The 72089-nt window shown below is 41.0% G+C and overlaps 1 protein-coding gene across 1 annotated transcript; it reads right to left on the reverse strand.

Annotated features, from left to right (window-relative positions):
• Positions 1 to 16932: 16932 nt before the first annotated feature.
• Positions 16933 to 43046, reverse strand: IMPACT (impact RWD domain protein; the record flags this gene model as incomplete). Its single annotated transcript, XM_080714779.1, has 11 exons — positions 16933 to 17001; positions 17945 to 18079; positions 19373 to 19463; positions 25443 to 25516; positions 28276 to 28373; positions 30855 to 30977; positions 35006 to 35091; positions 37511 to 37573; positions 40540 to 40592; positions 41967 to 42095; positions 43011 to 43046. 11 exons carry the CDS (start codon positions 43044 to 43046, stop codon positions 16933 to 16935), a joined length of 957 nt encoding a protein of 318 aa, XP_080570905.1.
• Between the last annotated feature and the right edge of the window lie 29043 nt (positions 43047 to 72089).

Consider the following 72089-nt stretch of genomic DNA (forward strand, 5'->3'; position numbering starts at 1 on the left):
TGAGACAAGAGGATCTGGGTTCACAGCCAGCTTCAGCTACTTAGTGAGGCCCTTTGCAACTCAGTGAGACACTGTTTCAAAATAAAGAATGAAAAATAGGGCTGGGGCTGTAGCTCAGAGGTAGAATGCCCCTGGGTTCCATCCTCAGTACTGGGGGGGAAAAAAAACTTGGTACCAGGGGTTGAACCTCTGGGTGTTCTGCCACTGAGCTACATCTCCAGCCCTTTTTTATTTTTTGTTTTTTGTAACATGGCCTCACTAGATTGCTGAGACTCTTGCTAAATTGCTGAGGCTGTCCTCAAACCTCTCATCTTCCTGTCTCAGTTTCCCAAGTACTAGGATTACAGGTGTATGCCACTATGCCCGGCATATTTTTTAATTTATAATTTGAATTTAAGAACATCATAGATATTTTTAACCTAGCCAGGCGTGGTGGCGCAAGCTTGTAATCCCAGCATTTTGGAGGCTGAGACAGGAGGATCACAGTTTGTGGCCAGCCTCGGCTACTGAGCGAGGTGCTTTGCAACTCAGTGAGACCCTGTTTCAAAATAAAGAATAAAAATTAGGGCAGGGGGTGTAGCTCAGAGGTAGAATGCCCCTGGGTTCCATCCCCAGTACCACACACACACACACACACACACACACACACACACACAAAAAAAAAAAAAAACATACATCAGGTTTGAAAAGAAGGGAGAAGCCTGCTGCACAGTTAGAAGAGATTTGACTCTTAGGAGTAAAACTCAAGTCAAATAAATTCAAATACAGTTCCTAGAATGAAATTCTGAGCTTTGCACCTATCGACTATTTTCACACAGAGTAAGAGAGAGTGACATTGGCCCACACGATTCATCATTATTCTTTTTCCCTGAGTGGTATCCACCTGGCAGTCCGCTCCCTGAAAGGCCCACAACCTAAGGCACAGGGTCAGATCCCCAGGGCTGTCGGGTGCCATCGCATCCTGAATAATTTTTTAGAGTGCAGATCATTGTGCCCAGACATAGAACAAATACTTTATATCCGAGCCGACCCGTGCGGTTTCCCTTCCCAATCTTATTGACATTGTCTGCTGTCAGTTTGTTTGCTGGCTTACCTGTCGGACACGACAGAGCTAGCACTGTATTTATCTGCCTTCTTCCCTTCTCCTTCTCACAGATGCTCGCCAGAGCCTCTACTTTTAGAAGCTGAAATTAATAAATACATAAAATAAGCTGGGCATGGTGGCACATGCTTATAATCATAGTACTTGGGAGGTTGGGACAGGATAGCAGGTTCTGGGCCAGTCTCAGCAACTTAATGAGACACTGCAACTTTGTGAGGCTCTAGTTTTTTGTTTGTTAGTTTTTTGTTTGTTTGTTTTTTGTTTTGTTTTGTTTTGTATTTTGTTTTTGTTTTTTGCGGATCTGGGGGTGGAACCCAGGGGCATTTGGCCTCCGGACTACACCCCCTGACCTATTTTTTATTCTTTATTTTGAAACAGGGTCTCACTGAGTTGCAAAAGGCTTCACTAAGTAGCTGAGGCTGGCCGCAAATCACGGTCCTCCGGTCTCAGCCTCCCAAATGCTGGGATTACAAATTTGCACCACCACGCCCGGCTGTGAGACTCTGTTTTAAAGTAAAAACTAAAATAGGCTGAGGGTGTAGCTTAAAGGTAGAATGCCCATGGGTTCAATTCCTAAAAACTGAACAAAAAAAAAAAGGAAAGAAAAACATAAAATAATTACTTCATAGGTGTGTGTGTGTGTGTGTGTGTGTGTGTGTGTGTGTGTGTATGTATTTTGCTTTTGATTAAATTGAGAAGCTTTCTGCCTCTGAACTATTATTTTTTTATTTTTTTATTTTTTGTGGCACTGGGGATGGAACCCAGGGTCAATCTACCTCCGAGCGACATTCCCAGCCCTATTTTTTTTTATTCTTTATTTTGAAACAGGGTCTCACTGAGTTGCAAAGGGCCTCATTAAGTAGCTGAGGCTGGCTTAGACCCCGCACAATCCTCCTGTCTCAGCCTCTCATATGCTGGGATTATAAGTGTGCACCACCACGCCTGGCTTCTGAACGATTATTTTTTTAGACACTATTATTTTTTTATTTTGAAACAGAGCCAATTAACTTGTGCAGGGTCTGGCTAAATTGTTGAAGCTGGCTTCAAACTTGTCACGCTCCTGTCACAGCCTCCCAAGAACTGGAATTACAGGTGTGCACCACCATGGTCAGCTGAGTTCTTGAAAGTTGACTAAACACAAACACTGGCTATGTTTGAAAGAGACTTTGGTTGGGTGTGGTGGCGCACACTTGTAATCTCAGCGCTTGGGAGGCTGAGACAGGAGGATCGCGCAGGTTCGAGACCAGCCTCAGCTACTGAGTGAGGCTCTCAGCAACTTAATGAGACCCTGTTTCCAAATAAAGTATAAAATAGGTCTGGGAGTATAGCCCGGAGGTAGAAAAGCCCCCCGGTTCCAACCCCAGTACCACACAAAAAAAGGAGGGACTTTGTAACCATGGAAGAGTGCAAAAACACCTCAGTACTCTTATTACTGAATTAATAATGAAAGATGCAAAGAAGAAGGCAGGTTGAGGGGAGTGGCAGAGGTGCTCCCACTCACTCAGATTAAAAAAGAGCACTAGCAATTATCTGCATATTATGAGTGTAAGAACAATAAAATCAGCCCAACTTGAAGTCACACTTGCCTATGTAATACGTATTGTATGAGATACATTTTTATTTTATTTATTTATTTATTTTACGGGTCAGGGGATGGAACCCAGGGAATTCTACCTTCCAGCTACACCCCCAGGCCTATTTTTTATTCTTTAGTTTGAAACAGGATCTCACTGAGTTGAAGAGGGCCTCACTAAGTAGCTGAGGCTGTCTGCGAACCATGATCCTCCAGTCTTACCCTCCCGAATGCGGGGATTACAAGCGTGCGCCACCATGCCCGGCATGAGATACATTTTTAAAACTATAGCCGGGCATCGTGGCGCACCCTTGTAATCCCCACGCTTGGGAGGCGGAGACAGGAGGATGGCGCAGGTTCAAAGCCAGCCGCGCTGGCTTAAGAGACCCTGTTTCCAAAAATAAAAATATAAAATAGGTCTGGGAGTGTAGCCCGGAAGGAGAAGGGCTTCCAGGAACCCCAGTACCACCAAATAAATAAATAAATAAATAAATAAATAAATAAATAAATAAATAAAACCCAGGAGTGTTAGTGCACACCTATAATCCCAATACTTGGGAAGCTAAGACAGGATCACAGGCTTGAGGCCAGCCTCGGCAACTTAGATGCTGTTTCAAAAAATAAAAAATAAAATAGGGGTGGGTGTGTAGCTCAGAGGCAGAATACCCTGGGATTCAATCCCAGTACCATACATACAAAATGTACAGGTACCATCTTATATACAAGACTTCCAGATTTACAATATAGTTTATAAACGCTGACAAAAATGTGGGGAAAAGGAACCCTATTATACTACCGGTGAGACTGCAAACTAGTGCCGTCACTATGGAGGTTTCTGAGAATATTGGGAACAGAACTACTATTATGATGATACTCGGATATCCCTGTTCACAACAGCACAATTTACAATAGCAAAATTACAGAACCAGCCAGGCATGGTGGCGCACGCTTGTAATCCCAGCATTCGGGAGGCTGAGACAGGATTGTAGTTCCTGGCCGGCCTCAGCTACTTAGTGACGCCCTTTGCAACTCAGTGAGACCCTGTTTCAACATAAAGAATAACTGCTGGGCGTGGTGGCGCTCGATTGTAATCCCAGCATTTGGGTGGCCCGGAGGATCGCGGTTCACAGACAGCCTCAGCTACTTAGCAACTCAGTGACACCCTGTTTCAGGAGTCAGATAGAAGAGCAGAGACCCCAGGGAGTGACTGAGGGGGCTAGGGAAGGGAGGAGGAGGGCTACCCATAAAAGATGTAAACTGTAACCGTTGAAATAATACTGCAAATGTTTACAAAATTACCAATTCCAATCTCAAAGGCAGGCACAGGGAGGGGAAGGAAGGGGAGGGACCTTGCAGGGAGGATACCCAGCTGCGCTTGTAGTTTTCTATTAGCCTGTAACCCCGATGTGATGTAAAATTACTGTGCACCAAATAAAATAAAAGAACGAAAAAATAGAGTTTGAAAAAATTGTTGAAGCCTATGGTGACCAACGTATTGAAAGCTGTCTGTTGTTACACACACTGGTGTTTGTCACTCAGCGGCAACTACCACATGTCAAAACTCCGTGGTCTCTTTAGTAAATCAGTTGGCATTTAGTCTTCACACGCTTCTTGTGTGTGTTTCTGGGGATGGAACCCAGGGGTCTCTACCTCTGAGCTGCATCTCTAGTCTTTGTTGTTTTTTTTTTACTTTGAAACAGGGTCTCACTAAGTTACCATTTGCTGCTTCAAACCTACAATCCTCTTGTCTCAGCCTCCAAATACTAGGATTACAGGTGTGTGCCACCACATCTGGTTGTTTTCACACCGTGTGCGTGTGTGTGTTTACTGGGGGCTGAGCCCAGGAGCATTCTACCTCTGGGGTACACACACACAGCCCCTTTTTGCTTATGTCAGAACAGGGTCATGCTAAATTACCGCACACTGGCCTCAAACCTGTGATTCTCCTGTCTCAGCCTCCCAACTACTAGGATTACAGGTGTGCATCACCACACGTGACTTTTTTCATACTCTTTTTTGACAGAGTAGATTCTGACTGTTAGTATCTGGGTAACATAGTAGCACTTTTATTGAAATAAACAATAAATGAGTTACACATCATGTTATAATCCAACAGTTGACTCATAATATCCTGGCTCATTTTGTACACTGATTTCTAATTCGACTCAACAATTATAAATGTACATATTTGTCTTTTGTTTTCAAAATAGTGACATAAAACCAGATTAGCTCCCAACATGATTTTTGAAAATAAATTGCTCACTTGGGATGCAAAGGTAATCGTTTTTCATTCTTACATATAAAATTGTGAGACTTAACACTTCAGCTGAACTTTTGAATCATTTTAACAAGGAAATATTTCAGACCTTGTTTCAAATATCAATATAATTTCTCTATACTTTTCTATATGTGTTGGTGATTGATTTAAATTTAATTGAAAATGTATTTTATAAAATGTGCTCTACAAATAATTATTTTGAAACATATAATAGACGTTTCATATCCATGGGTTTTTTTGTTTTGTTTTGTTTTGTTTTGGTGGTACTGGGGTTCCTGGAAACCCTTCTACCTCGGGCTACACTCCCAGACCTATTTTATATTTTTTTATTTGGAAACAGGGTCTCTTAAGCCAGCGCGGCTGGCTTCGAACCAGTGCGATCCTCCTGTCTCCGCCTCCCAAGCACGGGGATTACAAGTGTGCGTCACCACACCCAGCTCCATGGGTTATTTTGCTTTCTTTTTTGGGTGGCTTTTTTTTTTTTATGGTACAGAGGATTCAACCCAAGGGTATTCTACCTCTGAACTACACGCTCAAGCCCTGTTTTTATTTTTTATTTTGAAACAGGGTCTCGCTAAGCTGCAGATGGCTTCACCAAGTAACTAAGGCTGGCTTTGAACCTGAGATCCACCTGTCTCAGCCTCCCAAGTACTAGAATTATAAGCGTGTGCCACCACACCTGGCCACATCTATGTTTTATAAGATCACTGTCCAAGATGATAATAATGAAATATAGTTTTTATTTTTGGCTTTTCATAGAGATGTAATTCAAAATCATAAAATTGTCTCTTTTGAAATGTACTATTCAGTGATTTTTAAAACAGTGTTTCACAAAGTAACACATCTAAATTTCAGAGCATTTTTGTCACTCTAGAAAGAAAGCCCATACCCATTAGCAGTCATGCCTGTTCTCATACTCCTAATCCTGCCCCCCAGTTCCTGGTAACCACCATCTACTTTCTGTTTTTAGAGATTTGCCTCTTCTGGACATTAAACAGGATCGTACCATATGTGGCCTTTGTGACTGGCCTCTTGTGGAGCTTATTTTATGTTTATTCTTGCTGTGGCACGAGTCAGTACTTTATTGATGCTGTGTGTGCACGCACAGGGGCTACTGAGGATGGAACCAGGGGCATTTTACCTCTGAGCTACACCCAGGCCTTGTGCCGTTTTTAATTTTGGAAGAGGATCTAAGTTGCTGCGACGGGCCTAGAACCTGCGATCCTCCTGTCTCAGCCTCTAAAACCCTGGGATTACAAACATGCGCTCCCACTCCCGGCTCATCCATTCCCTCTTATTGCTGAACAACATTGTGTTGCATGGATGCGCCACTCATCCACTGATGGACATCTGAGTTATTTCTACTTTGGAGCTATTATAAACAATTTTGCTATACCATTCACAAACAACTTTCTGTGTAGACATATTTTCAATTCTCTAGAGTATATACTCCAAAATGGAATTGCTGAATAAATGATAACTTTCTTTTCAACTTTTGGAGAAACTAATAAAACTTTCCCAAAGAAGCTGTACCATTTCACATGCCCATCGGTAATATACAAAGGTTCCGATTTCTCTGCATCCTTACTGTCTCATGCTTATTATGACCATATTATTATTCTGATCCTAGTGGGCATGAAGTATTATCTCACTGTGGTTTTAATTTGCATTTCCCTAATGACCAATGGTATAGAACATCTTTTCCTGTGCTTATTGGCCGTGAATTAGGAGTATCAAAGAAACGCCCAGAAAATAAACCAAGGGTGTTCAACAGGTATATCAATGAAAAGGTATCATGGATCCGTCCCAGTGGCTCACCCTGCTGTCCAATCGGGCTCATTTTCATATTCACTTACGTATTTTCATCTCCGTTGCCATTATCATAGTCTAAACTGCCACCAATGCTCTCTACTGCCATAGAGTTTTGTTTTTTTTTTTTTTTTTTTGGGGGGGGGGTTGGAGGTACTAGGAATTGAACCCAGTACACCCCAGCCCATTTTATTTTGAATCAGGGCCTCGCTTAGTTTCTGAGGCTGGCCTGGAACCTGCGATCCTCCCTCTCAGCCTCCCAAGGACTGGGATCTCGGGTGTGCACCACTGCCCAGCCCATATTGTCTGGCTGCCTTTCAACCCGCTCTCTGTGTAGTATGAGGCCAGAGTCCTGCTTCTCGACACAGCTCTGACTGCCGCTCTTCCTGAGGTCCTCTCGCTGCGCGGCGCGGCTCTCCTCGCGCTTACGGGTCCTGCGGGACCGGCCTGAGGCTGTCCCTTCCGTTTCTTCCCACACGGCCGTCTGCTGCCTTTTCCATCTCGTCTCTCGTGGTTATCCCTCGCACCCTGCACCCCAGCCTCAGCGACCTTTCATTTCCTCTAAGCAGCCGCCTTTTGATAAATTTACGGTAAAAGGGTCTGTGAGGCAGGTCCTCCATCGCTGCGATCCCCCAGACCCTGCCTTTCGTGTGGGAGTTTCCTCTCCTGCCTTCAACAGCTCCCACCAGCTACTCCCCCCAGGACTTTCTCCCTGCGTGCCACACCGCCCAGCCAGTTAGAACGACGCTGTGACCACCCGAGACCGGCCGGGGCCCCTGGCCTGTTTTAAAACTTGTGGTAAACCGGGCGTGGTGGTGCACGCTTGTCATCCCAGCTTTCGGGAGGCTGAGACCGGAGGATCGTGGTTCGCGGACAGCCTCAGCTACTTAGGCCCTCTGCAACTCAGTGAGACCCTGTTTCAAAATAAAGAATAAAAAATAGGGCTGGGGGTGTAGCTCGGAGGTCGAATGCCCCTGGGTTCCATCTCCAGACCTGCCAAAAAAAAAAACAAAAAACAACTTGTGGTAAGCGGGGTGTGGTGGCACACGCTTGTATTCCCAGCACTTGGGAGGCTGAGACAGATTTGTCCATGTTGTAGATGTCAGAATTGCTTTTTTTTTTTCTTTTGTACCAGGAATTAAACTGAAAGGGCATCTATGTCTGACTTAGACTCCCATGCAGCCCTATTTTGTTGTTGTTGTTGTTGTTGTTGTTGTTGTTGTTGTTGTTGTTTTAATGATCTCAGTTGGTAAGGGTCTTGCTGAGACTGGCCTCAGCTGTGATCCTCCTCCTCTGCCTCCCAAGTAGTGGGACTATAGGTTTGCACCCCTGCAACCAACAATTCCCTTTCTTATTACGGCTGAATAGTAACCACTGTGAGCCACAGCCCCAACGTTTTACTTTCCCACAGGGAATCACTAAATTGGTAGATCTGGCCTCAAACTTCAATCTTTTCCCCAGCTTCCCAAGTAGCTAGGATTACAGGCATGTACCACAACACCTGCTTTATTATTCATCTAAAAGTCAGAGAAATTGCTTTCACCTTTTGGTTAGTATGAATAATGATGCTATGAACGATCGATGTCTCTTTAAGATTATTTCCAAATTGGGGGCATCGTACCCACAGGTGGAGCTGCTGGGTTGTACTGTAAGTGTTTTTAATCTTTGGAGGAATTACCATAGTTCCATAGTGGCTACACATTTTACATTCTCAACAGTGCAGTTATTCTATACCGTTGCCAACACTAGTTATTGACAGTAGCCGTCCTAATGGTGTGAGGTTACGTTGTGGTTTTGATTTGCATTTTCATAATGGTCAGGGATGGTATCTGTTCATGTGCCTATGGGCCATTTGTACAACTTCGAGAAGTTTCCAGTGGTCCACTTTTTAACTGGGTTGCTTGTTTTTTGTTCTTATTGACTTGTAGAAGCTCTTCACATATTCCGGCTATTAATCGCTATACATAATTTGTGTGTGTGTGTCTGTGTGTGGTGCTGGAGATGGAACCCAGAGGCTTTCTACCTGCAGGCTACACTCCCAGACCTGTTTTCTATTTTATATGGAAACAGGGTCTAAGTTGCTGAGAGCCTCACTCAGTAGCTGAGGCCGGCTTTGAACCTGTGCGATCCTCCTGTCTCCGCCTCCCAAGCGCGGGGATTACAAGCGTGCGCCACGACGTCCGTCAACTTACAGATATTTTATCTCCCCCATAGGCTGCCTTCTCACTCTGCTGTGTCTTTCAATGCCTGGGCTTTGAGCTTCAATATAGCCCAATTGATATATTTTTACTTCATTCATTGCCTGTGCTTTTGACGTCATAGTTAATGGGTCCTGTCTCTTACTGTGGCATTTTTATTATGATGTTCACACAGACATAAAACTAAAGATGGGAATGATGAGAGTAAAGGAAGTTTCCAGAGGTGTCAACACTGATGCCTCATTTATCCATACTGCAGCCTCGTTTGTCTTGAACTGTGTACTTTCTGCCTTCTTCTCCATGATGTGACCTGAACATCTCTGAGTTTTGCATTTGTGTGGGGTTTGTTGTTGGTGTTGGTGGTTTTGGTGCCGGGGATTACACCTAGGGCCTCACACATACAAAGTAGGTACTCTACCACTGAGCTAAACTTCTATTCCCAGTTCAAACCTGTGGGCATTTTTCTTCTCTACACTCTAATCTTGGTTCTGTCAAATCATTCAAGCCTGCCAGCATTAATTCTTAGAGAAAGTTTTCTCCTGTCTTCAATCTAAATTACATTTTGGCTTTAGGCTGTTCTGTTGTGCAACTCCATAGATGCATGTCTCACTGAAAGGAAAAAGGACTCCCCTGAGGCTGTTTATCTGCACTCCCAACACAACTGCACAGCCAACGCTCCCCCTGCCTTCCAGTGCTGGTCTTCTGACTCACTTTCCTGTCTGGGTTTCAAACAGCCCTGTGCTTCGACTTGAGGTTAACCTACATCCTGCTTTTCTGATCACCTCCTTCTTCTTTCCAGGGAAGTTTCTATGAGTTCCACCCTCAGGCGGTACAGCTCAGTGGTTGAGCATGTGGTAAATACTCAAGGTCCTAGGTTTGATCCCCAGCAAATAAAAACTAGCTCAGCTCAAGCCATTATCATCTGCTTCTTTTCTCCTAATACCCCTTTGCTCTATTTATTGACTACAAACCAATCTGGTTTCACTTCGTGTCCAATACTAAACATACTAATCATCATCGAGAGCCCTACTGTATGTAGAACTTCCCCCAATGACATTTCACACCAGTATCTCATTCCATCCAATCTTCCAAAAATTCTAGGAAGAATGGTTAGCCTCTATTTTACTGGCAAAGAAAATTGTCCAAGATGGCTTCCATGCTCGGGGCATGGAAGCAGAATTCAAATCCAAATTCCTTAAAATATTCCAAATCTAGCATACGGTTGTAATCCCAGTACTTGGGAAGCTGAGACAGGAGGATCATAGATTCGCAGCCAGTCTCGGCAACTTGTGAGGCTCTCTGCAAGTTAGTGAGACCCTGTTTCAAAATAATCAACAAAATAGGTCTGGGGGCATAGCTCAGAGGTAAAATGTCCCTGGGTTCAATCCCCAGTAACTAACACACACACACACACACACACACACACACACACACACACACTCAAAATCTATTTCTCCTTTATAAAAACACATTATTTGTGATTTATCTCTTGCCTCATAAGACAAATCAAAATCTGGGTTAAAACTGTGTGCAGGGGCTCACACTTAGAATCTCAATACTTGGGAGGCTGAGACAGGAGGATCACAGGTTTGAGACCAGCCTCAGCAATTTACCAAGATCCTGTTTAAAAATAAAAAAGGCTGGGTTACATGTAGCTCAGAGGTAGAATGCTCCTGGATTTAATCTCCAGTGCCAAACAAACAAGCAAACAAATAAACAAACAGATCTGGGTTAAAAGGAAAATCGCCTATTTCTTAAACTCAAATCCAAACTCCTATGTTACCATTTGTACTTTGCTTGTCTTGCCCTTTCTTCATAACCTATACAAAGGGCTGGAAAACTATAACCCAAAGACCAGTTTGGCTGATAGGCTAAGAAGGGTATTTACATTTGAACATGGCTGGGGAGGGGAAACACAAATAATATTGCATGAAACTTGAAAATTATACGTAATTCAAACTTCAGGATCCACAAATAGTTTTACTGAATTATAGTTGCTATTCATTTATGCAGTGCTATGGCTTCTTTCGCATTACTACAGAATTAAGTCATTGTGAGACTCACAAAGCCCAAATACCTAAAATCCAGGTATTTACATCAAGTTTGCCAAACCCTGGTCTCTACTCCTTGATGAGATCAGAGTCCCCTTGTTTCTCTGTAACCAGCAAGTCTTCCGGTATCAGCCAGGGCTGGCTGAGATATACGTGTTCAGCCTTCCCTCCTCACTAGCTACTAGCTTCCCGGTCCTTACTGTGCTGTCAGCCATGTCCACTGGGCATAACAGAAGGAAAGCAAATGCAAAAATGACATTGGCAAGTGTCATCGAATCATAGTCATTCAGCTCCTTTATAAGCCTCTTGCATCTCAGTAGCAAGAAGCAAGGTAAACTTGAACAAGCTTGCGACACCAGTGAAAATCAGACATAGGATCAAGCCAAATGGATTCCAGAGCCCTGGTTCTTAACTTCTAGACCATATTGTCTCTTAGGGAGCAAGAAGTTAGTAGCCCAATGCCAGCTTAGAATTCTAGGTACTGTCAAAACCCTCAGAAATAGCCTATCTCAAATACAAGATAAGACTTTATTGAATACTCTTCACATAGTAAACACTGCAGAAAGCACCTTATTTAATCCTAATAACCTAAAAGGAAAAATTATAACCTGTATTTTTATAAATTAGAACACTAAGGGAAAACAACTAAGTTCCTAGATAATTCAGATTTATTATGCCAGTGGATGGTAATGGGAGTTTTGAAAATTTATAGGCTAGGGTTTTTGTTGGTTTTTGTTTTGTTTTGCAGTACTGGGGATTGAACCCAGGAGCATTCTACCTCTAAGCTATAGCCCCAGCATGATTTTTTTATTCTTTATTTTTGAAGCAAGGTCTCACTACATTGTGGAGGGCCCAAGTTTAGCTGAGGCTGGCTATGAACCCAGATCCTCCTGTCTCAGCCTCCCAAGTACTGGGATTATAAGCATGCGCCACCATGCCAAGCTAGACTAGGTCTTTGATATGCAAATCTGTATTCTTATTTCTCTGTATCTGATCCAATTTGATAAGAAGCTCCATTTTTCCATTCCCTAGGAGTCCATTTCAAGATGACTCAGTTCAGGTATAAATGTAGTAACCAAGTTAGCCAGTATTATTAATCATCAGGGAAAAACAAACTAAAACTACAAAGTAATGCCACCACACAGCAAAATTAAAAAAAAAAAAAAAGGTTCTATCAGATACAAATATACAGTAACTAGAACTCTCACTGACTCCTGGCAGGAGGGTAAACTGGTTTAACAACTTTGGAAAACTGCTTGGCAGGATGAGTGACATGATGGGGCTGGCTTGTATCAGCTCACAGAAGTAACTGTTCAATTTTCAGGAATTGTATGGGCCAGTTGGCCTCACACTGATACCCTGGAATTAGCTCAAATGGAAATATATACACCTAGAAACTGGTAAACAGTACAAATCAGCACTCACCCCAGAGGCAGTTGTTAAGAAGGTACCAGGTCACTGGGCAGTATACACCAAAGCCCCACAAACCCATCCCTGTGCATCCGGTCTATGGAATGTCTACATGTCCCACAAATCCTATGTATAAAGGTGTTCACAGAAGCACTAATTGTAAAAGCTTCAAACTAGAAATCCAAATATCCACAAATAAATAGACGTATTCATTCAGTGGAATACCACGCGGTGGTAAGAACTACTGCTACACGTAACACTAAATGTTGGGCCAAAAGGAGCCAAAACGCAGGTACCTGCCATTCCACTTATAGACAGGCCAAACAGAACAAATTAATCTCTGGTGTCAGAAATCGTATTAGTTATTAACAGGCACAAAGGGAGCAGAAAATGACTGAAGGATACACACAAGACTGGGAGGTGCTGGTATTGTAGTTGATTTCTAAGCGCTGGTTGCATAACTGTGTGCACTGTAAAATGTATCAATAAAATATTGAATTTTTAAAAAATCATCCCCCATAATTGGATATCCACATGAAAACTATGACTAAAATAACTATGACTTAAACCTCACACCCTATATGAAAATTAAAAATAAACAGTAGATTTAATTTTTTTAAATAAAACTGTAACTATGAAAAGAGAAGAAAACAAATCTTCATGGCCTGGGGTTAGACAGTCGTTAGACATGACACTAAGAGAGTGATTCAAAAGTAGAAAAAAAAGATAAATTAGAGCGCATCAAAATTAACTTTACTCTGCAAAAGACACTAATGAACGAAAAGAGGAAAAAATCTTTGCAAATCATGTACCCAACAAAGAACCATAGCTAGAATACATCCCTAATCGTTAAAATACACGATAGCTTTATAAAATGTCACTGCTAATGAGTTATGGATACACAGGACCTCTCTACTACCTTAAAAAATTCTTGCCAAATGTGGTGGCACATGCCTGTAATCCCAGTCCTTGGGATGATGAAACAAAAGGATCACAGGTTCAAGGCCAGCCTTGACAACTAAGTGAGGCCCTCAGCTACTTCCCTGTTTCAGAAGTTAAAGTAGGCCTGGGGATGTAGCTCAGAGGTAGAACAGCCCTGGGTTCAATCCCTAATATTATCTATCTAACTCTCTCACACACACACACACACACACACACACACACACACACACACACACTCTCCCCCTCTCTCTCTCACTCACTGTCTCTTGAGTCTATATTTTAAAACAAAGTTTAACTTCTAAAAATGATATGAGAGCCAGGCATGGTGGCGCACACTTGTAATCCCAGCATTCGGGAGGCTGAGACTGGAGGATCACAGTTCGCGGACAGCCTCAGCTCTTAGTGAGGCCCTCTGCAACTCAGTGAGACCCTGTTTCAAATAAAGAATAAATAATTGGGCAGGGAGTGTAGCTCAGAGGTCAAATGCCTCTGGTTTCCATCCCCAGACCTGCAAATAAAATAAAATAAATAAATAAATAAATAAATAAATAAATAAATAAAAAATAAAAATGATATGAGTTTTACCTAAAGGACTACTTCTTTCCTTCACATTTTTAACTGGAATTCTAAGTATATTCTAATCTAATACTAATGGGGTATAAATAATAAAACTTTTCTATGGTTCATTTTGGCTAAACCAATTAAGTACTATAAGAATGTATAAACATTTGAACAAGGAAATCTATTTCTAGTTTTTCCTAAAGAAACAATCAAAGATGCATACAAAAATCTATTTACAATTACAGTTTTCTACATTTGTATATAACAGTAAAAAGCTGGGAAAAATATTTAAAGACTGGAACTAACTAGAGGCTGTTAGCGCATTACGGTATACTCTGGAGAGAACACAATGCAGCCATAGAAGTTAAGCTTAGAAGAATATTTATTGACATGGGCAAATGGTAACAATATATTTCTATATGAAATATGTAGGATACAAAACAGTATATACAATTTAATGCCATCTATGGAAAGAAAAATAGCCATATGTACAAAATCATGCATAAGAAAAAATAAATGTACATACTAAATGTATATAATGGTTTTTTCTATAATGAAATTAGAGGTGATTATACAATTTTCCCAATAAATTTCACCTGCCCACAAACATATCCGCTTCCTGCTGGTCTTTTTTTTGGTTTTAACTAGTTTGATATAATTCTCTCCAAATAAGCTGTTTCATGATACATACCTCCAAAGCATATTTCTGATGCAGCTGTTGCTATTTCCATTTAAAAAATATAAGGTAATTGCTTTTATATACTGGTATGTGGAGAATATTTTAGCTAACAGAATATACTATAAAATATATATCTAGTTATAGAAAATTATTAATTGGAGAAATGGAAATTTCTGTATAAGAGAAATTTTTAATAAAGAAAAAAACATAGCATCATGGCTCAGGGTTTTCATTATGGTAGAGTGTAAAAAGAAGTGAGCGTTCAGAACTGAAGAATATTGGGTCTTTCCTCTCACCAGCTAACTGACTTTAAATAAAGGTAAGCAGGGTTTTTTCTTTAATCCAGTAAAATATGGTCAGTAATTTTGCAAAAAGAAAAAAAAATAAGACTTTTAAAAATAAGATCATAGATATAAAAGATTTTTTTTCTCTAAAGGTCTAAATAAATGTTAGACAAAACCTCAAGGAAGAAATTCAAACTTGGCATGGCAGAAAAACTAAATCATTTGTTTTCCTGCAGCATCAAATTCTTACCTCTCAGTTTCTGTTTGACATGCCAAAACTGTAAAATTATTTTAATATTAATAAATGGCCTTTAACTTCTTCAATTATTTTTAAAACTAGTATACAGGACATACTTAACATTTCATGGCAATTGAAGTTAAGTCCTCCAAATACACATAGGTCATCCTATGACTCCTGCTAACTCATGTTAAGTAATGCTAAAAAATAAGATTTTATGTCTCAGATGTCATCTTAGTGTAAAGCTATTTACTAGATTCTTATTAAAAATACCAAGTGAGGGCCAGGCATGGTGGTGCATGCCTGTAAATCAAGTACTTGGGAGGCTGAGAGAGGAGGATCACAGATTTGAGACCAGCCTCATCAACTTAAGACCCTCAGAAACTTAGTAAGACCCTCTTTCAAAATAAAAAAAAAGGGGTGATGGGTGTAGCTCAGAGGTAGAATACTCCTGGGTACTCAGTAACACAAAAACAAACAAAACAACAAAAGAAAAAGGAAAGATTTTGACTCTTTCAAAGGTAAAACAATAGAGAAAAGACAAAACTTCTGCCCAGCCTCGGGTGTTCCCTGTGCTCCCCGCCAGCCAGACTTGCCTCCTCGTCCCTGCCCCCCCTGAGGAAGGGAGCGCCAGCCGAATCTGCCATCAGTCAGCTTCTAACAGCTGTGTGCAGACACCAACGGAAGGGACAGCTCCTGACTGTTTACATCTCTAAGGTAAACACACTGCCTAAATACCTAGAGGTACTCACGCAAGAATGAAACATAAAACACTGACAAAAAAGCAGCTTTCCTAAGAATGGAAAAATAGGATTGTTTTCAAACCAGAAGATTTGTTCCTCTTCTTTTGACAAGATTATGGAGTTCAAAAGCTGGCAGGAGTGCAGATGGGAAGTACAGGCCAACTTCCAACATGCTCCCGACCTACCGCGTGCCACTCTGGCGCCCACGGCCCATTCTGCATGTGGCCCGACCGCAGCACCTGCACGTTCCGACTCCTCGGCGGGGATCACAGGGAAGTTCTTCCAGGTTGTGAAAAGAAACCAGAATGGCACATCAACACATTTCAGGGAAGGAAGGAACCTACTGACACTCCATGTTCACTGTCTTACATCACAAGAATTAAACAAATAAGAAAGGCTGACTCTAGAAAATCATCTTTTGAAATTGCACAATTACCAACTTGCAACAGAAACTGAGGCATAACATGTAAGCTAATGAATATTTTAGATGAATTATCACTTTGGCACATAACTGCAGATGGATACTCCTGGATTTTCACTTACTACTCAATGATGAACACTATAAAATGAAGTTCCATACTTATGAACTGAAATTACAAGAAGAAACTCTCCAAGATCAATCTTCAGTGAGCTCATTCTCCAGTAAACCATGAAGAGCAGTAAAAGGCAATATCCACTGCCAGTATGAGAATCTCTGACAAGAGACCAGGGATTATCCTCGTCCGGAGACACTTCTCGCCACCTAACCAAGGCACTTGACACGTACTGAAATGGACAGCTAACTCAGGTACTGCCCTGGGCAGCTGTCACTTTCCTAAAATTGGATGAAGTGGTGACTAAGTTCAGACTGTTTCTCTCATAAGCCTGAATCACACATGAATATCAAATGAGCTCTGTGTTTTTGGCAGATGATATAAGCAAAGATGAAAAGACCATGCTGGTATCCACGAGGGACCGGCTCACTTGAGAAGTCAATGTTTTTCTTGCCATATGATATATTCCTTGATAACTACACAATGTGTATATAATCATAGGCGAGTTAACCGTTCATGTAGTTTCAGGTATTAATGTTCACTCCTCTTCTTGTCTTTTTTGACTTTTTTATTCTTTCCCAAGCCCTTTGATGATTCCTCCTAAAAAAAAGACACAAATCAGTGTGATATCTCCCCATTCCTATGAAGATGAAAGCTCACCTCTACACACAGCCCACACACAATGGTGAGCCTATGTTATTTTCATATGTGTCACTTTGGTCTTACAGGGCACTTTTACTTATAGTACACAATAATATTTTCAAGACGATCAAAGATAATCAAGAACTACTTATCCAGTAGACTTGTGTTTGAATAATTTCATCATTAATCTATTTCCATTCTCCCAAGTGCAGCAGTAAAATGTAAATAAAATAGACAGGAACATACTTGAAACATGAAACAAAATAAACTCAAAGTATAAAAGAAGAACGTATCTAAAGGCAAGCCAGAAGAAAGGGAAATGCTGGGACACCTACAGAATTTTGAAATTTTATAGATGTTTAAAGTACATCTAACTCCAGTGTGACATTACTTACAATCTCCCTGAGCCTCAATTTTAGGGCATGGAACATGTTTCTCTAGTACAAATTCTATAAACCTAAGAAATCAGGTTTCAAAGAGATGATATGACTTGGCCAAAGTCACATCATTCCGGCTAGGGTCTAAGTCTCCAGCTTTCTAGAGGTTTTTACTAATGTACCACCCACACTCTGATTCATTCTTAATTTTTTTTCTTTTCTTTTCTTTCTTTCCTTTTTTTTTTTTTTTTTTTGCAGTACTGGGGGGCGGAACCCAGGGGCTTTTCTACCTCTGGGCTACACCCCCATTCCTATTTTATAATTTATTTGGAAACAGGGTCTAAGTTGCTGAGAGCCTCACTAAGTAGCTGAGGCTGACTTCGAACCTGTGCGATCCTCCTGTCTCAGCCTCCCAAGCGCGGGGATTATAAACTTGTACCACCACACCCGGCTTTGATTTTCTTTTTGTAATTTTACACACAGTAATAGGAACTTCTCTAGATACAGTGTCAATAGCCACTTACAGGCGAACTTGTGTAGTTCTTCTCCACCAGTATGTTTCTGGCACAGTTGTTGATATGTTTAAAGCGATCTGGTCCTAGTAGAATCCCTCCATACCAGCGTGATACTACCACCATGACATTCCTCACATTCAAAATCTGTTGTTTTTAGAAGCACAATTAGATTCACAAGCACATACAAATGTGTGTTTTAAAAAGGAATGAAAAAACCCATACATAAAATTGCACATAAAATTTCCCAGTAACTTAATAGTAGAACCATGAGTGTGCACTGAGTGAGGTCACTAACAATTCAGGGGTGGCACTTTAGAACAGACAGGAATTTGGAAAACCAGCACCATACTGCAGTGTCCTCAAAATGGGGCAACCTAGCAGAGTGAAGGGAAGACCATGTACATAGGTTCCAGTTCTTAAAAACTTTAACCACAACAGCTCATCTTAGGCACCCTTTGGTCACTAGGCCAACCGATGACCGAAAAACAAACAAACCCACATTTTCACAATTACCTCAGAAAACAGGGGCTGCGGGAGTAATCACTAGTGCCTACCAGTTTGGTCTTCATCAATTTAACATTTGTCAAATGACGGCCTTAAAGTGAACCCCACTAGTGTACAGGCCTGACCCAATACAGAGCTCCTATTAGGGGAAAGGCCTAGTTAGAAAACAAAGCTCCACATATAATAGAAAAAAAACTAGAGTAACTACCTTAGGGAAAAAATAATCCATTCTTAAAATTAATGGACAATCAATGAGCACCAGACAGATGAAGAAAATCCAGCAGCATGAAAGAGAAAGGACAAGGTAAACAAAAGAAAATGGACCAGGCAATATTTAAGGGTAAAGACATCTGGGGAAAAAAGCTCTAATTAATATACACAGAGAAATTTTAGGAGACATTGCATCCATAAAACCAGAACAAGATTCTATGATAAAGGAAAAATTGTGAACAAGAAAGAATTCTTAGAAATCAAATATATGGCTACTAAAATAATTTAAAATTCAACAAAAATTTTGTAAGACAGTTAAGAAAATGTTTTAGAACATAAACACAATGAGATGGAAAAATAAATTTAAAAACATTCTGGATCTATCCAGAAGTTCTAATATCCAACTAACAGGAGTTCCACAAAGATAGAAAAGAAAATTGTCAAAAAAAAAAAAAAAAGTTTGCCAAAGCTGAAGACAATCTCCTATTATTTATGTCTTGAAAGCACAGAATTGGTTATTAGTTGTTTGCTTTCTACCCCATATCCTGTGGTTAAATTTTTTCAGTGTTTTAAAATTAACTACTAATTAAACCAAAAATACCTATGTTATATAGGTTAGCTAACTTTACTTATTAATTTACTTATTAGTTTTACTAATGGAGCTGTTTTATTGAGAAATTTTATGGCTCACACACAACATATTCAGATTTGACCTACACCTACCTCCATGAGATGAAGAAGACGCCCACCAGCTGCTGTTTCCCCATCATCCTCACAGTCCTGCAAGAACGTCTGTTTATCCTCACAATATATTCTAGGAAGACACAAAATAGGGTTACACTTCAAAACCACACAATGTTACAATGAAAGCTACTCTTCAATATTTGAGATCAATTTGATTATTTTCAAAATAATATTTGTTTTAAAATTTTCTTCCTAGCCAGGCATGGAGCGCACACTTGTAATCCCCACATTTGGGAGGCTGGAAAAGGAGGATCACGGTTCACGGACAGCCTCAGCTACTACTTAGTGAGGCTCTTTGCAATTCAGTGAGACCCTGTTTCCAAATAAAAAATTAAAAATAGAACTGGGGGGTGTAGCTCAGAGGTAGAATGCCCCTGGGTTCCATCCCCATTACCAAAAAAAAAAAAAAAAAAAATTCACTTAAATTATTTGGAAAGTTTTGTAATCCATTCATCTTTTGATGGTCATCTTGGCTGGTTCCATAGTTTGGCTATGGTGAATTGTGCTGCTATAAACATAGATATACATGCATTAGTTTGGTAGTTTGGTTTCCTTCCTTTTGGGTAGATACCCAGAAGTGGTATTGCTGGATGGAATGGTAAATTTGTTCCCATTCTTCTGAGGGTTCTCCATACTGTTTTCCAAAGTGGTTGCACTAATTTTCAATCCCACCAACAATGTTTTAGAGTTCCCACTTCTCCACATCCTCACCAGCATTTTGTTGTTGTTTGTGTTTTGAATGATTGCCATTCTAGTTGGAGTTAGGTAAAATCTCAGGGTAGTTTTGATTTGCATCTCTCTGACTGCCAGTGATGTTGAGCATTTTTTCATGCATTTATTGGCCATTTGAATTTCTTCTTTTGTGAAGTATCTATTTAGTTCGCTTGCCCTTGTTTTTTATCGGATTATTTGCTTTTTTAGTGTTGAGTTTATGGAGCTCTCTGTATATTCTAGGTATTAGTCCTCTATCAGAGGAGTAGGTGGTGAAAATCTTCTCTCATTCGGTTGGCTCTCAATTGAGGTTCTTGACAGTTTCCTTTGCTGTACAGTAGCTCTTCAGTTTCATGCAATCCCATGTATTGATTCGCCTTTTAGTTTGTTGTGCCTTTGGGGTCTTGTTGAGAAAGTGTTTATCTGTGCCTGTGTTGCAGTGTTGGACCTATGCCCTCTTCAAGGAGCCATTAAAAAAACAGGAAAATGGATGGATCTTGAGGACATTATGCTAAGCGAGATTAGTCAGTCACGAAAAGTAAAGAATCGGATGTTCTCCCTAATATGTGAAAGCTAAGGTGAAAGAGGTCATAGGAGGAACTCCAGGTGAAAAAGGAGGTCCTATAGAGGAGTAAATAAGGCAACCTAACTATGAGGATGGGAGGAGGGTTGAAGGAAACTCTTTAAAGCGCACAATGTACTAATTCATATCATAGTCAACCACTAAGCCAAGCATGACAGGGAGGGAGTGGGGTGGGGACTGGGTGGGGACTGGCTGGGTGATGTGTGCATTTATGTCTACACAAGTTTTTTGTTTTATCATGATGTATAAATACAATGCACCAATAAAAAATTAAAAACAAATAAATAATATTTGGAAAGTTAGCATTTAGAATAATAATGTTAATATAGGACACTAGAGTAGAATAAACTTGGCAAGTAAGTGCTAGATATATGTGACTGTCAATCTAGTTAAGATGCCATCTAGTGGATTTCTCGGGTCCCTACAATGATATTAGGTGAAACTAGGCAACACTAAACCTCCCAACTGTAGCCATAAAAAGCTGAAAACCTTTTATATAAACATAAAAATCTACAAAAGCTCATCTACATACAAAAGTCAATTATATTAACTATATACTATAGAATTCATATTCATTTGTCCTTCAGTTTATCCATCTATCCATTCATTTATTCATTCAATAACATTTTGGGGTTTTTTTTGGTGTGTGTGTGGTACTGGGGATGGAACCCAGAGGTATTCTACCTCCCAGCTACACCTCCAGACCTATTTTTTATTCATTATTTTGAAACAGGGTTAGTTGCAAAGGGCCTCACTAAGTAGCTAAGGTTGTCTGCAAACCATGATCCTCCTGTCTCAGCCTCCCAAATGCTGGGATTACAAACATGTGCCACCTCACGCAGCTCATTCAATAAATATTAAATAGCCACCAATGCTAGCAGGCTGTATTACCCAATTGACTCATTTAAGGAAAAGTAAATTAGTTCTATTAAACAAATTTTATATGACAAATTTAAGGCTAATGGGAATCAGGGGTTGGTTTACATTAGGCTTATAATTATAATTTAATGCCATAATTTTATGAAACAAATGAAGAAAACTTGACTTAAGTTAGCACTATTAAATTAAGAAAAATAAGCCCACGGAAATTTTTTTAGCCCTTTCCTCAAATGCCAGTAAAATGCTGCTGCTGCAACCAACAGCTGTGTACCAAAGAGCCTGAAGAGCAACCCATTACCACAGAGCAGGAACACAGCCCCAGTACAAGGGCTGGGCGTGGTGTGCACACTTGTAATCCCAGTACTCAGGAGGCTGAGACAGGAAGATCGCAGGTTCACAGCCAGCCTCAGCTTCTTAGTGAGGCCCTTCACAACTTAGTGAGACCCAATTTCAAAATAAAGCATAAGAAAACAGGGCTGGGGGTGTAGCTCGGAGGTAGAACGCACCTGGGTTCAATCCCCAGTTACACACACACACACACACACACACACACACACACACACACAAACTCCAAATAAAAGCCAATGTTTTTTACTGCCAGTTGGCTCCCTCAAGCATCCACTGTCTTTTCAGTCTTTTCTGAAAAGCTCAGTTCTTTCATTCACAAACATCAAGTGGGGGAGAGCAGCTGCTAATTGCAGTCATGTTCCAACAACAAGAAGCAAAAGCTGATCACTTGTTAATATGTAAAAACAAAGAAAAACTATAAAAACAACCAGAAGAATTTATTAAAAGCCTGCAGCCTGAGCCAGGCATGGTTGCGCATGCTTATAATCTCAGCATTTGGGAGGCTGAGACCGGAGGATGGCAGTTCACGGACAGCCTCAGCTACTTAGTGAGGCCCTCTGCAACTCGGTGAGACCCTGTTTCAAAATAAAGAATGAAAAATAGGGCACGGGGTATAGCTCGGAGGTCGAATGACCCAGTATTCCATCCCTAGACCAGCAAGCAAAAGAAAAAAAAACAAAAAGCCTGAGCCTGAACTAGAATAATCAGTGTATCTTTTAGCTTTTCTTTTGAAAACTTAGGGTCAATAGTATGTACAAGACTGTTGAAAGTGCAGCCAAATAACCAGGTGGGAATAAAATAGAGGTAGATAAAGTTATTGGATGATCAAAGTCAGCTCTATCAATTAACAACTAGAGAATCTTTTAAAAGTTATTCTTTGCCGGGCGTGGTGGCACACGCTGTGTTTGGGAGGCTGAGACAGGAGGATCACACAGGTTCGAAGCCAGCCTCAGCTACTCAGTGAGGCTCTCAGCAACGTAGTGAGACCCTGTTTCCAAATAAAATAGAAAATAGGTCTGGGAGTGTAGCCCGGAGGTAGAAAGCCTCTGGGTTTTACCCCCAGTACCACCAAAAACAAACAAACCAAAAATGTTATTCTTTTAGCTGGGCATGGTGGCATATGCCTGCAATCCCAGCACTTGGGAGGCCAAGAAAGCTGGATCCCATGATGGAGAACAGCCCCAGCAACATCATGAGACTCTCAGCAACTTAGTAAAACCCTATTTCCAAATAAAAAGTAAAAGGCTGAGCATATTGGTGTACGCTTGTCATCCCCGCACTTGGGAGGCTGAGACAGGAGGATCGCACAGGTTCAAAGCCAGCCTCAGCTACTTAGTGAGGCTCTCAGCAACTTAGTGAGACCTTGTTTCCAAATAAAAATATAAAATAGGTCTGAAAGTATAACCCAGAGGAAAATGCCCCTGGGTTCCACCCCCAGAACCACCAAAATAAATAAATAAATAAATAAATAGTAAAAAAAAAAAAAGACTGGGGGTATAGTTCAGAGATAGAACTATATCTGAGTCCAATCTCTGGTGCAAAATAAAAAAAAAATGTTACTTTTTCCAGTGGTAGAATTGCTGAAATAATCAGGATTGATTTATGTAAACTGTTGACACAGGGTAGGTCTCAAAAAGCATGTACAGTTTACTCACTGATAGCATAATCTAATCCCTCTTTCATAGCAGTGGCCCTAACTTGAGGAAAATATATCAAAATTCTACTTCATGACACTGTTAAGAAGGAAATATGTAGTTTTCTGTATGCTTGGCACTTAAAGGTAAGTTTTCTGTATGTTTGGCACTTAAAGGTAAACTTAATACTAGAAACTCACCTATCAAAAGGGATAAGAGTTTTTCTTAACTTGAGTTTCAGACAACCTAGGTTTTACAAATAAGTCTCAACTAAATTTTAAATCTATATCAAATCCCTATATCTATATTATTTTACACATAGTCTGTGTTCTTAAATCTTATTATTTTGCATATTAAAAATATGCTTGCTGTGCATGGTAGCATAAGCTGCAATCCCAGTACATGGGAGGCTGAGATAGGAGGATCACAGGCAGATGTGAGATTTATCAACTAATGAGACCCCGTTTCAAATAAAAATTAAAGTGCTCACTTCGGCAGCACATACACTAAAACTGGAACGATACAGAGAAGATTAGCATGGCCCCTGCGCAAGGATGACACGCAAATTCATGAAGCGTTCCATATTTAAAAAAAAATAAAATTAAAAATTAAAATTAAAAATAGGGCTGGGGGTGTAGCTCAGAGGAAGAAAGCCCCTGGACCCTGGATTCAATCCCCAGTGCTGCAAACAAGAAAAAGAAAAAATGTCCTTCATTAATTCATTTAGAAATCAGAATAGATTTGTATAAAAATCTTAGCACTCAGAACCAAAAGGCAGGAAGTAAATGAACTACTCTCATTTCACTTCTCTTGGGTGCATGAGAAACACAACGGGCAGTATGTAGCAAGAGTTAAGAAAATGCTTGTGTTTTTTGATAAATCTACTCTATGAATTTATTATTTTTTGCTTTTATTTCCCTCTTTTTTTGGTGGTCCTGGTCTTTTTCCTTTTATTTACACCCCCATTTCATTTAAAAAAGGAAGCTTAAACAACCAGAACCTATCCTGCAGAAATTATCTTAAAAATATACAATGATATTCAGTGCACCAGTCTTTACAATAGTAAAATATGAAGAATTAAAAGGAATTGGTTAAATTGTGATAGGAAGCCTTGAACAAATAGTCAGCCATTAAAACATATTTACCAAGTAGTTATAACAACATGGGGAAATGCTTTGGTTAAGAAAATAATCCTTAAGCCAGGCGTGGTGGCGCACGCTTGTAATCCCCGCGCTTGGGAGGCTGAGACAGGAGGATCGCACGGGTTCGAGGCCAGCCTCAGCTACTTAGTGAGGCTCTCAGCAACTAGTGAGACCCTGTTTCCAAGTAAAATATAAAATAGGTCTGGCAGTATAGCCCAGAGGTAGAAAGCCTCTGGGTTCCACCCCAGTACCACCACCAAAAAAATAATAATAATAATCCTTAATAATATGAGTAAACCACTGAAAAAATAAACTTTTCAAGAAAAGACAAAAAATACACCAATATTATCAGTTACTTTAAAGCCAAAAAATGCTTGATTTTCCAGTTTTTTTCTTTCCTTTCCTGCCATTAACAAATATTCTACACATTTATTGCTATTATAAGGGAAAAGCAAATTTTACGTGTGTGTGTGTGTGTGTGTGTGTGTGTGTGTGTGTGTGTGTGTGTGTGTTATTAAGGATTGAAGCATTAAACCCAGGGCAATCTACCTCTGAGCTACACCCTCAACCCTACTTTTTTTTAAAACAGTCTTGCTAAGGCTGGTCTTGAACCTGCTATCCCTCCTATCTCAACCTCCCAAGTACTGGGATTATAGACATTTGCTACTAAACCTGAATAATCTATTTTTAATTCCACACCAGTTCATTGTTTACAAAGTGCATAGCCCCAAAATACCATGACCATCACTTACCTGTAAGCATAGATGTTGTGGGTAGCACTCGCTATTTTCTTATTCTCATACAATTTGGCAAGAACCATTTTCACCTTAAAAACAGCAAAAATATAAATAAACTAATGTATACTTTTTATTTTCTCTGGAAATCAATGCTAGAAAAATCTTAAAGCATACTGATATACAGTATTAAAATATATCCTTTAAAGAAGTCATTTAAAGAAACTTCTAGACTTTGAAAAGGCTATTTCCAAAGTTTCTTCCACATTGTAGGAGAGTAGAAACTAGCATTCTCAATTGGTATAAAACTGACAGGCATGGTATTTTTGAGCACTAATTACCAACAGATGTTTAGGCACAAACTATGTCTGAAGCATTTATATAACAAATCTTTCCCCATCTAGAGATTTTTAAATGTAAATATAAAAACTTCTAAAAATTAGCTCTGATATTTACCAAATGTATATACTCAATGCAGCAGATATATAATAATGGTATGTTCTAAATATGATAAAACCAAACCTTTCTCTGAGAGTCAAGTAAGGTTTATAAAAGTCACATAAGCCAGGTTTTATAAAATAAAGGGCAATTTTTCTGCATCAAAAGGAAAAAGGAGAAAAATTTTTAAATATAGGGGAAGGAAAAAGGGCAGGAAGATGCTCTACTCAGAGAAAATAGCATGTGTAAATGTGGGAACTAAATGCAGATATAGCAAATAGAAACAAATGACACCCAGGTAAATCTGATCTCAGACAATCAACAAATATAAACTAATATAAATAAATATAAGTAAGTAGAGATAAATATGAATTAAAGTAAATATAAGCATATATAAATAAGTATAATTATGTTCCATGTAATAATGTTTATCCAAAATTCAAATCTTACTAGGTATGTTGTATTTATTGGCTACCCTAAGAGAACTTTAAAAGAATAAGATTCAGGAAGTTTTATGTAGCTGTAACTTAAGTATAAATAAGACGATCAATAGCGGGGCATAGTAGTGTACCCTTGTAATCCACACGCTTGGGAGGCGGAGCCAGGAGAATCACACAGGTTCGAAGCCAGCTGCGTATGCTGATTAAGAGACCCTGTTTCCAAAAAAAACTATAAAATAGGTCTGGGGAGTGTAGCCCGGAGGTAGAAGGGTTTCCAGGAACCCCAGTACCACCAAAAAAAAAAGATGATCAATGATGTGTCAGGATCACAAAACTTGGATCCTTTCATAAAGGGCTTCATATAAGAAATGTAGTTTTTCCCTTGTAGACAGACAATGGAACTCAGCAAATATTATGTGCCTGAGAGAGGAGGGAAGAAAGAGAAACACCATCCGATATTAAGAAAGGTTGAAAATGGCAACAAGTATGGAAGAAATCCTGGAGGCTAGGAAAACTGAGCTGGAAATGGAAAGACCAATTTGAATCACAAATTGCTTAAACTTTTAGGTTCTAGGCTGTTTCTTGTTCACCTGGTTTTGTTTTATTTTATTTTTTAGCAGGGATTGAACCCAAAGCTTCATACATGCTAGGAAAGTGCTCTACAACTGTACTACATCTCCAGCCCTTTCTACGTTTCAGTTTGAAATAGGCTCTCACTAAGCTGCCCAAGTTGTCTTACCCTTGTAATCCTCCTGCCTCAGCTTCCTAAGTAGCTGGAATTACAGGCATGTGCCACCACACTCCACTTCAAATTCTTCATCAATAAAATAGACAATAACCTCTAAGATTCGTTTCAGCTCTCGCAAAGTCTAGGTGACTATGACAAAAAACACAGAGGATCCAGAATGAAAAGGTTCAGAATAGATGTCTAAGAAGGATCCTATTAAGAGGATTATGAGTAAGGGCCAAGAACAAAATAGAATTCTACAAAAATGACTGGAAGGCTGCAGCCAAAGCTGTGGTCTTGACCACAACCTGAGACAGGAAGATCACAGGTTCGTGGCCAGCTTTAGCTACTTAGTGAGACCCTGTTTCAAAATTAAGAATTCTAAAATATAGGGGCAAGGATGTAGCTGAGAGATAGTATGCACCTGGGTTCAATTCCTAGTACTAAAAACAAAAAAGCAAACAACAAAAACTTCCTCTTCTAGATACTAAAAGACAATAAAAGACCTAGTAGAAAGAACTGTGTTCCTAGAAGTCAGGACTTTGAAAGAGCTTCAAAAGTAGAGCAGAGATAGAGATCTAAAGAAAGAGACTGGCCTATGGCAAATAATGAGACTTGTTTTATTATCATTATTTAACTTTATACATAGAATTGGAACTGCCTTATACATCAGTGAAGTTCAACCTAGGCTAAAAAAGGAAGAGAAGGATTCTGCTGAAATTAGAGAGATGGGCAAAGACCCAGCAGCAGTTTTTAACTGAAAAGATCTCCCATTTGTATCCTCTAGTGGGAATAACACCAGCTAAGAAATACGGCCAACTAAAACCAAGAAGCAGAAAGGAAAAGGAGCTCTGGCAGGAAGACCAGGCTGCACCCGTTGTCCACCGTGCGCGCTGTTGGGCAGCCACAGAGTGGACTTGCCTCCACACAACTTCCACTCAATGGGACAGATAATTCTTCGTAACCAGCTACTGAGCATTATAATTTTCTATAAAAACACAATGATTTTTCTAAAAGATTCACTGGAGTATTAATCCTCAATTAGAATTTAGATGCCATTTTGAGAGCACTGACAACAAACAAATCTTCCATGATTCTTCCATAATTTGGCAACAGAAAAATGAGCAAATAATTTTTGTCTCATGTGAAAACTAAATATATGAATAAAAATAGAGCATCACTACAAAAGCATATACTTGAATTACTCTGGCAAAACATCATCAAAGTGATGTAGATGTAAGTTTACCTGTTTGGGACAAACTACGGGAGCCAAGTGTGCCTGGAATGTACTTCTTCTGTCTGTAATAGGAATGCCATGATCAATCGGAGGTAATTCTTCTATTTCTGTAAATTTAAAGAATTTATTTCTTAAGTAGTCTTACATTCAAATACTGAAAAATTGGCAATAGGAAGAGAGGAAAATAAGTGTAACTTACATGCCAAGTTTAACTAACATAGCCATTATTGGTTATCGATGGAAATTAAATGTTGTGAGCAGCTTCAAAATGTACTACATGTAAGAGAAGAATACTTGAGTTGTAAATGACTTTCACCAGCCAGCGTCACTCAGAGGTGGTGGCAGGGCTGGGACTCAACCTGAACTACGTATCTAGTATCTAACCTTTAAGAGAGTAAACCAAAGATATATTGATAGAGGCTAATCTACCACAACCTATTTATCCATTTTACTCATGACAGACCTCCGAGTTAGGAAACCTATGACATTACAATGTATAAAGGCTATAATAATATGTCATCTTCTAGTAAAACTGTTCCTACTTCACAAAATGAAATTAAATACATCAGTACTATAACAAATCGGTATTCCCTGAAGAGGATCATGAGTCTAGGTCTTCTGCTTCTTTAACAAGTTTAAGAATCAATAAGTAACCCCTAACTCTTGAGAAATTTAATCATCCTGGCTACTGACACGTTTAATATGAAAACTTACTCAAAAGAAAGCCAGTTCATGTAGAACACTGTACCTTCCTTCTGATGTTGCCTTCTTTCCACCCTCCCCTTTTTTTAATTTTTCCAATGCTGAGGATTGAATCCAGAGCCTTACACATTAGGCAAGTGCTCCATCCTCAGACCTACCCTCCTCTTGAACTGATTTGACTACTGTATTGATATAATAAGTCAAATGTGGTATTAACCTATCTATGCTACTTATTATAACTGATTTTACCCTTTTTCTTTAAATGCTGGATCTTGTTTCCTAAAAAAAAGTCCTATCACGAATGTGTAGACAACCGTTGAAGCTATTTAGTTGAAGCACGAGGAAAAGCCCCAGGTCCTCTCCACATGTTCATTTCTACTTGGTCCTCTCTGACCAGCCCCAGGATGCCATTCAAAACATCTTAAGCAGCCGGGCGTAGTAGTGCACACTTGTAATCCCCGCGCTTGGGAGGCTGAGACAGGAGAATTGCACAGGTTCGAAGACAGCCTCAGCTACTTAGTGAGGCTCTCAGCAACTTAGTGAGACCCTGTTTCCAAATAAAAATAGGTCTGAGAGTATAGCCTGCAGGTAGAAAGCCTCTAGGTTCCATACCCAGTACCACCAAGAAAAAAAAAATCTTAAGCTTTCAGAAAACTGCTTAAAAGCTATTGTAAAAATGGCACTGGAAATGCCTTTTCTTTTCTGTGTGTGTGTGGGGGGGGGGGGGTGTGGTGAGGGTGGAACCCAGGGGCTTTTCTACCTCTGGGCTATACTCCCAGACCTATTTGATACTTTGTTTGGAAACAGGGTCTCACTAAGTTGCTGAGAGCCTCACTGAGTAGCTGAGCCTGGCTTCGAACCTGTACAATCTTCCTGTCTCAGCCTCCCAAGCGCGGGGATTACAAACCTGTGCCACCACGCCTGGCTCTGGCTTGTTTTCAAAAGGAATGAATGTTCCATTTAGTCTATCATGTATTTGTAAGAGACTTAAAAAAAGTGACAGTAACACTGAAAATTGTATTAAATTCTAACATGGAACATACTTTTTTCTTATTAAAAACAGAGCTGATTTTATCACATTTTAACAAATCAACTTTTTTTAAGGTGAACACTACTATAAAACAAATCTTCTGGAACAAAAATTCAAACTTTTTTTTCTTTGTGGTACTAGAGATTGAACCCAGAGGCATTCTACCTCTGAGCTACACATCCAAACACTTTTTACTTTTTGTTTTGAAAGAGGGTCTCACTATGCTGCTGAGGCTGGCTTTGAACCTTCAATCCTCCTGTCTCCGCCTCCCAAGCACATGTGTCTAAAAGCGAACTCTTACAGACATCTTACTAGCTTAATTTTAGGAGCTCTGCTTTCAATGCTATATTATTTATATTTGCAACAGCAGGAAATAGTTGGATTTCAAAACAGAAATACCACATTGCTGGGCATGGTGGCACATCCCAGTACTTTGGAGGCTGAGACAGGAGAATTGCAGGTTCGTGGCCAGCTTAAGCTACTTAATGAGGTCTTCTGCAACTTAGACTCAGTTTCAAAATAAAGAATGAAAAATAAAAATATAAAAATAAAGAATAAAAAATTACTGGGGTGTAACTCGGAGGTAGAATGCCACTGGGTTCAATCCCTAGTACTGCAGAAAAACAACAACAAAAACAAAACATTAACAGTCTTTCTTAGTTAGTTTCTCCCATAATTAAATCAAAATTCTAGAAAGTAAGGAGAGAAAGAAGGAAATTTCTATTTTTTTTCTTATCAGAATGATAGACCTGGCAAACACCAAAATGGTGAAGGAGGAAAAAAACAAAGCTCGGTCTGCAAAGTAATAACTAGTCAACCCACTGCCCCAAAGAGGAACTGCTCAGGAACATTCTACCTGGCTGACTTCCACTCATATCAAAATCCAGGGCTTTGGCTGGGTTTTCTGGCTGGCAGGCTACAATGAGGTCATCTTCACACTCCACGTCTTCCTCTTCAGTTTTCTTCTTTACATCTGGGCCTGTGTGGATATGAGACATTATGATTGATCCATGAAGTAAGTAAAAAAATTACACTTAAAAAATTATTGGGTCTTAATCTCTAAATACCATCCTCCAACAGAAAAACAAAACAAAAACAGAATTCCTCTTCCTTACAACAAAATTCCAACGAATAAATAAGGAAATGGAGAATCATCATTAGACAAATACCACAGTAGTAAATACTATGGACAAGATCCACTGGTGAACACTACAACGTGGCTGAAAGCTGAGGAAGCGGCACTCCCACACCAGGCAGTGGCACGTGCGACGGTAACAGCGACGCAGAGGCCACGGCAGGGTGACTGCTTGAGCCTGGGAGCGCAAAACCAGCCTGGACAGTACAGGCAACCATCTCTACAGAAAAAGAAAAAATCTCCCCAAATACAAAGGGAAGACATTGCCTGTAATGCTTTAGTTTACATCTCAACATGGAGTGCTCAGGCCACAGAAACCAGATATTTGGTTAAACACTGTTTTAGATGTTTTTATGAAGCTGTATTGTTTTCTTTTTTGTTTTGTTTGTTTGTTTTGTTTTGGTTGTACTGGGGTTCCTGGAAACCCTCCTACCTCCGGGCTACACTCCCAGACCTATTTTTATATTTTTTTTGGAAACAGGGTCTCTTAAGCCAGTGCGGCTGGCTTCAAACCTGCGCGATCCTCCTGTCTCCGCCTCCCAAGTGCGGGGATTACAATGCGCCACCACGCCTGGCTGTGAAGCTATATTTGAAATGAGATTAACTTTTTTCTTCTTCTTCTTCTTCTTCTTCTTTTTTTTTTTTTTTTTTTTTTTTTTTTTTTTTTTTTTTTTGCAGTACTAGGGATTGAACCCAGGGGCATTCTACCTCTGAGCTACACCTCCAACCCAATTTTTTATTCTTTACTTTGAAACAGGGTCTCACTAAGTTGTGGAGTATCTCACTAAGTAGCTGAGTCTGGCCACTAACCTGGATCCTCCTGTCTCAGCCTCTCAAGTACTGGTTTTACAAGCATGCATCCCCAAGCCCAGCATTGAGATTAACACTTAAACTAACTGACTCTAAGCAAAGAGTCAGTTAAGGCCCAACTCTGGAACATAGGTGGGCCTCATAATCAGTTGAAAGCCTTAATAAAATGACCTCCAATGGGGTGTGGTGGTACAGACCTGTACCTGGGAAGCTGAGACAGAAGGATCATAGGTTCCAGGCCAGCCTCAGCAGCTTAGCTGAGACCCTAGGCAACCTAGTGAGACCCTGTTTCAAAATAAAAAGGGCTGGTGGTATAGATAAAATGTAAAACACCCTGGGTTTAACCCCCAAGTACTAATAAAAAAATTAAAGACTTCCCCAGAAGAGGAAAATTTTCCTAGCAGACTGGACTCAAACTGCAAAACTACAACTTCGACTCTTCTCTGGCTTTCCAGCCTGTTGGCCTACCTGGCATACTCTGTATTTGCCAGCCTCCACAATTTATGTAAGCCAATTCCTTAAAATACATCTAACACACACACACACACACACACACACACACACTTCAACAGTGAAGATACCTGGCAGACACCACCTTCACAAAGGATCTAGATAAACTTTACCAGTAACACAGCATATCAATGCCATCAACTCCTAGATACGATGTACTATAGACAACAAAGTATCATGTGTGTGGTGTTTTCTAGCCAATCTCACTCCAATTATGACAAAACATTAGACAAACCCAAACTGGGTATAAAGGGGGTTCTACCAAATATATGATCAGTACTTTTCAAAACTGTCAAGGTTATAAAAGTTAAGGGAAGACCAAGGAACTGATTATGGACTATAAGAAAGCAAATAGAAATTAATAACTAAATGCAAAACAGAATTCTGGGTAGGGTCTTATAGCAACAGAAAGGGCGTTAGTGGAAATACTGGTGAAATATGAACAAGCTCTTCAAGTTTAACTAATAGTACTGCACCAACGTTCCTGTTCTTGATAATTACACCATCGTTTTTAAGATGTTAACAGGGAATCAGGGTGAGTAATACAAAAAACATCTTTTTAGTTTTTTTAACTTTTCTATACGTTTAAAATTAGTTCAAATTTTTAAAAAATTATAATTAGCTGTGTAGAATTATTTTAAAATAAATTTTCTATTTTAGAAAAACAAGAAAGTATAAAGAACAAATTTGTACTAAAGATTAACAGTAAAATAAAAATAAATTATTGACAAGTAAATGCTCTGGACAAGAATATTCTCATTATACATCCTAATCACTAGCTCTTACCCTTATTAGTTCTTCCGAATTATTAATCCTTCCATTTTAATGTGATGTCTGCGAAAACAATTTCAAAGAAAAAAAATTCCAAACCAAATTTCTAAAAGTTCAAAATTGTGCATTATACAACACAAATCATTAATTCTAAAATTCGAAGAACAGCTAAACTACATTATGGTTCTTGGTAGAATAGGGAAAATATAATTTTTCTTAAAGAATTGAGTGCCTTCAAACTTTTTGGAGTTCTAAACTTTTACTCATATACATTCTATTTTTATAATTGTTCTAACTCTAGAGGCAGACTGGCGAAAGTTCATTCTGTTTGAGAATTCTGAAACCACTTTCCTCACATATGCCCTGATATACTGCAAAATCAGAACATAAAGAAAATACTTCAAAAAATATTTTTATAGACATAGATGGAATATATGTGGTGGTACTGGGGTTCCGGGAAACCCTTCTACCTCCGGGCTACACTCCCAGACCTATTTTATACTTTTTATTTGGAAACAGGGTCTCTTAGCCAGGGCAGCTGGCTTCAAACCTGTGCGATCCTCCTGTCTCCACTTCCCAAGTGCGGGGATTACAAGCATGCGCCACCACCCACCACGCCCGGTGGAATATATGTTTTTATAATATATATATGTGTATATACATATATATATGTTCATATATTTTATGTGTGGGGATGATACTGGGGATTGAACCCAGAGGCATTCTACCTGTGAGCTACATCCCTAGCCATATTTTATTATTTTCAAACAGGATCTCACTAACTTGCTCAGGCTGGCCTCTGCTCAGCGATCCTCTCATCTCAGCCTCTGAAAGTACTGGGATTACAAGCATAAAACACTGCCCAGCACAGACAGACAATCTTTATGTCTCTTATCTCTTTGATTTTAATAAAATAAATATACTTGCTTCTAAAGAGAAATGGTAAAACTATATGCTAGCATCAACTTTAAATGTGTAAAGATTTTGCTGAGGAATATAAATAATTTGTTCTCAATAAATAACCTAAAAAATTAGTAAGTAAACTACTGGGTTCTTTCATAATACCCCTTTTTCCCAAATTGAAAATAACTATCAGTAGTAACAATAAAGTGCTATTTAGAAGTATTATCAGAGTAAACTGAGTTATATTTCTCTTTGACAAAGCCTTTATGATAAATAAAACAAAGACTAGCAAAATAAAATAGATATTAGAAGTGACCATATTGTCATATACTTAACAATTCAATAAAAGACTTATAGAGCAACACATCAATTTTCAAATGTTTTGCAATTAGATGGTGATGTTGCACAAATTTGGGAATATACTAACAACCAATTTTATATTTTAAAGGTGAGTATTATGATGTAAATTATAACTCAAGAAAATTAAATTCAAAGTTAAAATCTGTGTCCTAATATAAGTCACTGTGTTTCTTAAATGTCCTTTTTCTATAATACTAGATTCATTTGAAGTGAATAGCTAATTTGTAAAGTCCAATAATTCAAGAAGAACATTCAAAGTTCATATTACCTTAATAACAGTCAGAGATCCAAGATCTTGTTACCATAAAACTATTTCTATAAGAGGATACTATGAAAACAAAACTAAGCCTTAAAAATTACCATAATCACATGAATAAATGAACTTTCCAGAGAAGCATATTACATGTACATATAAAAATCAGAAACTAAAACATAAATTTTCATATAAAATTTCAGAGTATCTATATGAAAACTGAATCACAAGTCAAAAGAGCATTGATAGTATTTTTTAACCCTACCTGGTTCTGTCATCTGAGATTTTTGTATTAGAACATCTCTTATTTTCTCCACCCACAGGTAAAGAATACTTTCACCGATATTCTGTCTGAACAAAATTTAGGAGAAAAAAATGTTATTTTAAAAATTCCCTTCTCAAATTCAAGAAAACAAAGACATATTACAATTCAAGATAGCACTTAAAAATTTAACCAGGTCTTTTTCAAAACAAAAAGGTTCTCAACATTTAAGTCTGAATGCTTAATATAGTTTATACTAACAGACACGAAAATATCTCAACTGGCTCCACAATTAACTTAGCTTAATTAAAATAAGCAGAAAAACTGCAACAAAGACAATTTTCGAAACGCACAGGATAACTAGACAGCTGTGTCCTCACTGGGCACAGTTTCAGTACTGATGTCCAGGCACTGCTTGCTTTCCTAACTTCTGAACCATCTCAAAAACTTAATGTGCACTTTTCATTCAGCACACTTACTTCACAGAAAACTGCAAAGTGCATGGAAATGTCTTCATAAGGCCTAAAGGCATTCCACTCAACAATTTTATATCCATGCCTTACTTTTGACAAAATATTTTATTGCCTAATTGATTCACTTTGGTTCCAAATGTTTGGCTGCCTCAGGTAATTACATTTGTTTCAGAGGATCACTGAGAAAAGGAATGTGTCTTGGGTATTGAAGTCAGATCCACAGTTAGGTTATTTGAGGGCAACAGCAACGATAAGGAGCAGGGAGGAAGAGGGGAGGAGAAAGGGGAGCTGAGGATGGCAATATTCAAATAACCCTCTGCTCATACATGGAGCTGGTTGGTAGGATGCAAAGACTATGAGGAAGAGGGGAGCACGGCGATAATTTAAGAGAAACACAAAAAGTGCTGAGTGCATTTATGTTATGAGCACTCTGAACACCACTATGATGTATAATTACAATGAGCCAATAAAATAAACAAATATAAATAAATAAAAAATAAAGACCATGCATCCATCTTTCCCCCTATACTGGGAACTGAGCCCAGGGCCATTATAACTCTGAGCACTCTAACTCTAATTGTACACCTCCAACTCTACTTTATTATTTTTAAGTTCCTAAGGGATTTGACTAAGTTGCTGAAGCTGGCCTTGAACCTGTAATTCTCCTATTTCAGCCTCCCAAATACTAGGAGTACAGGCATGTAGCACCACACCTGGCACTGTGTATCTATTCTTTAACTAATGATCTTTATTTGAGGTTAGTTTTGGTAATCTTAAAGAAATCACCACACTCTTGTTCATAAAAATGCCTTACCTTCTTCCTTTTTCAAGTTCTCCTTAAAACTGTAAATACTGGGGGTATGAGATACTGGGAGTCAAATTGGGGGCATTCCACCTGAGCTACACCCCCAGTCCTACTTATTTTTTTATTTGAAACAGAGTCTCACTACATTACTGAGTGTCTTGCTAAATTGCTCAGGCTGCCCTTGAACCAGCAATCACCTGCTTCAGCTTCCCAAGTACTGGGATTACAGATGTACACCACTGTATTAAGAGTAACTTTCTTTTTGAGAGAGCAAAAGTCAGTTGAAAAGGTTTTTAAAAATTGAGAACGTTGGTGTATTTCTTTAAAACCGTTCCCACTCCTATTTTCTCAGTGGAAGATAGTGTTTAGGCAAATAAGGTTTTTAAGAAATACAACTTTGTTGAACATGGTGGTGCAGGCCTATAATCCCAGTACTTCCGAGACTGTGACAGGAGGATCACAGGTTCACAGCCAGCCTCAGCAACTTAGTAAGACTCTCAACAACTAAGTGAAGATCCTATTTCAAAAAGAAAATAAAAAGTGCTGGGGGCGTACCTAAAAAAATTCTCCTGGGTTCAATCCCTAGAACCATACATACATACATACATACATACATACATACATACATACATACAAAAAGAAATAAAAGATTTTAAAGCAAGGTGTTGAAGTTTGATAAAAATGAAAATTTTCTGTAATTATAAATTCACATTAGTTAGAATTCTGCTGTCATCAATTTCATTCTATAAATCCCATGAAATACACAAGCAAAAGCAAATTATCTTTGAATTTACTTTCATAAGCCAGCTAAGTGTTTTTATATCCATTAGCTCCAAATATAACTGTTTTTGCTTGTCTTATGTTTTGTTGTGGTATCGAGAACTGAATCCATGGGTATTCTAATCCAAGCTACACAACCAGCCCTTTTTTATTCCTCATTTGCAAACAGGGCCCTCCTAAGTTGCCAATGGCCTTAGTGGCTGAGGCTGGCCTCGAATCTGTGACTCTCCTGTCTCAGTCTCCCTATTACTATGTTTTAATATCTAAAAAGATGTCAAATCAAATGTCCATATGAAATTATATAACTAAGCTTTCAAGATCTCTTCAAGTAAGTATTTTGTTAATGGAAAGAAAGCTTAACAAAAAGTTTAGAAATGGTACAAACATCAGTTTCAACAAGAGCCCAAAACAGAATCACTAACATGATTTTTTAAACCACCTGTCACTTACATATATATTTCTTCAAGGCTGTTAGATAAATCTGCACGTTCTTGTCCTTGAAGCCAAGGAGCACTAAAATTTAATAAAACACAAAAAGATTATCAAGGATTACACTTGTATTTCAAATAGAAGTTACTATATATATATATATATATATATATATATTAGTTTTATTTAACTTTATAAATATATCTACTTTTGATAGAATATTCTCTTCGTATAAATCTATACAGTTCTAAGATGCTTTCACTGGCATTGACTCATTTAATCTTCTCAAGACCATGATGAAGCTAACACCAATACTATTCACTTCTTCTTCTTTTTTTTTTTATTATGGGGGATGGAACCCAGGGGCATTCTACCTCCAAGCTACACTCCCAGCCCTATTTTTATTCTTTATTTTGAAACAGGGTCTCACTGAGTTACAAAGGGCCTCATTAAGTAGCTGAGGCTGTCCGCAAACTGCGATCCTCCTTGCGAACCGTAATCACAGCCTTCTTAATGCTGGGATTACAAGTATGAGCCATCACACCTGACTTTATTCAATTCTAATGGTTTAAAAAATACAGTTGAGCCGGGCATGGTGGCACACACCTGTAATCCCAGCGCTTGGGGAGTTTTGAGCGCTTTGAGACAGGAGGATCACAGGTTTGAAGCCAGCCTCAGCTACTTAGTGAGGCTCTCAGCAACTTAGTGAGATGCTGTTTCCAAATAAATTATAAAATATTATAAAATAGGACTGAGGGTATAGCCTGGAGGTAGAAAGCCCCTGGGTTCCACCCCCAATATATATATATATATATATATATATATATATATATATATATAATATATATATATATATATGTGAGTTCACAGGGTATCATAAACCTGTATCATAGATACTTCTCAAAGAAATACAAATGGCCAATAAATATATGAAAAAATGTTCAACATCATTAGCAATCAGGGAAATAAAAATCAAACTATACTGAGATTCTATCTACCTCCAGTTAGAATGGCAATCACCAAGCATACAAACAATAATAAATGCTAGTGAGGATGTGGAAAAATAAGAATCCTTACATATGCTGGTGAGACTGCAAACTAGTACAGCTGCTATTATGGGGATCAGTGCGGGGGTTCCTCAGTAGACTGGGAATGGAACTACCATCTGACCCTGCTATACCACTCCTGGACATCTTCCCAAAACAACTGATGTCAAAATATTATACTAAAACATGCATGTCTATGTTCATAGCAGCATAATTCACAATAAACAATTTATGGAACCAGCCTAGCATCTGTAATTCATGAATGAATTACAAAACTGTGGTATATACACAATGAAATTTTACTCAGCCGTAAAGAACAAAATTATGTCACTTGCAAGAAAATGAGTGGAACTAGAGAATATTATGTTACGTAAGACCAGCCAGTCACAGGAAGTCAAGGGTGTGTGTTTTCTCTCAAGTGTAGCAGCTACAGAAACTGGGAAACAAAAGGGACTTAAGATAAATGAGGACCAGGTGTGGTGGTGCATGCTTGTAATAACCACGCTTGGGAGGTGGAGACAGGAGGATCGCGCAGGTTCGAAGCCAGACGCGCTGCCTTAAGAGACCCTGTTTCCAAATAAAAATATAAAAATAGGTCTGGGAGTGTAGCCCGGAGGTAGAAGGGCTTCCAGGAACCCCAGTACCACCAAAAAAAAAAAAAAAAGATAAATGAGGAGACCAGTAGAAAGGGACTGGGGGGGGGGGGCTACTTAGTGGAGGAAATAGTTCACATAATGCTATGTGCATATATGAGTTGTCAATACCAATCTCAATAATATATGTGGGAAGGAGGAGGAAATGGGGTCAGATCTGGAAGGAAACACACCAAGTGCTGGGTACATATATGTTTCTATCACTCTGAACCTCACTATAATATATAAATACAATGAACTGGTAAAAGTTTATAAAAAACAAACAGGTGAATTCATATATCATATACTTATATGTAGCACATATAGCAAATATTGTGTATAATTATTTTATAAGTATATCGTAATAAATTATTATATATCGTTTATTAAGTTTTATTGCTATGGTTTAAAATACTCTTACAAAAAATAATCCTACTAGTAGGTAAAAATCAGTAATAGATTTTTATGCAAATCTCTTTAAGAGTTTATACATACTCTAGGCCAAGGGGACAAGATAATCACAGATCACTCATACAGATTAAACAAAGACTATTAAGGAGATGGTTCCTCTAACAAGTTGGGAGTGGAGAGTGAGAACCAGAACTAGCCTGCATAATTCCTGCAAGGCAGGCAGTCTTAAACAGAGGTTCATCAAGGAATTGTGGCCAGGTTAACAACACATATTAGAAAAAACTCTTAGAGACAGGGTTTCCAAATAATAAAGAGGATGGTTTCTTCTTCAACTCTAAAGACAATTCTACAGTTATTTTACCCCTATGTACTCTGTGATTTTCTTTTATACTAAAAGATATATTTCAATGTGTTTTATGTAATTTGGCTTTTTTTTTTTTTCTGGTGGTACTGGGGGTGGAACCCAGAGGCTTTCTATCTCCGGGCTATACCCCCAACCCTATTTTATATCTTATTTGGAAACAGGGTCTCACTAAGTTGCCGAGAGCCTCACTAAGTAGCTGAGGCTGGCTTCGAACCCGTGCGATCCTCCTGTCTCAGCCTCCCAAGCGCAGGGATTACAAGCATGCACCACCACGCCTGGCTTAATTTAGCTTTTTTTTTTTTTTTTTTTTTTGCAGTACTGGGGATGAAATGCAAGGGCATTCTGCCTCCAAGCTACACCCCCAGCTCCATTTTTTATTCTTTATTTTGAAACAGGGTCTCACTGAGTTGCAAAGGGCCTAAGTAGCTGAAGCTGGCCGCAAACTGCGATCTTCCCATCTCATCTTGGGATTACAAGCGTGCGTCACCACTCCCATCCTATATACATTTTAATAAGAAAAGTATTTTATATAAACATAATGTATGGTCTAATACCCTTGAAAATTTTATAAAATATAAAGGTAGAAATATAGCTTACTTCAATTGATAAATAGGTGGAGCTGTGCCCGGGTATTCACTTGGTAGCATCACCTGCAAGGTAGTTTCAAAACAAATCTGTTGATACGATACTTCATCATGTTCAAAATATATTTATAATGCTAGTCACTGAATAAATATTTTACTTGCAAAATTAAAAGAAAAACCATTGTTTTGTTAAATCTCAGGAGAGAATCCTAATTACACTTCTATATTAAATGTTATTAGCAATTATTGTTTGCAGATCAAGTATGAAAGTGGAGAGGACAGAGATGAGAGTACAGGGAAAGCTAAAATGGGCATTTTTCCTGACCCCAAATGGAGAGGAGACATTGAAACTTTTTCCAAGCCGGGTGTGGTGGCGTCCAACCTAATCCCAGCATTTGGGAGGCTGAGACAGAAGGATCCAGGTTCGTGGACAGCCTCAGCTACTTAGTGAGGCCCTTTGAAATTCACTGAGACTCTGTTTCAAAATAAAAAGAATAAAAAATAGGGCTGGGGCTGTAGCTTAGAGGTAGAATGCCCCTGGGGTTCCAGCCCCAGTACCGAAAAAAAAAACACACACCTTTTCCCAGATATTTTTTAGAAGAAACAATTTTTTAAAATCCCAAAAAAATACTATTAAATGTTGTACATAAAAGAGCTAACACATAATAAAGAACCACACACATTTCAAATCAGTATTATAAAAACAAATACTGGCAAAAACTCAATTTAGCACCCATTATGTTAAAAGTGTAGGCAGTCATCAAAGAATAATCACCAAAACAGAAAGCCACAGCAAATCTTTTCATTTATTTTATTCTAACTACAAATGATTCTCAATTAGTAAGGAAATGAAATATGGACTCTATAGATCACCCATATTGCTAACTTATTCTTACCCTTAAATACTGGCTCTTTGCAGGTTTATACTCTTTCCTACTAGATAATAAAAGGATATAAGATAAACCGGCCACGATGACTTATGCTTGTAATCCCAGCATTCTGGAAGCTGAGACCAGAGGATCTCAGTTCATGGACAACCTCAGCTACTTAGTAAGACCCTTTGCAACTTAATGAGACCCTGTTTCAAAATAAAGAATAAAAAATCAGGCAGGGGTATAGCTCGCAGGTCGAATCCCCCTGGGTTCCAATCCCAGACCCACAAAAAATAAAAAGGATATGAGATGAAAGTCAATGGTACATTAATACTCAATAATTAAAAAGAATTAGGATAAGAGTGAAACAAAGCATGATTTGAAGGTGACCTTAATGACCCATATGTTTAGACAACCAATCGTGACAGAAGCCAACAACAAAGACAATTTAGAAAACAACACAAACATGAAAAAGCATACAAATACAATATAGTGGTCATTTAGTCAATATTAGAACTAGAAAGTGGCTGTAGAGAGGCAGAAAAAAAAAACATTTAAATAAATATACCTGCAAGCAAAGTGTCCACTTGGGGTCATCTATATCGTCGCTAATTCTAATACAAAATATTTTGGCACAATCATCAATGACACACCATTCCTCGCCATAAATGGCTGCCATTGCTTCGATCTCCTCATTCTGAAAATTGATTTTTAAAAAGTCAACAAATTCACAATGTACATATACGCTAAATACCTCTTCACGCTACTTTGTATAGAAATAACATTCAGCATGAATAGCCTGGATGAAGGACTAGCTGGATAAGCCTTACCAAGTCAAAAGTTCTTCAACAGCAGGTCACCAGGCTCTACTCTGCTGCTTTCCTGACACTGCAGTAACTGGAACCAACCTTACTACCTACCTACCACCTTAACGTGTTTGGGGCCTCTGTTAAGTCAAAATATAAATGCACTTTCATACCCTGTAGTGAGACTCACAAATGAAAAGGTAACCGGTAAGCCCCTCCCGGCCCCCACGTCCACCCCTAACAGCGTTGCCACTCTCCTTGAATGAACGCTAATGGCCAACTCACTTGGTCAGTTTCATCTTTTGTTTTTGGTTTTTACTTTAGGTACAGATCTGGGTGATTTATTTGCCATTTTGATGATCAAAGTCGCACATTTAAAAAATCATTTCGATTTTGAGTTTTTAAAAAATTCCATCTAAAGGTAAAAACCGGGGGGTGGGGGGCAGGTATGCCTTCAACTTGGTCTCATTTGTCCTCAAGGCCCTGTAGGGAAAGCCACGCGCTGGAGAAAGCTCAAGCTCAGGGGAGGGAAGACGAAGGATTCGGTGGATGCGAGACCTCGGGTGTGTGTTACTGCTGCTCACTTCCGCACAGGCGAGGCCCGGGGTGCCCAGCCTCGTGCAGGGCGCGCCGGGCACGGGGCGGGAGCAGCGCCCGGCCCCAGGCCTCCGGCCCGCACGGCCCAGTCGCGTGCTGGGCGGGCGAGGCCGCCTTCCGCGCTGCGCTGCCGGGCGGCGGTGAAGGGGCCCGCGACGGCGAGGCGAGGCCGCGCGCACCGGAGGGTCGGCGCCCCGCCGGGGCCTCACCTGCCTCTGGTCGCTCCCTGCGTCCCCCTCAGCCATGGGGCCCGGGAGCCGCCCTGCGGCCTCGGCCGGCAGGTCCGGACAGCGGGGGCGGGAGCGGCTCGGCCAGCGGGGCACGGGCTGCGGCGCGGCCGGCCCGACCCGACCCGGAAGCGCTCCCCGCCGCGCCGCATCTGCTTCCGGGTTGCGGCCCGCGGGGGCGGGGCGGGGGCGCGAGGCCGGCCTCCTGGCCCAAAGGCACCCGCCGCCCCAGGCTGTCCATACCCTTCAAGGAATTTCAAGGAAGGAGCTTGGTTTAGGTTTAACGTGTTTTACAGTTGTTTTCTCAGGTTTGGACAAATATAATTTTTTTTTAGGTACTGGGGATGAAACCAAGGGGCATTCTACCTCCGAGCTACAGCCCCAGCCCTATTTTTATTTATTCTTTATTTTGAAACAGGGTCTCAGTTGCAATGGGCCTCACTAAGTAGCTGAGGCAGTCCGAGAACCGCGATCCTCCTGGCTCAGCCTCCCAAATGCTGGACAAATATAATTTTAAATTACCAAAAACAGCCGGGCGGGGGTGGTGGTGCACACTTGTAATCCCCGCACTTGGGAGGCGGAGACAGGAGGATCGCTGGTTCAAAGCCATCGTCACTGGGGAGGAACCCCAGTACCATCACTAAATTGCCAAAAACACAGGAGAGCAGGGGAGAGGGCAGACAGTTCTGAAAACATCAGGAAAAAAACCTTATTCTCTTCGCCGTGGTGTTGGGATAATATCCTTCAACTTTTTATTCTAGAACTTTTGCATGGCAGTCAACATAAGGATCATTGATTCATTGTCTAAAAAACTTGAATCAGTATGTGTCGTTTCTCCCCCACTTCCCATCCTCCACGACATTGGTTATAAATTATATTGTTCACCTACAATCACCTCGGTAGAGACATTCATTCTTGTGTTCGGGAGGCTTTGTATCGACTCTCGACTCGCTTTTCTTTACATACACACACTTAAAATACTACATCCTTCCTCTCTACCCTCTTCCTTGATCATGACCGTTTTGCTCCCCTTTGAAATATCTGATTTAAGGGTGTGCTGGCAAAGTACATAGAATTGTTAATTTAACACTTATGAAACTCTTACCATACTAAACATCGGAAATGTAAAATCAAATGTCATGCATTGCCTTTAAGAAATTAACGTTTGGGGCCCCGTGTGGTGGCCCACACCTGTAAACCCAGCATTTGAGAGACTGAGACAGGAGGATCATGGTTTGTGGACAGCCTCAGTTTCTACTTAGGCCCTTTGCAACTCAGTGAGACCCTATTTTAAAATAAAGAACAACAACAACAAAAAAAAGGCTGGGGTGTCCCTCTGAAGTAGAATGCCCTTAGGTTCCATCCCCAGTACCAGAAAAAAAAAATTAAAATTTGGAGAAACAAAAGTTAATTCACAGTAAAAATGGATGTGAATACCCTGTTGTGTTAGAATAGCAAAAAAAGTTAAAGAGTATTCTTTTCTTCCTTTATTATAAACTTTTCAGCAATCTCTTCATATGACTTACAACTTCTACTGCATAAAATATTGGTTTTCAGCCTGCCATGGTGGCTCACACTTGTAATCCCAGTACTTGGGAGGCTCAGACAGGAGGATCGCAGGTTTACAGCCAGCCTCAGCTACTTATTGAGGCTCTCAGCAACTTAGTGAGACCCTGTTTCAAAATAAATATATATATATATATATATATATATATATAGGGCCGCAGCAGGCCACCGCCTGGGTATAGCTTAAAAGTAGAATGCCCCTGGGTTCCATCTCCAGTACTCCCCCCAAAAAATATATTGGTTTTCACACTTTTAAAAAGGGCAATAGAAGCCAGACTTGGTGGCATGCCTTTAGTCCCAGCTACTTGGGAGGCAAAGGCAGAAGACCCTGAGTTGGAGTGCAACCTGGGCAATAGAGCAAAACTCTGTCTTAGGAAAACAAAAAGACCACAGATCTTTTCTTTCAATGATGGCTTATGTAAAACAAATCAAGTTGTGGTGGCTGAATTAAGCTGTCAGGCGCAGCAGTGATGTGCCTGAGTCTCAGTTACTCAGCAATCCTCCCTCTCTCCCAGCAGTCCCTAGAGAATGTGAGAACCCAAATTTGAAAACTGAACCTGGTATCTCTTTCCCTACCACATATAGCAACCCTGTCAATTTTACCTTCTGCAGATTATAATCATGATTAGTTTTATTAATTCCTATTTCTTTATAGTCTTCTGAATTCAGATTTTAACAACAATGACTTTCTAGCAAAGAGAACAGGGGGGAAAAATGTTCCCTTTCTCTGACTTGCTAGAGAACCCCAGATCTGGGTATGTAAAAAGCACTTGGAAAGAAAAGGAGAGAAGTCATTACCTATGTTACAAGTCTAACAAGCAACCTATATTTTGAAGAATATATTGGAAGACATCAATACTTTATAAACAATCCAGTTAAAAAGACCACATGGTTTGAACTTGAAGCAATTGCCTAAGCAAACAATCGGAATGTTCTGCAAATAATAAGGGTCCTAGACACAGAAGAGTCTCTAAGCCTGATCCTGCTGATTTCCACACTCATTTACTGAGATGGTTACTGGTTGTCTCCCTTAAACTTGATGTGTTCAAAATAGCTTAATGGCTTTTTAATATTATTCCTCCTCCTGTCTTCCCCAATTCAATACCCTTCTCAGTTCAATACCTCAATCCCTGCATCCATAATTACTTAACCTTGAAACTTAGGAAACACTATACTCCTCTCTTTCCTCCCTGTTTCCAGGCAACAAGTTCTGATGATTCTTAATCCTTAATATCTCATCTTCCCAACAGTCCGACCCACTATGACCAAGAAGAAGAATAAAGGTACAAAATGAAAATGCTGGATAGTAGCCGGGCGTGGTGGCGCACACTTGTAATCCCCGCTCTTGGGAGGCGGAGACAGGAGGATCGCGCATTTCGAAGCCAGCAGTGCTGGCTTAAGAGACCCTGTTTCCAAATAAAAGAATATAAAAATGGGTACTGGGAGTGTAGCCCGGAGGGAGAAGGGCTTCCTGGAACCCCAGTACCACCAAAATAATAAATAAATAAATAAATAAATAAATAAATAAATAAATAAATATTTTTTTAAAATGCTGGATAGTAAACTATAATTTTGTGTAGAGCTCTGTCAATGATGTAGTCAAAGAAACAGAGTCGATATTAGCAAGTAATTAGAGAAGGAAGAAAATCTAATAATGTTGCCAAAAATAACACTATAGCTTCAACAGATTAGTTGACAATTGTGTAAAAAATTGGTAGAAAAACGATGCCAAGGCATTTCCTGACTTTAGTTGGTTTAAAAGAAATGGAAAGGTGACATCTGCTGGTGCTACTAGAGCTTGCCTACAGAGGAGCTGTAAATTAGTAACCCTATTCCATGTCCTCCAGTGTGCACCCCATTTGCTAAATAGGTATCTCTGCCCCCAGTAAGATTCAAGTACTTTACCTCCAGAGCAGTGACTGGCCTCCCAGTAACAGTGTATCCAAATGTGTATTCCACAGAGATGAATCCCTTCACATGTAGAGTGGTCAAGGGGAGAAGGCATTCTGCTGTCATTAAGTGCTGACACTTAATCTGATAACTTTATGTTCACTTTCTTGGTGTCCTTAATATTTTAATATATATTAAACTCTTAAGAAGTCAGTAGCGTGTAGCTTTTTCACAAAGGAGTTGACTAAGAAATCCTTTGTTCTGTCTCCCATTCCTTAAAACATGGAGCAGTAGAATATCTTTTGAAAAGCACTAGTCCTTTTTGGTATCATTATACCCCAGTTTGTCCTGGTGATAAGAGTAAGTTCATTATTATATCTGTTTCTGTTTCAAGATTAAGGACCTAAGCCGCGTGTGGTGGTGCATGCCTTTGATCCCAGTACTTAGGAGTCTGAGACAGAAAGATCATGGTTTGCGGCCAGCCTCAGCAATTTCCTAAGAACCTGATTCAAAATAAAAAGGGCTAGAGGTATATCTCAGAGGCAGAATGTTCCTGGATTCAATCTCCAGTACAAAAAAGAAAAAGAAAATCCTGGATTCCCACTTGCCAAAAATATTAAATCTGACTTTTTTCTATTTTTTTCTTTTGTGTGTATGTGGGGGGGGGGGGGTACTGGGGATAGAACCTAGGGGCATTCAACCTCTGAGATACACCCTCAGCCTGATTTTTTTTATTCTTAATTTTGAAACAGGGTCTCATAAAGTTGTGAAGAGCCTCACTACATAGCTGAATCTGGATATGAACCCAGATCCTCCTATCTCCGCTTCTCAAGTACTGGTATTACAAGCGTGCACCATCGTGCCCGGCTTTTTTTCATTTTCATGAAGCCTCTTCTTAATAAGTATACTTCTAGAGGAATAGCTTTCAGCTGGGAATAGTGGCACACACCTATGATCCCAGTGCTGAGACAAGAGAATTATAATCTTGAGTCCAACCTCAGTAACATATTGAGACCCTGTTTCATAATAAAAAATAAAGCCGGGCTTGGTGGTGCACACTTATAATCCCAACATTTGAAAGGCTGAGACAGGAGAATCACAGTTTGCAGTCTCAGCTACTTAGGCTGTTTGCAACTCAATGAGACCCTGTTTCAAAATAAAATAATAAAAAAAAGTAGAGCCAAGGGTATAGCTCAGAGGTAGAATGTCCCTGGATTCCATTCCCAATGCCACAAAAATAAATAAATAAATAAATAAATAAATAAATAAATAATATATGTGGGGATGTAGCTCAGAGAAAGAATATCCCGGGTTCAATTTCCGGTACCCTTCTTCAAAAAAGTGAGAGTTAACAAGCAAGAACGCAGTTTGCTTGCTATTTGTCAAAACTTTAGTAAGGATTAAGTATAGCCAACAGAAAACAAGATCCTGGGCAAATGTAAGAGGGGTAAACCCAAGGATAAGCCTTCCTTTGCATCGTGCATCTTCACTCTCTGGTAGCCAAATCTCTCCACACTGACTGCCTTCCTTCTTTCTGCATTTGACATCTCAATTGTTTTTTCTAAAAGGTTTCTGGAGCCGGGCATGGTGGCACACACTTGTAATCCAGCATTAGGGAGGCTGAGACCAGGGGATCACTGTTCGCAGACATCCTCAGATACTTAGTAAGGCCCTCTGCAACTTAGTGAGACCTGTTTCAAAATAAAGAATAAAAAATAGGTCAGGGGGTGTAGCTCGGAGGTCAGTGCCCCTGGGTTCCATCCTCAGACCCACAAAAACAAACAAACAAATAAATAAGAGGTTTCTTGACTGAAAGTTGAAAATGAAAAGAGGCTTAGCTTCCCCTTACCTCAAAATCAATGTTTAAAGATGATATGTGAGCCAGCTGTGGTAGCGCACATTTACAATCTTAGAATTTGGGATTACAAGTGCATGCTACCCACTGAGACAGGAGGATCGTGGTTCGCAAAGAATCTCAGCTACTTAGGCCCTGTGCAACTCAGTGAGACCCTGTTTTACAATAAAGAATAAAAAATAGGGCTCGGGGTGTGGCTTGGAGGTATAATGCCTTGGGTTCCATCCCCACTACTGCAAAAAATAATAATAAAGATGATAGCCGGGCGTGGTGGCGCACGCTTGTAATCTCAACATTTGGGAGGCTGAGACAGGAGGATCGCACAGGTTCGAAGCCAGCCTCAGCTACTTAGGGAGGCTCTCAGCAACTTAGTGAGACCCTGTTTCCAAATAAAACATAAAATAGGTCTGAGAATATAGCCTGGAGGTAGAAAGCCTCTGGGTTCCACCCCCAGTATCACACACACAAAAAAAGAATAGTAAAGATGATATGTGTAAAATCAAGTGTTAGTTAAGAAAGACAAGTTACCTAGCTGTGTGTGGTGGCACACACCTGTAATCTCAGTGCTTGGAAGGCTGAGACCGGAGGATCGCCGCCTCCCAGACACCACCAGGAACACACTGTAGCCCAACAAAGTCAGGCTCATTGAGGCTCTATGGTAGCCAGCGAGAGCATTCATTTTGACAGTTCGTGGGACATCTCAATAAGCAAGCCTTATAAGTAATTCATTAGAGGGTTTGGGCTTATATCCAAGGAATAGGGTTTGCTCTGGATTCGGGATCTTCAGGAAATAGGAATATGATTGGCATCTCAATAATCTTATCTAGGAAGCTGGAGAAGCAGCAACCAGTTAAGGAGCAGCATTTACTCGTATTGGGGGGGTTTAATTAGTGGTGGGCTCAATGTCCCTGGTTTTACTTCATTGTGATCACAGAGTGGCCTCAGCGGATACTCTCATGCCACAGACTGTTTATGTTTCAAAGGAGAACACCACAGTGAGTGCCGCGGCCTTTCCCAGCCAACAGAAGTGGTTTTTTCTTCCCATTCTAAGCCCTTATGCTGTGTAATTTTTTTACAGTATACAAAAGGTGTCTCACTTTTGTGTCTTTAATGTGTTTGGAGTCTGTCTTCTTCAACACAAGTAAGCTCTGTGAGGGTATAGGTATAGGTATCATCTATCTTATTCATTGTTGTGTCCCCAACACTAAAAGCAGCCCTGATATATGGTAGATACTCAATAAATATTAGTTGAAGTAAATTAGATGATTGTGGAAAGGGCTCACCCAGGCTGGGGAGGCAAGAAAGGGAAGGAGGGACAAAGCACACCCCTGATGGTACTAACGATTTTTTGTGTGTGTGGTACTGGGGTTCCTGGAAGCCCTTTTACCTCTGGGCTACACTCCCAGAACTAATTTTTTATATTTTTATTTGGAAACAGGGTCTCTTAAGCCAGCGAGGCTGGCTCCGAACCAGCGCGATCCTCCTGTCTTCGCCTCCCAAGCGCAGGGATTACAAGCGTGCCACCACGCCTGGCTAACAATTTTTATTTATTTATTTACTTTGCAGTACTGGGAATAGAACCCAGGGGCATTATACCTCTGAGCGACATCCCCAGCCCTGTTTTTTATTCTTTATTTTGAAACAGGGTCTCACTAAGTTGCAAAGGGCCTCACTAAGTAGCTGAGGCTGTCCACAAACCGTGATCCTCCTGTCTCAGCCTCCCAAATGCTGGGATTACATGCGTGCGCCTCCATGCCCGCATTGGTACTGCCATTTCTAATGTTCTCTCGTTTCTGTGTCACCTGTGGTAGGACGTTTGATTTGGGTAAGTAAGGAACTACTAACTAAAATGAACCACCTTTCAAATGCTGATTAAAGAGTCATGCAAGATTATGAAATATTAAAATTTAATTTACTCTGCCAAGAGAAGTCATTGCCAGTTTAGAGTGTTGTTACCTTCAGAAAATAGAACATGAGAAAAAAATGCACTCTTTCAGTAACCTCCACATAATGGCCAACATGAAGTGTCTTCTCAAAGCCTTTGTTTTAAAGTCTAGACCTGACGTTTCCCTGTGTATGAAAAGAACGTTGGTGAATATAGTTCTTTTCCTCTAATTAAAATAATTTTGTGTAGCCGGGAGTAGTGGTGTATGCTTATAATCCCACCATTTGGGAGGCTGAGACAGGAGGATCATGGTTCATGGACAGCCTCAGCTACTACATAGTGAGGCCCTGTTTCAAAAATAAAGAATAAAAAATAGGGCTGGGGGTATAGCTAGAAAGTAGAATGCCCCTGGGTTCTATTTTTTAACAAAAAAAAAATAATTTAGTATAACTAAAAATCCATCTGAAGCTTCCAAGAAAGCATTTCATATAAATATGCTTTCTGCTACACTTAGACTATTAGTGACAGTGAAAACTGTAAACAGTATTCTTAAAAATATTTATTGAAGCTGGCCATGGTGGCACATACTGGTAAACCTAGTACTTAGGAGGCTGAGACAGGGGAATTGCAGGTTCAAGGATAGCCTCAGCAATTTAGCAAGGCCCTCAGTAACTTAATGAGACCCTGTTATAAAATAAAAATTAAGCCAGGCATGGTGGTACGCATTTGTAATCCCAGCATCCGGGAGGCTGAGACAAGAGGATTGCAGTTCACGGACAGCCTCAGCTACTTAATGAGGCCCTTTGCAACTCAGTGAGGCCCTGTTTCAAAAATAAAAAGACTAAGCCAGGCGTGGTGGCACACACTTGTAATCCCTGCGCTTGAGAGGTGGAGACAGGAGGATCGCACAGGTTCAAAGCCAGCTGCACTGGCTCAAGAGACAGACCCCGTTTCCAAATTAAAAAATGTGTGTGTGTGTGTGTGTGTGTGTGTGTGTGTGTGTGTGTGTGTGTGTCTGGGAGTGTAGTCTGGAAGTAGAAGGGCTTCCAGGAACCCAAGTACCACCAAAAATAAAAAGACTAAAAAATAGGTCTGAGGGTGTAGCTCAGAGGTACAATGTCCCTGGTTCCATCCTCAGTACTACAATAAAATTAATTAATTAATTAATTAATTAAATAGGATATTTGGGAGGCAGAAATAGGGGAATTTCAGGTTCGAGACCAGCCTCAGCAACTTAGCAATGCCCTTCAAATCTCAGTGAGACCCTGCTTCAAAATAAAAAATAAAATAGCGCTGGGTGTCTAGCTCAGAGAAAGATTGCCTCTGGATTCAATCCCCAATATCACACACACACACACACACACACACACACACACACACACACACACATACACACGGAAGGGCATGTAGCTTAGAGGTAGAATGCCCCTAGGTTCAACCCCCAGTACTCCCTAATACCTATTTTTTTTCTTTAAGCCATTCTTCCAAAACTAGAAAAAAAAATTATATCCAGGAGGTAATAATGATAATTTTTGTTCAGATTTACTCTTTGCATTTTATTTTTTAGTACGTTCTAGTACTTTTTCTTACAAAGCTACTAAAAACTTACTGCTATGTTTGAATTTAATAAACACTTATTGAGTGCCTAGTTGGTGTTATATATAACACACTATGCAATTCACTTCTAAGAAGACTAAGAAAGTATGAAGAAAACACATAATTTTGCCATTTTCAATAAGACCTATTTTCAACTATGCGTAGCACACTAAACTATCTGAAGTAACTGGTGCTGAAGAGATTCAAAATCATTCGCCTTAGCTCAACACTGCTCGGCAGCACCTTGCAAAGTCAATATGGCATAGGCTTCAATTGCTGTATGGATTTAGCTTCTTCAGAACTCCAGAGCCAGGTTGCTTAGATACCAATACTGACTTTGCCAATGACCAGATGTATAACTTAACAGCCCTTTCCTCAATTTCCTTGTCCGTATATAGGAAGGACAACAATAATGTCTATTTCATAAGATTTTTGTGTTGTGTGGTACTGGGGATTGAACCCAGGGGCATTCTACCTCTGAGCTACAAACCCTACAAACCTAGCCCTATTTTTTATTCTTTATTTTGAAACAGGCTCTCACTAAGCTGCAGAGGGCCTCACTAAGTAGCTGAGGCTGGCCAAGGACCTGTGATCCTCCTGTCTCAGCCTCCCAAGTACTGGGAATACAAGCACACCCGGCTTCACAGGATTATTTTAAAAATAAATGATATAATCTTTATAAGTAGCTGAGTATATTGCCTGGCATATAGTGAGCAGTCAATAAGAATTACAATTTTGCTGGACAGAGTGGCTGGCACACCTGTAATCCCAGTATTTGGGAAGCTGAGACAGGAGGATCACAGGTTCAAGGCCAACCTCAACAATTTACTGAGATTCTATTTTAAAATAAAATCATAGCTAGGTGTGGTGGCTTATGCTTGTAATCCCAGCATTCGGGAGGCTGAGACCAGAGGATCGCAGTTCACAGACAGCCTCAGCTACTTAGTGAGGCCCTTTGCAACTCAGTGAGACCCTGTTTCAAAATAAAGAATAAAATATAGGTCAGGGGGTGTAGCCCAGAGGTCAAATGCCCCTGGGTTCCATCCCCAGACCCACAAAAATATAAAATAAAATAAAATTGTAAAATAGGGCTGAGAGTGTAGCTCAGAGGTAGAATGCCCCTGGGTTTAATCCTCAGTACCCCTAAAATGTATTATTTTATTATGTTATATAATATATTGCTATTATGTTTTTATCATTACGTTTACAGAGCCATAAATTAGTAAATATTTAATTTTAATAAAACCTCTCCACAATGTTTTATACAGAAGACATTTGAAGTCCTCCTCTCTCAGTCATTATTTCTATTGCTTGCTGTGCATGTGTCCTGAGGATTGCTAGAGATATGAATACTAGTCAGCACAGGCTCTCTTGTGAAAGCTCAGGGACTGCTGTGTGGTGGGACCACACCCTAAATCTCTTATCCATTTTCATAAGTACTTATGAGAAGCCAGTTTTTCCTTTCCCCTCTCCCATGATATAATTGTTTATTTATGTTCACTCTTGCCTCTAGGGCTTCCTTGATCTGCTATGACCTTTATACGGTGTCAAAGGAGTCTCTCAGCTAATCATTAATGTCCTTGTAGTCATTACTTACTACTGATTTACATTTACCTAAGGTTAGTTCTAAGCTCATCACCCAATCATGGGTTATTTGGACCTTAGCAGTAGCACATAGAATAATAGCCCCTAAGCAGGGACTTGCAGAGTAGGCCATTTGACTCATACCCCTACTTAGGAGCTGTCTTGCAAATTTGGGCAAGTTATAGCTTCTCTGAGCTCCACTTTCCTTATTTGTAAAATAAGTATGTTAAATGCGTATTTTGAGAGTTGTAGAAAAATTAAATAGGGAGCCCCTAGCACTTTTTTTTTTTTTTTTTTTTTTTTTTTTTTTTGCATTTAGTAAGCTTTCAAGAAAAGAGAGCTAAGATTACTGAAAACAAACTGACTTTGGGTATGGGCCTCTAGTCCCAGCTACTTGGGAAGCTAAGATGGAAAGGTCAGTGGAGTCCAAGAGTTTGAGACCAGGCTGGGCAACCTAGAAAGGGTGTTCCAAGAAAAAAATACTAAATTTATCTATGCCGCTTTATCCTTGGGTGCATGAGTGGACATGGGCTAGGAAGCTCAAATGGTTCATCCCTAGCATATCTGGCAGAATCTAGCACCCCAGTTCATTCATTTAGTCAACAAATATTTACTGATTCCCTAATATGTGTCATTTAGCCTGTTAGATTAAAAAGGATAAACTAGTGACAAGGTATTCCTGCCTTCAGTCTACTTAGAGTCTGATAAAAGGTATAAATAAGTCAAGAGGCATTTGTAACATCATATGAGAAATGTCTTTATAGAAGTAAGTACAAGGTAATAGGGAAAGGGGTAGAAGAGGCACCTGACCCAGTCCTAGGGGCCAGGAAGGACTTTGGAGGGAAGTGATTTCTAAGCTCAGGCTGCTTGAAGCATAAACATCAGCAAGACAGGCGCTGAGGAAGAGAGTCCAAGGTGCAAGTGAACCATGTGGATAAAGGTTGTGAAGCCCCAGAGACTGGGACCATGAGGAGCAGGGCATTTGTGGTTGCAGCAGTGCAGCACGCCAGGATGATACTGATGTGCTGGGGCTAGACCTGGACCTGGGCGGGGCCTATGACGCTGAGGATTTAGATGACATCCCAAAGGCAACTCAAAGCAAAGCTGAATTTTAAGCAAAGGAATTCAATGATCAGATTTAAATTTTGAAAACATCTTCTGTCTGAACAGTATAGATTGGAGTTGATGGGAGTAGTGGGAAAGAAAGAAGGGGGGTAGAAGTGTCAAGAACACTTATCTCCAAAAAAGAACATAAAGAGAAAACCAAGCCGAGCGTGGTGACACAGGCTTGTAATCCTAGTACTTGGGAGGCCGAGACAGGAGAATCAGTTTGTTGACAGTCTCAGCTACTTGGTGGGGCCCTGTGCAACTTAGTGAGACCTTGTTTTAAAATAAAAAATTAAAAAATAGGACTGGGGATGTGACTCAGAGGTAAAATGCCCCTGGGTTCCATCTTTAGTATTATAAATAAATAAATAAATAAATAAATAAATAAATAAATAAAAAAAATAGAAAGTCAGTGTGGGAAAGAGAAAAAATTTCCTGTATTGAGTTTGACTAGTTGATGTGTGAGTCAGAAACTCAGGAATGATGCTGGGCCCCAAATTACAGATGTAGGAGACAGGAGCATATGGAGAGGTGAATAGTAGAGCCATGCCATGAGCTCACCCATGAAAAATGGGAGGAGAGGTCGAGTTTAAGGCAGAACTTGCAACATTTAAGGAAAGAGCCAAGGATGAGACCTTCAGGGAGACAGGGAAGAGCACTCTCAGCAGAGGGAAGGGGCAGCCCGTGACTCCTGCTGCCAAAAGGTCAGATGACAGGAGCATTTGTGAGGGCCCAGGGAGCTGCACAAGCCAGAGGCCTTGGGTGTCCTGACACGGAGCATCTTTAATGTAGTAGTGGGAGCAGCAGCGAGAGCAGAAAGATGTAAAAAGGAGGAAATAGAGCCAGTGTGTACCTCTCTTTCAAACAGTTTAACTCTGAGAGAGAAGAGAGGAAGGGTGACATCTGCCAAGAGAGTTTTTAAAGGATGGCAGAGATTAAAGAACATTTATGCCTGGCAGCAAAAATGGTTTTTTGACTCAAAGTAGAAAATGAGAATAGAATTAGCTTCCCCTTTACCTTGAAACCAGTGTTCAGGGATGATGTGTTTAAAACCAAGTGTTGGTTAATGAATACAAGTTACCTTCCCCGGGCATAGTAGCAGACACCTGTAATTCTAGTACTGGGAAGGCTGAGACAGGAGGGTCACAGGTTTGAGGACAGACTCAGCAACTTAGACTCTCAGAAACCTAGTGAGACCCTGTTTCAAAACAAAAACTAAGGCAAATGTGGTGGTGTACACCAGTAATCTCAGTCCTTGGGAGGCTGAGACAGAAGGATCAAAGGTTCCAGGCAAACCTCAGCAACTTAAAATGGCCCTCTTTAAATAAGAATAAGAACAAAACCTGGAGGTATAACTCCAAGGTAGAATACTTCTGGGATCAACAACCTTCAGTACCAAAAAATAAAAAAAAGGCTGGAGGTGTAGGACAGAGGTAGAATGCCTCTGGGTTCAATCCCCAGCAACACACACACACACACACACACACACACACACATACACACCAAACATTTATGCATCAGGCACATACTGAAAGTGTTTGAAGGTCTAAAAGAGAGACAGCTGGTGGGGTGAGGTTGCCAAGGCACGGTGGAGGCTCTGGCCTTCTCAGGAGGCCACCTCTTCCCTATAACTAATGAGGAGGAGGGGGCAAGGATGTGGGTGCTGGTGAGCCGGTAGGTTTGGTGGTAAGAAGTTCGGGACCTCTCATATCTCATGGCTTAGGAGGCAAAGTCACTGTCAAGAATGTGGAGGGAATCTGGGGTGTGGTATTCTAGGGAGTGGCTCAGGGCTGCAAGGCAGGAAGTAAGTAGAGCTCGGCCCTGGCCTCCTTCCTTCACCCAGCCTCCTGCAAGACTCAGCCTCAAGTCGCCTCTACACAGATGATCGCAGATACATACCTCGAGGCCAGACTTCGGCTCTGCACTCTCACCATATCTTCCATGCTTGGGGATCTCAAAGGCTCCGTCACTACCTCTTGCCAGGCTCTGGCTCCCACTGACTAGAGCACTGGGCCTTCCTGAGGATCCATGTGATGTTGGGTTTCAAGCAGGGGTGATGTGGTGTAGCCTCCCCAATGCAAGGCCCTCATCTGACCCCAAGCACATCCTTGCCCCTCCTCCCACCTCAGTTCTGCTCATATTTCATTTGCGATGTGAGAGCTCAGAACACAGTACCCCAGAGTATGGTGCCTTAAGGGAAGGGCTGAGAAGCAAGATCCTTCTGACCTTCTCCCACCCATCTTCCCCCCTCCACCGTGGTGCTGGGGATTGAACCCAGCAACATTCTCTCTCTGAGCTATACCTCCAGCCCTATTTTTTATTCTTTATTTTGAAACAGGGTCTCACTAAGTTGCGGAAGGCCTCACTAAGTAGCTGAGGCTGACCGCAAATCTATGATCCTCCTGTCTCAGCCTCCCAAGTACTGGGCTTATAAGCATGCACCACCATGCCTGGTTCCCACCATCTTTCTTTCCCCAAGGAAGGACATAGGAACCAAAAACCCTCTCCTGCAAAGCAGCCATAAAACCTAGAAATATTCCCTAATCTTCCCTTGCCTTTCTGTGTAGGAACTGGACATAAAGAATTCTCTGACTTACTTTGTCAGATAGTAGGTCATAAGATCCTCATTCCAGAGTAGTTTTAGATTATACCCAGGAGGAAGAAATACCACATGCAGAGGCCAAAAAGAATCTGAGTAGACAGGCCTTGCTGGGTTTCCTGTCACCATTACATCATACCCTTTTATCCAAATACATTTCTACATGGCTGTCCATTGTTCATCAAACCTAAGCATAGGAGCTGGGTTTGTAGCTCAGTGGCAGAGCACTTGCCAACATGTACAAGGCCCTAGTGTAAGAATATATTTCTGTCTTTTCTGTCAAAGTAGTAGTTTAATCTTAAGCTGCCATTTTGTAATCTGGTAGGTCTTATATTTCTTTGCAAAATTAACATTTCTTCAGAGATTGCAGGTGCTGACCCTCCCTGCTTCTTCTGCTATAGCTGACCAGAAAAAATGTGAAGCTGTAACTCCTACCAATAGGAGTCCAGCGCAGAATAACCATTGATTCAGAGCTATAAAATCCACCTGGGCCGGGTGTGGGGGCGCACGCTTGGGAGACTGAGACAGGAGGATCATGCAGGTTCGAAGCCAGCCTCAGCTACTTAGTGAGGCGCTCAGCAACTTAGTGAGACCCTGTTTCCAAATAAAATATAAAATGGGTCTGGGAGTATAGCCCAGAGGTAGAAAGCCTCTGGGTTCCACCCCCAGTACCACCAAAAAAAAAAAAAAAATCCATCTGGCTCTTTCACATACTTGGGGCATCTTTTTTTGCACACAAAAAAAGTACAATTGCCTTGCCAAGCAATTTTCAACCATGTGCCTTTTTTTTAAAACCAAGAAAAAAAAAAGTTATTTCTAACAAATTTAGTGTCCAATGTTGAACACACAGAGCCTCTCCAGGGTGGTGAGGATCCCTTCTTTCCAAGGGAAACACATCCTACTGAGCTACTGCAGTAGCCTTGGGGAAAAGGGGACCCACAATCTCTGGAGCAGATGACAAACCTTCAGGCTGTAGGAGATAGTGCGGTCAGTGACATGAAACCTACTAATGAACCCAGATAATGAACACTGCAGGGCATAGGAGCATCCCAGGGTTGAGGTGGGGTCTGCACGTGTATGTTTAAATGAGTGAATTTGGAGTAAGAATCTGCAGTTCTGGTATATCCTTGGCGCTCCATACAGCATAAGGCCTCTTCTCTGGGAGGGAGCCAGCTAGGGCCTTTACCTAGTCCTCTGAGAAGTGCCTACCATGGATATATTTCCCACGAGGGAGAAAAACAGAGAAAGATGAAGCATATCAGAAGAGGAATCCTAGAAACCTTAGCAGAGGGAGACTAGGCCTTAGTCAACTCAGTCAAGCATCTAGTGAGGTTACACAACCAGGAAGGTCAGAGTGGGAAGTCCTTGAATGAGACTTAGCAGGTGTGTGATAGGTCAGGTCCCTCCCTTCCCCCATAGGACCCCGCAGCAGGGACAGGAGGCAGAACCCCAGAAGGTAGACCAGAGATGCCACGAGACTCCCGACATTGCAGGGCAGCCTCCAGAGGTCGCAAGACTCCAGATGTCATGGGAGGATCAGCCTTCCCATGCTGCTAGCTCCACCTCAAGACCCCCTGCTATACCCTTACTTCCTCTCTGCCACACAACTCTGCAGACTGATTGCAATATCAGTCTTCAGACTTCGACCAGGAACATTTCCTTTTAATAAAGAGGCCTAATCCCACACTCTTTGCTGAATTTATCTCCTTTGTGACCCCCAATTCAATTTTAATGTTACATCTGGTACACAAAACCCAGGGGTATTTTTTTATTTTTTCTCTCTCTTTTTTATTTTGTTTCTGTACCTCTCCTTGAGCCATAGACTCTCTGACCTGACCCTCAATCGAACCGGCCACTTTCTTTCAGACAAGGTAAGTTCCATCACCTTCCCTTGGTCAGTGAGTTCCAGCTCTCTGCCTTCCAGCTTCTCTGTTATCTAAATGTGTTGCCACATCAGAGTTGCCCCTCAGATGACCTGGTTGTCCTCCCGTCTTGAGAGTGAGATGTCTCTCCTGCTCTCTTGGCCCCTGTTTCTGAACATTGGTCAGGAAAATAGGGATGCCAGTTTTCTTTTGTTTTCACCTGTGGACCAATTATGGGAAGCTAAATCTCCAAAATAGATTCTCAGTCCCTGCTGGGTTATCTCCTCACTAACTCCAAACTCTGGGTCTAGTGGAACACCTATGCCCTGAACTCATAGAGTATGGCCTCAGGATGATTTGAAAAATGGGTCATGGTGGCCTGAGAACGGTACTTTGGATTTCAATAACCTGACAGATCTCAGCAACTTTTGTAAGTGGTCTGATAAATGGTTGGAAGTCCTTTATATTCAGGCCTTCTTTTTTATATGTTCCTGCCTTTCCCTCCCCCCCTTCCCCATTCCACCACCCAAGTCCTGCAGGCTAGGGACTCCACCAGCTGCCATCTTCCCAGCAGCTGCCATTTTCTAACTTGCAGTTGCCATCTCGGTCGCCTCGTGGCAGAGTGCAAGCGCCATCTGGTGATCTTACTGAGTTACAGGCTAACCCACAGTCACCATCTAGGTCACCTCGTGGTGGCATGCAGGCACCAGCTTGTGATCTTGCTGAGTTACAGGCTAACTTGCAGTTGCCACCTTGGCCACCTCATGATGGCGTGCAGGCGCCAGCTTGTAATCTTGCTGAGTTACAGGCACAGTTACCATTTTGTGGTGACATGCGGTCGCCATCTTCGGACCTGGCTGGGTTGCAGTCACTGCTTTCTGAGGACCCTAATCCCCCGGATCTCTCCTCACCTCCCTGACCACCAACCTACCCTAGGAAAGCCTCCCATTCTGAACCGCTCCTCTCCCCCAGCCATCCTCCCTTAAGGGACCAACTCTTACCTCCCCCTAATTTTCCCCCATATGTTATGATTACAGTTTGGACTGTTACCGTTTTAGGGTGACTGTTACCATTTGGGGGAACTGTCCCCAGGGAGCCTTATTAGGCTCCCGGAAACAATTCCCATAAAACCGCAGGTTATTGTCCTTGACTAAGGACAGATGTACACTAGTCATGACTCTTGCTGAAGATTTAAATGAGTTTATTACAAATATAGAAATACAGAATACAGTTATAGTCCCATACTATCCAGGGATAGTATGAGGGGGTGGCCCAGAATGAAGTTCCTGGAATACAAAATACACCACAGCTTTTATAGACACAAAGTCCTCCATCTTGTTCTCCTAGTAATTCTAGGACATGGATAAAGCCCGCCCCCTTAATTTCCCACCTAACTCTTGGTCTATGCCCAGGTATCTTTGTTTAAACCAGAACATTCACAAAGTCAAGGATCATGTGGTATCTGTTCTTCTTTCGTGAAGGTCTGTCCCCTCCTCCCATCCTCTTGGGGAATATGCAAACCTGTCCTTAGAATGTGGAAGTCCAAGGCCGGGCGTGGTGGCGCACGCTTGTAATCCCAGCGCTTGGGAGGCTGAGACTGGAGGATTGCGCAGGTTCGAAGCCAGCCTCAGCTACTTAGTGAGGCTCTCAGCAACTTAGTGAGACCCTGTTTCCAAATAAAATATAAAATAGGTCTGGGAGTATAGCCCAGAGGTAGAAAGCCTCTGGGTTCTACCCCCAGTACCAATAAATAAATAAATAAATAAATAAATAAACCCATAGCCCTTTATTTATAAAAAGAAAAAAAAAGAATGTGGAAGTCCGAAGTTCCAACTCCCCACTTGCTAATTACTTTTAGCCAGAGTGTTTTACATTATAATAGCTGCCTGATTCCTGGTAGTAACCATGCCCTTCCTTCTTATAACTCTGAGCTCCATCTTCTGTAAACAGATTTTTTGAAATATATACATTAATAACCAAAACTTCTCTTTTGAATCTTTCTAGCCCATTTCTAATAGTGGTACATGTTACTGTACCCACTCCAAGGAACACACACACACACACACACACACACACACACACACCCACTCTCTTGGCCCTGCTCCGTGAGGTGGCTGGTACAAAAGGTGTAGTCCGCAACAATGTCCCTTTCTACCTCCCTGACCATGCTCAAATGGAAAGAAAACTGGGTTCTTTTTCCACCAATCAATCCAATTTTATTAAAGAATACCAATACATTATACAAGCATACGCTCTCACATGGCCAGATCTTCATGTTATTTTAACTTCTGTCTTAACTCTGGATGAACAGGATCATATTGTAAAGGCTTCCCGAGAACGGGCCGACCAGGTTCATTTAACCAACCCAGTGGTCCCTACGGGAGCATCCATGGTACCATCAGAGCACCCCCACTGGAATCATCAGCCAGCCCCAAATGGTGGGGGTGAGTGAATAAAAATGAGAGTCCATATGATACTATGCCTTCTTGATGGCATGTGGGCTGCTTCCCATAAAGCGGTTAATTATGATAAATTTAAGAAAATCACCCAAGGTCCAGATGAAAACCCAGCCATTTTTCTTAAATGCCTTCAGGAGGCTTTTACCCTCTATACCCACTTAGATCCATCTACTGAGGCAGGATATATGGTGTTGGCAACCCATTTCATTGGGCAATCAGCCCCTGATATTCAGAAAAAAATTAAGAAAAGCTGAGGACAGCTCTCAAACCCTATCCAAGATTTGGAGAAAATGGCATTTAAAGTCCTTAATTCTTCAGAGGAACAGGCGGAGATGGAGCATACACTCTGACTTCCCCAAAAGGCAGATCTGCAAGCTCGAGCCCTGATAGCTGCTCTGTGGCCTACAGTGGAGGCTCAGCCCTCAGGGTGACAAGTGCCACCTAGGGGTGGAGTACAGCAATGCCAGGTACCTCCGGGTGCCTGTTTTAAATACGGTCATCAAGGTCATTGGGCAAAGCAGTGCCCTCAGCCATGTCCACCAACCAGACCATGCCTGGCATGTGGCTAGAAGGGACACTGGAAAAGTGATTGCCCTTGGAAAATTGGGGAGCCTCAGGTGCCTCAACACAGGGGGACCACCCTTCCAGACTAGTCTCCGCCACTGGCCCTGCTTGGCCTGGCCAAAGACTGACGGCTCCTGGACTCAACCATCCATATTACTCTAGCTGAAACCAGGGTAACTCTCAAGGTAGTGGGTAAGCCAATCTCCTTTTTGAATGGTACTCAGTCCTTCCATCCTTTTCAGCTCCTGGTTTTCCATTTCCAATCTTAGTACAGAGGATTGACAGCAAGCCCTCTTGCCCACATACTACAGGTCACCTTTTTTTGCCATTTGAAAAACCTTATGGTTGCTCATCCACTTCTGATTATCCTTTCATGTTCTATCCCCTTGTTAGATAGAGACTTTTTAAACAAATATTGGGGCCAAATTTTCATTTTGTTTCCCCACCGCTTTCATTTCCCCCAATATACTTTTTTGGGGCAGTACTAGGGGTGGAACCCAGGGGCTTTTCTACCTCCAGGCTATACTCCCATACCTATTTTATACTTTATTTTGAAACAGGGTCTCACTAAGTTCCTGAGAGCCTAACTCAGTAGCTGAGGCTGGCTTTGAACCTGTGCAATCCTCCTGTCTCAGCCTCCCAAGTGAAAATATCCTCTTACCATGTTCGATACCTTAACAGGTTGGGTAGAGGCTTTTCCCTCAAGGATGAGACAGCCAGCATGGTGGCCAGTGTTCTATGCTCAGACATCATACCTTGATTTGGACTCCCTATTTCCTTACATCTAATAATGGATCAACTTTTATATCTAAGGTTACTCAACAGGTGGCAGAAGCCTTTGGTATTTCTTGGAAGCTCCACATCCCATATCAACCACAGTCATCAGGAAAAGAAAAAAAGAAAAAAAAGAATGGAATTCTTAAAAATCATCTAACACAACTTTCTCTGGAGCTGTGGATGTTGTGGCACGAACTCCTACCACTGGCTCTGGCCTCCGTACGGGCCAGTTCTCAAAGCCCCACCTTCATGAGTCCCAGTGAATTGCTGTATGGTCACCCTTTTGTGCTTAATCACGCTCTCCCTTCGGATCCCCCTCCCTTGGCTTCCTATCTCCCTTTCTTATCTTCCCCAACCTGGGACTGAAGAAGCAGCTCCACACCTGGCAGCCAAGGCCCTTAAGCCAGGGGATCAAGTCCTCCTCAAGTCGCTTCAACCAAAACATCTCCAACCATGGTGGACTGGGCCTTTTACAGTGATCCTCACCACACCTACTGTGGCCATACTGCTGGGGGACCCCAACTGGAATCACCTTACTCAGCTAAAAAGAGCTTCATTATGGGCCGGGCGTGGTGGCACATGCTTGTAATCCCTGCGCTTGGGAGGCTAAGACAGGAAGATTGCACAGGTTCGAAGCCAGCCTCAGCTATTTAGTGAGGCTCTCAGCAACTTAGTGAGACCCTGTTTCCAAATAAAATATAAAATGGGTCTGGGAGTATAGCCCAGAGGTAGAAAGCCTCTGGGTTCCACCCCCAGTACCACCAATAAATAAATAAATAAATAAATAAATAAATAAATAAATAAAAATAAAAAGAGCTTCATTACAACAGCCTCATGACAAATTCTCCTGTACAGTGTTGGGCTCACTAAGCTCCATTTTTCTCAGCACAATTCTCTCTAATGCTTTTATTTCAGGAGGCCCACTTGTTTATGTCTGGAAATTCACTGTGCAAGCGACCTATTTGCCTCCCCTCCATAAAACATTGGACCGATCACAAGGTGATCGGTACAGTGTCTCCCTCTCTGGATGCCAGACAGCCATACGTATTAAACTCTCTAAAATTTGTTACTGATGATCCTGACCCAATAGCATGTTTTCCGTTTAAAACAGACTGACCCATACTTACTCAGTGCTGAAAAGGGTGGTGTGTGTCTTTCTCTGGGAAATGTTGGTATTATATTAATAAATCTGGTCTGACAGAGGAAAATGTCTAAACTCTGGCCAGGTTAAGTGAGAATCTAAAAACATGAATCTACCTCATATGTGGAGGAATTTCAAGGGCCAGTAGCTGCTGGGCTCCTTCCCCTCCTGGGACTTATGATTTGCCATTCTCATGATTTTCTTTTCTTTTCTTTTCTTTCTTTTTTTTTTTTTTAACAGCTCCTCGTCTGCTAAAATTCATTCAAATGTGCTTACCAAGCTGTTCAGGGTAACCTCCGATCAACTCCCACTGCAGCCATACTCCCACCTGCCCACTTCTGAAGGACCTGACGTCTCCTGCCCAAGGGGCCCCCTATGACACCCCCGGACAGCAGGAAGTTGTTATAGACTCAGTCGTCACCCAATATCACTAAAAAGCTGGGATAATAGGTCAGGTCCCTCTCTTCCCCCATGGGACCCCACAGAGGGGACAGAAGGCAGAACCCCAGAATTCAGAGCAAAGATGCCGCAGGACTCCCGACATCACGGGGCAGACTCCAGAGGTCTCGAGAGGATTGACATTTCCATGCTGCTAGCTCCACACCGAGACCCTTCCCCCCACCCCCCGCTATAAATACCCTTACTTCTTCTCTGCCGTGGGATTCTGCAGACCGATCACAATATTGGTCTCCAGACTTCAACTGGGAATGACATTTCCTTTTAATAAAGAGGCCTAATCCCACGCTCCCTTGCTGGATATATCTCCTTTGCGATCTGCAACTCAATTTCAGCGTTACAGTGTGGAATCTAAATATGCCGATCTGGCATATCCTTGCTGGGTAAGAGCTTTAAATAGCCTGCCAAGAAGCGCCTGCCACAGATCTCTATCCCATGAGGGAGATGGATAGAAAAAGACAAAGCACACCTGGGGAGGAGTACTAGAAACCCCAGCAGGGGAGACTCGCTTTCTGCCAAGTGTCTATTTGTGATTCAACAAATAGGAAAGCCCAGCAAGATGAAAAATAAGACCTTTTTGTGTGTGTGTGGAATTGGGGATTGAACCCAGGGATGTTACACGAATCATTTTTTGTGGCTTTGCCTGGTGTGTCATAAACATAGCAGTTACTCAGTTGCCCTAGAGTTAGTTGTGTGTGTGTGTGTGTGTGTGTGTGTGTGTGTGGTACTGGAGATGGAACCCAAGGGCTTTTCTACCTCCAGGATATACTACCAGACTTATTTTTCATACTTTATTTGCAAACAGGGTCTCACTAAGTTGCTGAGAGCCTCACTAGTAGCTGAGGCTGCTGTGCCATCCTCCTGTCTCAGCCTCCCAAGCACTGGGATTACAAGTGTGCACCACCATGCCCGGCTCTTGTTTTTTGTTTTTTGTTTTTGTGGTACCAGGAATGGATCTCAGGGGCATTCTACCTCTGAGCTACACCCCCAGCCCTAATTTTTATTCTTTATTTTGAAACAGTTGTAGAGGGCCTCACACGTTGCTGAGGCTGGCCACAAACCTGAAATCCTCCTGTCTCAGCCTCCCAAGTACTGGGATTATAAGCAACCATGCTTGGCTTAATAAAACCTCTCCATCCGCAAAACGACTCCCAGGGAGGGAGAAGCATTAGACAAAATTCCTTCTGGTAAGCCAGGCAGGGTGGCACACATTCGGGAAGCCGAGACAGGAGGATCGTGGTTCATGGCCAGCCTCAGCTACTAAGTGAGGCCCTTTACAACTCAGTGAGACCCTGTTTCAAAATAAAGACTAAAAAGTAGGGCTGGGGCATAGCTCAGAGGTAGAATGTCCCTGGGTTCCATCCCCAGTACCGCAAGAAAAAAAAAAAAAATTCCTTCTGATAGTCAGTTAGGCTTACTGTTGCAATATTGAAGAAATAAGTGCACAAAATTATGTTTTAACAAATTGGTTTTAACTCTCTTGTCTCTCCATGGAGATACAATGCCTGGCAAATTAAAGATATATGTTTGTTATTTATATGTATTCTATACCCATAAATGTATTTTTCTGTCTATTTTCCTCATGGTACCAACATTGGCTTATATAATAGAGTATGCATAAGGTTTTTTTTTTTTTTTTAAGGAAATTGGAATTAAGGCAGTTAAAGATTTTTTGCACAAAAAAAAAGAGAGGCCCAAATCTAAGCATGGATAATGGTAATATTAAAGTAAGACACCCAGATTTCTTTCCTACTAGGTTTCCTGCCAAAGCTTAACTTTTTAAATATAGTTTAAACTTTGCCATCTTGACTTCACTTGGTCTCCACGTGGTTGGAGTGGTTGGCACCATCTTGATGGACTTAGCTGCCTTATCTGGCTTAGCCCTAATGTAAATTAGGAAATGGAAGCTTGTTCTATAAGTGAGAAAGAAAATGGGCAGAAATCTAAGTATTTGGTCTTTTTTTTTTCTCCCCTCAAGAATATAATGTGGTGATATTTGATGCAGATCTGCCGCAGGGAAACAATGGCCACCTGAACGATTTTGTTTCAGTGTCATCCAGGATTAGCAGTCCTGAACCCCACATATCCCCTATTGTATGGGCTTCCATGTTTACTAAAATACATACATACATACATACATACATAAAAATAAAATAAATAAATGAGTTGTCATTGAAACTTAACAGATTTTTTTCAGGTTAACCAATTAAAATTATATTGTCAGTTCTTATTTGGTGTTTAAACTGCAATATTCATTGTTTTTAGAATATTTATTTATTAAAATAATAACTTAAATGCTGGCTATACCTATTAAAATGGTTAAATTAGGTAAATATAAATGTTTTTTAATGGCTTATAAAAATTTAGGCTGTATATAAATAAGTTAAAAATGCTAAACATCAATTGCTAAATATAAAGCATTCTTGGTTTAACGCCAGCAAAAGATAATATATTTGAGTCTAGTAAATATGTTTTTATATATGTAAGGAACAGAGACTTCTGGGAAGATGGTGACCAGGGGAAGCAGCACACATGTCCTCCTGACACTCGGTCTTCAATCTGTGAAAATAGTGTTCCGACAAAGGAAAGAAAACAGCATAAGTTTTAAAAAGCATAACAAGTGAAAGGCAGCAGAAAAAAAAATCTAGAAGGCTGATCAGAGCAGAAAAGCACCCACCTGCCTCTAATGGCTGTGGCCACAGGTGCCTTAGTGATGCTATCTTGCCATACCAGGCAGGACTGCCAGAGACTCATGGGTAAAAAACCAACAATTTAAAACAAAATGAGCAGCTGTAGCTCATCGAAATTGTAAGCCCTCAGATCCTCCTGCACAAACACCAGCTATGACTTGCAGCAGTGGCAGCCGAGCTCATCACACCCTCCAGAGATCCAAAGCAGCGCTCAACACAACCATAAACAAACTGGCCGTCCTCTCAGGAGACCACCCAGCGCGGTGCCCCCAGGAACTGGCACAGCTGCAATGAACAACCTGGGTCTGACACTTTGTTGTTCTATTCAGCAAAGGGTGAGTCTGCTGTTGGACATAGCAGAGGCTCAGACAGGCTCAGTGTGATGGTATTGGAAAATGACTTTGGTATTAATGTATTGGAAATTAATTTCAAAATGTAAAACATACTCAGCGCCTGCTTGCTGCCAGGCACTCAAGTAGCTTGTTATAATGCAGAGTTCCCTCACCAAAAGTGATTAGCAAGTACACAGAAGAGTTGGGACCTAGGGCCTTCATATTTTAAAAGACAGACTTAAATAAATAGCCTATTTGCTAGAAGTTATTTATTAATAACCCCAGGATGCAGGAGGATGGATGGTACAGGTCTTTGTTGAAGAGGGCAGATAATATATGACCCCTGACTTATTAAGCAAGTAACACATTTCGATCTTTTTTCTTTTTTGGTGGTACTGGAGTTCCTGGAAGCCCTTCTACCTCTGGACTACACTCCCAGACCCATTTTATACTTTTTATTTGGAAACAGGTTCTCTTAAGCCAGCATGGCTGGCTTCGAACCTGTGCGATCCTTCTCTCTCTGCCTCCCAAGCGTGGGAATTATAAGGGTGAGCCACCATGCCCGGCAACACACATTTCAATCTTAACAAAGACTTGGCCTACACCTGCATCAAGGAAGGAATAAGGCTTTTTGTCAAGCAAGAAATCCCCATAATCATAAAAAGGGGGGGGGGGGGCTTGCACAGAGTTAATGAATGGGCTCCCACCTAGTCGGGTCAGAAGACTAGTGGTTGGGCAGAGTGGGAAGAACCTGAGGTTCCATCTCACACCATTACACTCAGGCTCCACATGGAAAGCATCAAGGGAAACTTATACTTAACTCTGTATCTAACTAGTAGGATCTCTGAGATCACCACAGACCACCCAGTTGTAGTGAATGGGGAGAAGTCAGACCAAACCAGCCCTAGCTGTGGACAACAGGATCTTTTATGTATACACTGGATTTGGTCTCAGAGGCACCTGCCACCTACCCAGGCAGGGAGACTCAGGCTTCGCAGCCTGGTGGTATTGTGGAGTACTGTTACTCAAGAATTAACCAGTAAATGGGAGTGGAATTTGCACTCCAATACTGCCATGGGAAAACACAATAGCTTCTGTGGGTTCTTGACTTTTGTGGTGTAAAGAATTTAAACACTTGCTAGTCAGAGATAAAGGCAGAGGTTTAAATATAAGTAAAGATACAGGTTCAGGGAAAATGCTGGCTATGTTGAAAAACACGAGTGGCTGAGGGGAGAGGGGCAAGAGCTAAAAAAGCTGCCCCAAAATGACTAAAAGAAAATGGCAAAGAAAAATGGCAAAATGGCTAAAATGGGTAAATGGTGCCTAATTGCTCAGAGCTCTACCTTTTTTATGAGGCTTACTAGGGAGGGGGTAGCCAGGTAAAAATGGGATGGTGGCCTCTGCTTTGAAGCTCCCTGGTACACAAAAGGTGGGAATGCTTTTAGATAAGGATCTCAGGGAGCAGGGACTTGAAGCCAGGATGGGTACAGGGGCTCTTTAACAAAAAGGTGTGACTTTGGGGGGATCTTCCTGGAGGTGAACAGAAAATTGACAAAAGGTGAAGCTCAAGTTTTAATCACCTCAGGAATTTCCTGAGCCAGCCTATTTTGATTTAATAGTGTGGGCATGGCTATTTAGAATAACAAGGCTCGTTAAACTGAAGATTTTGTACCAGTATTGGGAATGGCCTAGGAAGATTTGAGAAAGCTCTAATTATTAAGATATTTCAAAAATTGGGTTAGGGGCAAATCTGTGAAAGACTTGGTCTTGGTTTCAGTCAGGAAGCAAACAGCTATTGAAACTTAGATTAAACACCGGGCATGGTGGCACACACTTGTAATGCCAGCATTTGGGAGGCTGAGACCGGAAGATCGCGGTTCATGGACAGCTTCAGCTACTTAGTGAGGCCCTCTGCAACTCAGTGAGACCCAGTTTCAAAATAAAGAATTTAAAAAATAGGGCAGCGGATGTAGCTTGGAGGTTGAATGCCCCTGGGTTCCATTCCCAGACCCACAAAAAAAAAAAAAAAGAAACTTAGATTGACTTAGCTAAAAGTAATTAGCAAGTCCATAGGAGAGGGGAGCTAGGACTTCCTCTTTCTAAAGACAGATCTACATAATAATCTAGCTAGGATAGGAAGAGAGGATTGACCTTTAAGAGACAACTAGGTAGGAAAGTACACCTTGGCGGGAAAGTAAGGGGAGGTACCTTACAGGGACATTGACTATGTCAGATGAACAGGATGGAGGGTGTCCTGTATAAAAAGTCTGTTCTTTGTTTTGTATCTTGGTGAATTCATTTGAACTACCCCCCCCATTCCACTGTTGAATGGCATAGGGCTGTAACTGTCTTCTGTATTTCTATCTTTTTAATAAACTTTTTAAAATCTTCAGCAAGAGTCCAGGCTAATGTCTTTTTATCCTTAGCTCATGACAAGAACCCAAGTGTTTTATCATTTTTTTTTATATATCTTTTTTTGTTTTGAGGGAAATTGTGTCCGGAACCCTAACAGGGGTTCCCAGGGACAGTGTCCCCCAAACCGTAACATTTTCACATTTTTATTTATTTATTTATTTATTTATTTTGGTGGTACAGGGGATGGAACCCAGAGGCTTTCTACCTCTGAGCTATATTCCTAGACCTATTTTGTATTTTATTTGGAAACAGGGTCTCACTAAGTTGCTGAGAGCCTCACTAAGTAGCTGAGGCTGGCTTAGAACCTGTGTGATCCTCTTTTCTCAGCCGCCCAAGCACAGGGATTACAAGCCTGTGCCACCACGCCTGGCTAAGATTTCCGTTTTAAAACCATAACTTCCGCCGGAAGTTATGAGAATATATTTGTGTCTTTTTTGTCAAAGTAGTAGTTTAAACTTAAACTGCCATTTTGTAATCTGGTAGAGACTTACATTTCTTTGCAAAATTAGCATTTCTTAAGAGATTGCAGATTCTGACTGTACCAGTATTGGGAATGGCCTAGGAAGATTTGGGAAAGCTCTGATTATTAATATATTTCAAAAGAAAATAATTGGTATATTTCAAAATAGTTGTGTCAAAATGGTGGCAGACATGGGTAAAGAAAGGACTTGATTTCTGCCTAAAACAGGCAGCTATTCCAATGTAAATTAACCTAGCTCAGAGCAATTAACCAGTCATTAGGAGAGGAGAACTAGGCCTTTATCTAAAGAGATCTACATGATGATCTAGGGAGGATAGGGCAGGGTTTGACCTTGCCCTTCAGGAAAGGAGCTGCCTTGCCACACCTGGGTGGGGGAGGTACCTTACAGGGTTAAGGGGAGGTTCCTTACAGGGATGTTCACTACATCAAAATTACGTAAACAAGATGGAGGTCATGAGTATAAAAAGTCCGGTCCACGTGCCAGCCCTTTTTTGTACTCATTCGAGTCATCCCCTCATGCCATTTTGGCATGGGGCTGTATTTCTATCTTTCTAATAAACTTCTTTAAATCTTCAGCAACTGTCCAAGCTATGAATATTTATTCTTAGCTTAGGACAAGAATCCATGGTTTTTTTCTTCTGTTTGGGGTCGTTTTGAGTTTTGTTATGGGTTGGGGGCAAAGTGAGTTCGGGACCCTAGCAGGGGTTCCCAGGGAACAGTTTCCACCACCATATTCTCTCAATCCATAACACTGACCCCTCCCCCAACCTCAGCTATAGCTAACTGGGAAAGATGTGAAGCTGTAACTCCCACCAATAGGAGTTCAACACAGGAGGAGCATTGTGTCAGGAATGTAAGACTCACCTGGTTCTTTGTTAGGTGTGCTGTTTCACATACCTGGGGCACAGTTTTTGCCAAAAAAAAAGTAAAATTGCCTTGCCAAGCAATTTTTGACCATGTGACTGTGTGTGTGTGTGTGTGTGTGTGTGTGTGTGTGTGTGTGTGGTGGTGGTGGTACTGGGGTTCCTGGAAACCCTTCTACCTCCGGGCTACACTCCCAGACCTATTTTTATATTTTTATTTGGAAACAGGGTCTCTGAAGCCAGTGCGGCTGACTTCGAACCTGCGCGATCCTCCTGTCTCCGCCTCCCAAGTCCGGGGATTACAAGCATGCGCCACCATGCCCGGCGACCATGTGTCTTTTTTTTAATGTCACAAAAAGTTATTTCTAAGCCAGGCATGGTGGCGCATGCTTGTAATTCCAGCATTCGGGAGGCTGAGACAGGAATCATGGTTTGTGGACAGCCTCAGCTACTTAGTAAGGCCCTCCACAACTTAGTGAGATCCTGTTTCAAAATAAAGAATAAAAAAATAGGGCAAGGGGTGTAGCTTGTGTACCTGTATTGGGAATGGCCTAGGAAGATTTGAGAAAGCTATGATTATTAATATATTTCAAAAAAAATTGTGTCAAAATGGCAGCAGACCTGGAGAAAGGCTTGGCTTTGGTCAGGAAGCAAACAGCTGTTGAAACTTAGGTTGACTTAGTTAAATGTAATTAGCAAGTCAATAGGAGAGGAGAACTAGGCCTTTCTCTATCTAAAGACAGATATACATGATGATCTAGGGAGGATGGGGCAGGGTTTGACCTTGCCCTTCAGGAAAGTAGACACCTTGCCACACCTTGCTGGGGGAGGTACCTTACAGGGTTAAGGGGACTTACCTTATAGGGACGTTTACTAATCAAGATTACATAAAGAAGATGGAGGTCATGGGTATAAAAAGGTCGAGTCCATGTGTGATCC

This window comes from Muscardinus avellanarius, assembly GCF_963383645.1.
Source record: "Muscardinus avellanarius genome assembly, chromosome: 17".
Taxonomy (NCBI): domain Eukaryota; kingdom Metazoa; phylum Chordata; class Mammalia; order Rodentia; family Gliridae; genus Muscardinus; species Muscardinus avellanarius.